The 62,806-nt window shown below is 38.1% G+C and overlaps 5 protein-coding genes across 5 annotated transcripts in view; 2 read left to right on the forward strand and 3 right to left on the reverse strand.

The window, feature by feature from the left end:
* Window positions 1-5,169, reverse strand: part of pigq (phosphatidylinositol glycan anchor biosynthesis, class Q) — a 36,003-nt gene extending 30,834 nt beyond the window's left edge. The window contains exons 1-6 of the mRNA XM_008294488.1: window positions 5,096-5,169; window positions 3,226-3,417; window positions 1,971-2,157; window positions 1,446-1,654; window positions 677-873; window positions 67-198 (exon numbers count right to left, since the gene is read on the reverse strand). Coding sequence (XP_008292710.1) covers window positions 67-198; window positions 677-873; window positions 1,446-1,654; window positions 1,971-2,157; window positions 3,226-3,378 — 878 coding nt within the window. The 5' untranslated portion in view covers window positions 3,379-3,417; window positions 5,096-5,169. The remainder of the gene's footprint in view (window positions 1-66; window positions 199-676; window positions 874-1,445; window positions 1,655-1,970; window positions 2,158-3,225; window positions 3,418-5,095) is intronic.
* Window positions 5,170-6,668: 1,499 nt separating this feature from the next.
* Window positions 6,669-11,564, forward strand: eef2kmt (eukaryotic elongation factor 2 lysine methyltransferase). The gene is made up of 8 exons (XM_008294484.1): window positions 6,669-6,802; window positions 7,616-7,678; window positions 7,777-7,857; window positions 8,564-8,665; window positions 8,758-8,891; window positions 9,642-9,886; window positions 10,342-10,479; window positions 11,430-11,564. The coding sequence occupies exons 1-8, from the start codon at window positions 6,683-6,685 to the stop codon at window positions 11,528-11,530; spliced, it is 984 nt and encodes a 327-aa protein (XP_008292706.1). The 5' UTR covers window positions 6,669-6,682; the 3' UTR covers window positions 11,531-11,564.
* alg1 (ALG1 chitobiosyldiphosphodolichol beta-mannosyltransferase) lies at window positions 11,532-19,705 on the reverse strand. The gene is made up of 13 exons (XM_008294490.1): window positions 19,411-19,705; window positions 18,539-18,616; window positions 18,339-18,442; window positions 17,153-17,301; window positions 16,941-17,030; window positions 16,052-16,165; window positions 15,465-15,580; window positions 14,512-14,550; window positions 14,375-14,434; window positions 13,796-13,906; window positions 13,318-13,432; window positions 12,797-12,872; window positions 11,532-12,454 (listed from the first exon to the last, which is right to left on the reverse strand). Exons 1-13 carry the CDS (start codon window positions 19,703-19,705, stop codon window positions 12,323-12,325), a joined length of 1,479 nt encoding a protein of 492 aa, XP_008292712.1. The 3' UTR covers window positions 11,532-12,322.
* Window positions 19,706-22,483: 2,778 nt separating this feature from the next.
* Window positions 22,484-32,089, forward strand: cunh16orf89 (chromosome unknown C16orf89 homolog). The gene is made up of 8 exons (XM_008294486.1): window positions 22,484-22,749; window positions 24,260-24,412; window positions 26,747-26,897; window positions 27,191-27,308; window positions 28,117-28,279; window positions 28,657-28,761; window positions 29,784-29,873; window positions 30,785-32,089. The coding sequence occupies exons 1-8, from the start codon at window positions 22,566-22,568 to the stop codon at window positions 30,886-30,888; spliced, it is 1,068 nt and encodes a 355-aa protein (XP_008292708.1). The 5' UTR covers window positions 22,484-22,565; the 3' UTR covers window positions 30,889-32,089.
* On the reverse strand, window positions 31,869-53,748 carry ift70 (intraflagellar transport 70). Its single transcript, XM_008294485.1, has 19 exons — window positions 53,586-53,748; window positions 53,086-53,151; window positions 51,100-51,309; window positions 50,625-50,681; window positions 50,383-50,518; window positions 49,725-49,829; window positions 49,469-49,597; window positions 47,522-47,571; window positions 44,519-44,671; window positions 42,021-42,086; window positions 41,809-41,862; window positions 41,449-41,514; window positions 40,234-40,310; window positions 39,160-39,367; window positions 37,869-37,940; window positions 35,902-36,005; window positions 34,939-35,017; window positions 33,420-33,549; window positions 31,869-32,564 (listed from the first exon to the last, which is right to left on the reverse strand). The coding sequence occupies exons 1-19, from the start codon at window positions 53,631-53,633 to the stop codon at window positions 32,428-32,430; spliced, it is 1,947 nt and encodes a 648-aa protein (XP_008292707.1). The 5' UTR covers window positions 53,634-53,748; the 3' UTR covers window positions 31,869-32,427.
* Between the last annotated feature and the right edge of the window lie 9,058 nt (window positions 53,749-62,806).

Below are 62,806 nucleotides of genomic sequence, written 5' to 3' on the forward strand. Positions count from 1 at the left end.
AATAAAAACCACCAGTCACTGCACCGCGTCTGCACAGAAAACCTCATCTTTTCACCAGACTCCCACCTCATGAACTGTGTGTGACCGGCGGCTGCTTTCGGTGAACTGAGCGTCCTCATGTGTTCGGTTCTGTAGCTCAGCTGGACACATGTGGACAGTTTGGTGGACAAGAATCTCAGCGGATAAAGACTGAAGATCCTGCAGAAGAAACCAGATAAAAAAAGAAAACAACTTCTCAGTACAGATTCAATACAATTTACAGCATGAGGATTTGTCTCGTGTCTTTTGTTTTTTTGACAAGCTACACATACCAAAAAGATATATTCCGTAGAAAATACATCTTAACACTACAAAATACATCCCAACACTATAAACTACAACTTAACACTATTAAATACACCTTAATGCCATAAAATACGTCTTAACACCAGCATTTTTGTGATTACTTTCACTACCAGAGGGGGGAGACAAAGGTTCCACACTGCAGGTTTAAAGAAAAATGAAGACGGGAGGTTGTGATGCTGTCAAACATAGCAGTAACCTGAGGCTCTGTGGGTTTTAAACTGGACAAAGTATCTGAAGATGTCACTGTGGGCAGCATTTTCTGACATTTTTATGCACACATCTGCAGATAAATGCCTGATGAAAACACTGTCTGAACTGTGGTGTCTCTCACCGGATGCTGCAGAGCCACGTCCACATGGAGAGCATCCAGCTGAGCAGCAGGCAGAGCGGCACCGATGCCTGTTTGAGCAGCTCCACGATGATGCTGGCCTCTCGGCCTTCAGACTGCCAGTGAGTCGACTTCAGAGGTCCGTCATCGTACTTGTCCAAGAAGAACAGAGGCTGGCTGAGGGCCACCGTCTGGAACACCTGAGCAGGAGGAGGATAAGTTAGAGATCCACGACTACCTGCTCACGTCAGGAGGAATTATTTGGAGAAAACACGCAGCAGGATAAGCGTGGATGAGGAATCGACCGATACAGCACTTTTAGGGGCGATGGTTATATCAATTAAGGATAACTGTGAATTTATACATATATACATTAAGTAACAGTGTGTGATAGCAGAAACCTGTCATTCCTAACTAGGCGTCTTCATAATAATGATTATTATTGAATATGTACAACTGAAATCGGAGTGATGACATCTGAGCATCACTACAACACTCTCCTGTTAAAAATGCACTTATTTGTCTCTCTGTATAAGCAATAGCTGTGATTGGCTGTTACTCGTGACATATAACAGCCAATCAGATTGTGCTGCGGCCGGGACATTGAGAGCTGGCTAGACGAAAGAAGAAGCACATTTAATGTATTTTGTGGTAACTGATCAATAAAATAATGATACCAATAATCTAAAAAGGCCAAATACCGCTCTCAGTAATCGGTTGGGCAGATAATTAGTTAATTCCTAGTGTGGACGCTTCACGTTCAGACTTTTACCTGTCTCAGCTCGGACGGTGGATCAGTTTTGAGGTCGGGGTCTCCACTCTCGATGGGATGAAGCTGCGACAGCATCACCTTTCTCTGCTCGTAGTGGACGAAGATTACCTTCTCCTCATCTTCTTCTTCTTCATCCTTTTCTGCTTCACCACTGTCCACCTCTTCCTCCTTTTTCTCCTTTTTAACTCTCCGCTGAGCTGCTTTTCCATCTAGTCATGGCAAAAAAAATAAATTTATAAACTCAGTAAACCTTCCTTTTTACTGATTCAAGACAGATAACAAATTTGTGAGCAAACATATGTATTTTACTGATCTGTGCAGCTGCTAATTTCTAACTTATAGCTGCACACTAGAGTTCTGAAACTTCATTCATTTAAAAATCTGATTAAAGAAGTGCATTTAGGTCTGACGTTGTCAACGAGTTTTTCACGGTTCATAAATATAGTAAACCTTGCGTGAGGTCTTTACAACTCAATATCTGACCACAGTTTCTAGCCTCCTGCTCTAGAAATCTGAGGGTCTTACTCTGACCCCGGTTGAGGATCTCGCAGGTGAAGCCCATCTTCCCCATCTGGCGGCTGATCTGGAGCCAGCGCTCCTGGGGGAAGATGGTGCTGAGGTCCCTGAGGAAGCTCTCCATGCCCTCCTGGCCCTCTTTAGGTAAACTCCAGGAGCCCAGCACCGACAGCTCCACCCCGCTCTGAGCCTGCATCTGGGAGAAAAGAGATGGAGGAAGGCTGAGCGGTGAGGGAGGAGATTTTAAGTTAAGAAGTTATGTCATCTCCAACTACAGACTTTGCTTAAATTAGGGAAAGGAGGCACAAGTTTTCAATCAGCTCTTTTTCATTTTGCAACAGATTTCACATTTCTTTTCATCCAGCCGGTCAACGAGCCTGTGCAGATCGTATATATCCCATCAGAACAACATTACAAGTTCCTAGCTGAACATCTGGGCTTCTTGTCTTTGGGACAATTTTACATGAAGTCTTGTGGCTTGAATGTAAAAGCTGTAGAATCACTGGAGGTACAAACTCAGGTTATGTCTTTCTTTACCTAAACCCTAATGAACACAAGCTTATTTTAAGTTTTCTAAGTCCTAACAGCTACATTTAAAGCCACTGACAGGCTGCTTAGAGTGGATTTTTATTGTCATGCTCATCGATCGCAGCACATTACAGATTCAGATTGAGATTGAGACAGTTCTTCTGATCCCTCCTTTTGCAGATTACACATAAAGCACATAAAATTCCAGAATTACAAGGTAGTTCTTCGTCAGAGGTACAAACATACGTGGGTCAGTACGAGGCAACAAAATGCAGCAGTGAATAAGGTAAAAACATGTGTTGCAGTTCATATAAATAACTAACGTAAATAAATAAGTTCAAAAAGACATAAGAGTTTTAAAAGTATCCCTGGAGTAGTGGTTTGTTCTTCTTAAGGTCACATTATAGTCAGAGGAGAGTCTAGTGAAAGACAAAACCCAAACGTTCTTCTTGCTTGTCGTGCCTTTAAAGGTTTTTAATTAATTGAATTAAAAAGCAAGAATCCTTCATAATGTTCAATAAATTTACAGGAAGTCAATCTTCCAACAGGTAATTCGAACGAACGTTCACATGGCTTCATGCTCAAATCATCCACAAACACCTTCCACCTCAGTGAAAGTTTCTACCTGTTATACCACCACTTGCACACATTTAACATCTTTTTCATTTACACAAGTGGCTCCTAAAGAGACCAACATGATCTGTGAGGCCTCCATCTGCCCTGCTGCTGCACCGACCTGCTGGATGTACTGTTTGACTTGTCCGGGGATGAAGGGGTAGTGGATCACCGCCAGCACCACGGCCGAGTCATGACCGGCGATCCAGCGGCCCACCAGCAGCCCGCTGTCGGCCCGGTTACAGCACTGAGGGAAGAAGATCTTCAGCACCATGACGTCACTGCAGCATCAGCCTCCAGCAGCTTGAAAGATCTGTGAAAAGACAACCAGGAGTTAGTGAATAATTAAAACTTAACAGCTACCACAAAGAGGGAGCAGAGGTTTAACTCCACACTTTAAACTCTTCATGGAAAAATGGAGGATAAAGACAACTGTCATGGGGTTAAATTCTTGGTAGGACTTCTTTAGACTTCTCGAAGTTAGTTTATTACAGTATTTCATCTCACCTCAGCTGATTTTAAAAGGTTTGTTAAGCAACAAGTGAGCTCCATGTAAGCTGAACTGCAAGCTATAACAATGTGAAGTTGTTCCTCCTCTCAGGATTATTTACAGAATTTACTCAGTGGAGAAGAATTCCAGTACTTCTGAAAGTGTTAAAGGAAATATTGTTGACAGAAATTGGGATTACTGATCTGAAAATGAGGCCAAACAAGAAATCTGACTGTTAGACTGTATTTACCAAGTTTGGAGGAATAACGTGGACTTATCATCTACAGCACTGAATGGATCACTCATTCATTAGCAAATGATCTGGTTTTGCTATAATTTATATATCTGTGCTGTTTGTATTTTTGTATTTGTATGTATTTTCTTGGTGAGTTTTGTGAATATAAAAGATATATTTGTCAAGTTAATCTTGTGCCTCTCTTGGCTTGTTGGCTCAATATCTGTTGCTTTCCATGTGGTTTATAAATAATGCCTCAAATGTATGTCATGTATGTTAAATATGCAGTTTGTTGTTGAATGTTATATATTTTAAAGGCTCATTTTAGTTTGATAATCAGCTCATCAGTTTGAGTCATTTTTAAGAGAAAAGCTCTAAATTCTCTGCAGCTTCTTAAATGTGAATATTTTCTGGTTTGTTTCTTCCTCTACTAAACAGAATATCTTTGGATTTGATCGACATTTTTTATTTTTTTTTTTTAATAGACCAAACAACTCATCAGTTAATTGAGGGGGAAAAATGGATTAATCAACAATGCAACAATGAAGTAATTGTTATTTGCAGCTGAAATTCAAATTAGCTTAATAAAATAAAGCTGGGTGACTTTTGGCAACCATTTCTCCTGCATGCTACATTTGTGCTGCTCTTCCACGTCGCTTCCGGACGTGACACCCACCAAATCTTAAAGTACGGATATGAAAATAAGTTAGAATTACAGGGATAATACCTGCCGAATGGAAGAGTGGATCCCTGATATTCATGAAAGTTATTCCAGTGCTGAAGGTCTGTTAATACTTAAGCGCGACAGAAGGACGAACACTAAATTTCACGGTTTTTGACGGGAGTCTGGAGTTGTAATATCTGGACTGGACGGCTGGCCTCCTTCTTTGTCCTTCAAATATCGACTGTTGTTGTGGCAACAGAGGAAGCCCGGGGCAGGAATGTCATTGATTTCAGCGGCGGTAGTGACAGTTAGCCAGCTAGCACGAGAAAGTAGGTTAGCCGGAGTGTTAGCGACAACACATAAATGTAGGAATAACCGATAGAATACGGCTTGTTAAAGGTCTATATGATAAATAAGAGAGACCAGTTTATTCTGTCCTCAAGCGACAAACTGCTGCTCGAACTTCACCGCAGTTCTTCTGCTAAAAGTTTTAAAAATCGAACTGAATTAAATAACTGAGAATAAACCGAGCAGCGTGAACCTCAAGCTGTCTAACGTCAGTATGAAAACGAGATATGAGTGTAAAACTGCATTACATTTACCTTCTTTAGGACCAACACAAGATTCACCTTCCATCTGAGTTCAGCTACTAGCGAACCGCCGCCATTTTTGTTGTTGACAGTCCGTCCAGTAAAATGCTCCGTTGGGAAACACGAGTCCGCGTGTATTCTATTCCTATGATTGCCTTTAAAAATCTGATCCTGATTTAAATTTTAATCACAATAAATAATAAGGATAGTAGCAATTATAATTACACATTATTTTATATTTTTATACTAATAATACTGGATTATATTGATGTAGTTTTATTTAATTAGATTTTTTGATTTCGGTAAAGTTGCAACTTGTGTAATTAATTTCTTTTCATTTACCCATTCTCATTCGTTGTGCAAGTTGTGCACCAATAAATGCTTGCATCCACATGTATGTGTATTATGAACACCTGTGAGAAAACTAAATTCTTGAATAAAGAAGCATACGTTATTATAATTAATAATCCAATGTTTGTTTTATGAATATAGCTCAACTAGAAAGAGACAAACAAACCGAAAGATGAACAAATACATAATAATAACTGGGATAATTTAAAAATAAAAGTAATCCATTGGAACAGGAATATGTTATATTTGAACAACTGTGAATGCAGACCTGCTGTATTCATAATGTACAACGATATAAAAATGATCAAAGTTGTTATTTTCAGTTTTTCTGGTGAAAAAGAAATCTAATATGCCAAAAATATAACAATGATATCAGGAGTAATAATGTGCTTGTTCCTCACCAGTATCTGCTCTGTGTTGCTGCTGCTCTTGTGAATGAGGAGTTGGTCCAACTGAAAAGAGATTTATCTCATTCTGCAGTGACACAGCAAGAAAAGGGCGGCAAGAAAACCTTCAGCAGACTAAAAATAACAAAAACAATCAACAGTAGACCATTTCAAGGTTAAAATCTCTTTGTGTGGTACCGTTTTATGATGAATGTAGATATTTAAAGGTTACTGTTTACAGCTTCAGAAAATGATTTTTGACTTGAAATACTTTGTTTTTGCAACTAATAGATTAAACAATCTTTATATATTTATTTTGTGTTTTTTTTTGATAAATTACTTAAGTCTGGACTAATTTCTTAATGTTATGTACCACTAATAATAATAATAATAATAATAATAATAATAATAATAATAATAATAATAATTTAGTGAGTACAACTACTTACAATACTTAATATACAATATTAGTTCATATTAATATGTGCACAGTAGTTGTTATACATTTAGGGTTACTGAAGTATATTTTCTGCATGTTTGGCCATGCAAAAAATATGTAAAGTGTATGTACAGCCATTTATGTAAAGTGTGATTTGTTGTACATGTTTCTTATCTGTATGTTGCTTTTGAAATGTTTGCTCATTAAATCCAGAAATATAAAGGATGAAAAGAGTAATAATTTAAATAAATCATTTTTACTTATATTTAATTTAAGTATAGTAATAATACCAACAGTTCTCATTATCATTCTTACTATAGTTGAAATTTTATAAAATAATAAACCACATTACCCAGTAGCTTCAGCGCCAGATCGTCGCAGTGGATTCTGGGTAAGCAGGAAGTAAACAAACACACGTTGAGCATGGAGCATTCAGAGCAGAACCAAACCTCAGAAAACGGCACATTAAAAGCTGAAGATGTTTTAAAGGACTTCCAGGTGTCGTTTTTCGCCATGAGCCGCCTGCCGTCGTTTCCCTGGACTGTGAGTAAGAGGAGCCCCACGGAGAGAACCGGCCGCCGTTCAAAAATGTGCCAATTCGTGCTGCTGCGCTCTCCAGCAACACATGATACAGATAATACGACTGAAATTATGTCACAAATAAATCAGTGGAGCACTCTGCGTAATTCGGCTCAGATATAATTAATCTGCAGGTCTGAATTTAATTAAATGATCTTATTACTTTTATATTAGATCTTGGTTCAGTTCCTGCTTAGTTCTGGCGCTTTGGATTTACAAAGAAACTTCACAGGTGATTCAGAGGTTGAGATTTAAAGTCTCAGATAAGAGTTGCTTGAAAGAATAATAAATATAAGTAAATTTTAATTTAATCAATATCGTTGACGTGTATTTTGCGGTGACGGTTCACATTAGTAAGCTGTGATTTCACCAACATTTAAGAAAAGGCTTTAAAAGTCTATAAATATGTGGTAGCTCTTAATAATATTTAGTGATCATATAATTTTCACAAGGACATAATGACATTACAGTGTTGAGCTTAAAAACAAAACATCAGGAATACCAACAAAATGAGGAATATGAATGTTTAATGTATTATTTATTTGACAGTATTGCATTTTTCTGCACTGCTTGCAACTGCTGCACTACACACAATAAGAAACTATGAAATAATGTCAAAGCCAGAAAGCGAAAATGATTTTTAAAAAAACTATGTATGCACTATTTGCATTTAAAGAGTGTGTAACTGAAGCTAAAGCCAGTTTGTGCCTTCGTCTTGAAGCAGTGTTTCTATCTCAAATATTAAACGGCTAATTCTAATCTTTTCTGCTTTTACAGTTTGTACAAAAAGACCTCCAGAGCAACAAGTCATCAGAATTTATTTCAGAGATCCTGAAGCAGGTAAAGGAAAAACTCCCTTTATTATGGTGTAATAGTAAAATATCAGAATATATCCGTTAAATAAACAGTAATGATGTTTTTCTTATTGAATTTAACAGACTTGTCTTCACCCGCTGTGCCGGAAGTTTCCACCATCGGTCAGATTCAGGAGGCTGTTTCTGTTGGAGCTCATCAAACTGGTCAGTGGTTTGTTAACAACATTTAGATCTGATTTACAGTTTTAGGAATAGTTTCTTTCACAAGGAGGTTAAGTCCTGTACAAAACAACAACAAATGACGACAGCTATGAGACACAAAACAATCACACAATACAAAAGACAGAAAATGACCAGAATAAGACACAAAACAACTACAAAAGACATGAAACCACAGCACAAAGACAAAAAACAGCTACAAAGACATGCAAAAAAAAAGAAGCTGCAAAAAAGCACAAAATGACCACAGAGACACACAATGACTACAAAGAGACACAAAACAAAGATGACAGAAACACAAAAATAAAGTCATACTCCATGACTATAAACTATGCAAAATGACAGCAAAGAGACGCAAAAATAAAACAAATAGACACAAAACAACCACAAAAAGACCACATAAGTAATAAAATGACAGCAAAGAGACGCAAGACGACCACAAAGACACACAAGAAGATCACAAGAAGACACAAATTGACTACAGAGACAAAAAATGGCTGCAAATAAGCATAACACTATTGCAAATAGACACAAAATGACCACAATTTATATAAACGGACTACAAAGAGACACAAAACGACCACAAAAAAACATCTGATATCAGTTGAGGTGTTTCTCTCTGAACTTCACACCACTAACAGGTAAAACCCAGGTGACAAAAGGAGTGTTGTGTGTTTTTGTGTGTCTGCAGCAGGAGGCAGCAGACTGTGATCCTCTGGATGAGCTGTACGATGCTTTGGGTGAAGTTATCGGAGCCGAGGAGACCAGCGAGAGCTACAAGAGTTACTTACTGGTACCAGCATTGAGCTAAAACACTTGGAAATGAACAGAACCGCGTCTGTGTGCAGCTGTTCTGATCAGGTTCTGCTGCTGTTCTTCCTGCAGCCTGGTGGTGGCGCTGTCAGCCTGCTTGAGAACGTGGCTCTGATCTCAGAGGGAACCACCGGCCTGGTGACCTGGGAGGCAGCTCTGTACCTGGCAGAGTGGGCTCTGGACCACCAGCAGCACTTCATCGGGAGGTACCAGAACCCTGCAGAACCAGCACAGTGTGGAACCGTCAGCATTATGTCATTCAGGAATAATCCACAAGAAACACAAAACCACAGAAACGGGCACAAAATGACAACAAAGACATGAAACAACAGCTAAAAGACACAAAATGACCATGAAAGAAATATCGTTGACACACTTCAGTAGATTTTTGTACACATTGAAATTTGAGGCTGTTTGAAAAACAAAATCTCAGGAATGATTAAAGGTAAAAACCTGAAATTTGCACTGTTATTTCTCATCATGTTGTAGATGATTGAGATCAAAGAATATCTATAGAGACAAAATGACTATGAAAAGACACAAATGATCACAAAGAGACAAGAAAGGCCTAGAACTAGACACAAAATGCCTGCAAAGAGACAAAATATCTATGGGGGGACACAAAATGGCCACAAAAAGATACAAAACTACAGTAAAGCGACACAATATTACAAGAAAGGACATGACATAATAACAAATAGACACAAAATTACCACAGAAAGGTGTGAAAAAACAACAAAGAGAAACAAATACATGTAATTTTTTTGAGAACACAGATATTAAATAAGGCAGGTGAACAAGTTTCACATCATTCTGCTGCAAAGACAAATACTGTAAAAAATAGAGCCACAGCTGAAGGACAACTCTTAATTTCATCTCTTAATTTCTTTGCAATCTGACATATTGGTTTTTGTTGATTTTAGGATTTTGATTTTATACCTGTCTCTTCCCTGCAGGACGGTTCTGGAGCTGGGCAGTGGTGTCGGTCTGACTGGTATCACCGTGTGTCACTGCTGCAGCCCGAACAGGTTTGTGTTCAGCGACTGTCACTCCACAGTCCTGCAGAAACTCCGAGACAACGTCCGACTGAACGGACTGAGTGACAGAACGACTCCGGAGGTCGACGTGGTGCAGCTGGACTGGACGACAGCGACGGAGGAACAGCTGAGACAGATTGGAGCCGACACAGTCATCGCTGCAGGTCAGAGTACGACTACAAGGAGACACAAAACTACTGAAGAGACAGAATAACTAGTAAGAGACACAAAATGACCACAAAGAGACACTCAGTAACTATGAAGAGACACAAAATGACCACAGACAACATAGCACAACAACAAAGAGACATAAATCCAGGGAATTGTGCCTCCTTTACTTCCCCAATCAGTTGTGGAGCTCCTCAAGATTCCATCTTAGGGCCCTTTTATTTTTCTATATTTGCTGTGAAATATTGGTGGAAAATCCCCCAAAAATCCTGACATAAAACATCAGAAGAAAGAGAAAACCGGCAAATTCTCACAATTTCAAAGCTTGAACTACTTTTTTAAAATTGTATTTCTGTTTAAGAATACTAGTGACTAAAATAAATCAAATTCTATTGATTGACTCAATTGCGTTAATGGTGAAGCCTTACAGATGTTTGCTCCTGTGATGCAGATGTGGTGTATGACCCAGACGTGGCAGTTAGTTTGGTGAAGCTTCTGTCTACCATCTTGAAGTGTTCGTCTCCTGAAATCCTCATCTGCTCCACCATCAGAAACCCAGAAACCTACAGCGGATTTAAACTGCAGCTCGGTAAGTAACTACAGGAGAGGTTTGTTCTGATTTCAAGTCTTAAGACCAACTGGAAGCCAAGAAGTTATATCCAGTGCAACAAGGTGGAACATAAAAGTGTGCAGTTGTTACTTTATGTGGTAAAGCAGACCTGCATCTGTCTGACTGAATAGAATTGGTGCCGTTCAACTAAAAGTGTTGGCTTTCTGACACAGACTTGTTTCTTCATCAGTCCAAAGGTTCTTGATGGGGTTTGAAGGCCTCACCTTCTAGACACCAAACATATTTCTGGTCATTGTGGCCAAATAGTTCAGGTTTTGTTTCATTTGACAACAGAACTTTCCTTCAGGATGTGTTTTGTCTATGTGAAAAGCAGCAAACTTCAGTCCAGCTTTAGGGAAGAACTTCCTTCTTGTACGAGTCATATTTCCAGCAGACCTATAATAAATCTATGGAAGAACCAAAATGCAGTGTGTTTTTTTTTTTGTGTGACCAAGATTCACGTTTTAGTGATTCCATCATAGAAAATTCTGAGTTATCGGAGTCACTGGAAACTCATGATAAACATGGTCTTTACAAGTGGATGGAAACTTTTGTTCACGACTGTTGCAGTCTGCCACTAGAACCAGCCTGTTTACAACTTAGGTGCCCCAAATACGCTAATTTCCACTGCTTTTAAATAATCGACGTTATTATAAAGTCTGGCCTGTACTGTTATCATACTTGTCTGTACTGTTTTTCCACTTAATTTCAACTGATTACTTTCCTGTTTTATTGCACACTTAATCTCTCATGTGCCCTAATTAGTCCCAGTCAGTGATTTTAATTATTCTATAAATCTGTGCACTTTAACGTGACTTTAAGGCTTTTGATTAATTTAATCAACTTTGAATAAACTCTGTGTAGAACAAAGTGCTGTATAATCAAACTTTACAGCTTCGGTTAACTCACCTGTTTGTGTTGTTTACCAGAAAAAGCGGGGATCAGCCACCAGGTGATGACGGACGCGGTCCGACAGGTGTTTCCCTACAACAGACTCTCTGCCATCGAGCTGATCAGATTATACAGGTGACTTTAGTACAATAAAGGTTTTATTTACAATTGTACATCGTATCAAAGTGTCTTTTGTACATTCAAGTGAAGCTGCGGGAATGGAAAGACAAAAAGTTCCCCGACACAAAGTTTTTATCTCGTGAGTGTTCATGGCTGAGTTTGTTGATGTTTCCTTGAAAGAGTCTGAAGTTATCAGACGTTTCGCTTCCTGCATGACTCCACACGTCATCCAGACTTAGTAAATAAGAAGAGGTACACGGTGGCCCTGAGGTGCAAAACACAACATCACCAGAATGGACAATAACATAACATTTCAAAAAACACGAAAACAATTTGTAAACTTTTGTTGTGTTTCCAAAATAGTTTTCTAAAATGTGTTCAGGTGTTTTCATTTTTTTTTTTTTGTCATGTTGTGTAAAAAGTTGTGTTTTCTGTTTTATTGTCGTATTTACTAAAATATCATTGTTGTGTTTTGCACATCAGGGTACATTTACTTCCTCTAGAATTTAAATGTATTATCTTAAAAAAAACAAACAAACATGAGTGTTGGTCCTTCAAACTCTCCTGCTGTGACTTCAGTGTTCATCACGTTGACGTAATAATAAAATTGGACTCCGAGATGAGGAATGAGCCGTAACATTTTCCCTGCTTTTGATTTTGCGTCAATGCTGTTTGATCCACTGCACATTTCATAAATATAACCGACCTGGTTTTGTAGTGTTGCAGATGTCGCTGCAGTTTTTTTTTTGTTGCAGTACCACAAACAACCACTGGGAAAAAACTAGCTCTGTAGCAGCGTTCCTGATTGGGTTCATCTTGAACTGATCAGGGGCAGAACGTTCTGGTCCCAGTTGTCGTCCCAGCGCTGCCCCCTGCTGGTGCGGAGGTTCCTCCTGAAGGCTCCCAGTCTGCCGTCTGAACTGGGAAAATCTGACAGGAGGGACTGGAAACAAACAAGGAGAATCTTTTTCAGACAGTGGTGTGACGTAAACAGTAAATAATGAAGAGTTCATGAGCTGAAGAACGTGTCTAAGTGTAAGCAAACAGTGCAACTGGCTGCTTAAATCGTAATGTGTGTTAATTTCATCTAACACTTTTTTATGAGTATGACATTTTAACATTATAAAGTATAATAATAATAATAATAACAACAACAACAACAACAACAACAACAACATTACTAGCTGTAGTAGTGGTAGCAGTAGTAGTATTAGCATTTGTAGTTGTACTATTTGTAATATTATTATTAATATTACTGCAATTAGTTTCCAGGTGTTGGTCTCACCTGCAGTTGCTGAGCGAGTTCTGCAGAGTCTCTGAAGATCAGTCCGTTCTCTTCGTGCTTCACCAGCTCATGTAAACTGTTAGCAAACACAGCAGAGGTAACTTTGAGGCAGGATTCCAGTATCCATACACTCTCAAGCACTGTCCTGACACTGATATTAAATAACTGATGTGACATTAAAGAGCCGAGTATCAGCGTTAATTTGAGTCAGTTTACATTGACATTTAAAGATCTGTGTGGGAGAGAGAGTCATTGTAACACACGCTGCACAAACTGCAGAAGTTCAAAAGTAATTGGACATGTTTCAGTGTTAGTTCATGGGCAAAAGAGAGAACGTGTCCAGTTACTTTTGAATCCTTGAAGGCAATGATGGCCTGAAATTAAGGAAACAAAATGGTCTGATTATTTGTTGCTGCTGCTACAGCCTCAAGTATCTTCAGATGTTTTACATACTGCTGTCATTCCAGCCCTAACAGTGGCGTGAATAGAAACATGAAGTGTTTTGTATAAAGCGTTCTCACCATTTGAAGCTGATGGCGCAGACGGGGAGGCAGCAGCCGAACATGTCGACCACCTTCATGGGCAGATCGAGTCCGCTGGACGATTTGTGGAGACAAACACCCAAATCTGCAGAACCTACACGACAAAAACAAAATTATTTAACTCATTTCTTAACACATAGCAGCAGCAGCAGCATGTGTGACTTGGTGTTTTCTAGTTTTAATAATTTGATGTTATTTAATTCCTGAAGTGAACAGAAACTTTAGGACACATTTTGATTTGGAGAGTCTCTTTTATTCTCTTTTACTCTTTATTTATTAATTTATTTTCCTACTGATGGACTTACTGACTTAGTTACTGACTGATCTAATTACTTACATAGTCACCTACTAAACTAGTTACATACTGACTGAGGTACTAACTTAGTTACTTACTGACTTATTATCAGTATTTCAATTTTAATCATGTTTAGAGGGTTAAATACATGCTGAAAAATACCTAATAGGACGGGATAATCTTCAGCCTCCAGCCACGGAGTGCAGATCTTAACGTGATCCAAACGTAGAGAGTCGATGATTTTCTTGTAATGTTCCTTCTGAGGACCTTTACCTGAAAAAAAAAAAACACATAAAAAGACACTTAAAAGAGGAAAGTTTGTGAAGTTTTCACCGCGATATTCTTAAATGTACAAAAGTGGTCCAACGAGTTGGATTTGTAAAAGAGGGAGGAGATTAAAAAAGTGTTGTTACAGGGCTACATAAAGTTTAATACAAACCGGGAAGTTTTATTTTATAGAATTTTATCACACACACAGAGATTTTTCAAAAAGATTTACAGGCACATGTAAAAAAAAATAAAAAAATAAAAATTAAATTCAATCCATAATAATCAACTCCTATTCATTCATATTAACACAATAAAATTATTTAATATATACTTCCCCCCCCTTTTATTCATTATTCCCTCATTCCTCATGTTCTCTCTGTGATTTTTTATTGTTTAAATGTGTTTTAAAATCTGTGTTTTCACAACAAAGGAGCTGGAATCTGGACTAAAGAAAAAGAGTAAAAACGTTACCTGTGATCACACAGACTAAAGACGGTAACGAAGCTCCTCCTTTAACGAAACCTTCATAATCTGTGAAGAACAAACATTAGTGAGGTGATGAAAAATATTAGAGTATTTGAGTTAGTTTCAGTTTAAACAGCTTGTACCTTGAAGAGCTTTCAGCAGGATGGAGAAATCTTCATCCTCTGTAGAGGGAAAAAGGAAAAGCAGACCTTTAAAATCTCTTAAATAAATCTGTGTTTGCACCAACTTCCACCTGGACTGAACTTATGTTACCTCCAGCTGCTCTTGTTGTAGTTGTTTCATTTTCTTTTGAACATTTTTAGCATAATTTTTATACGAGTTACTTATTTGTGCATCGACATCTTTTATTCTAATGAAAGCCTTCAGACCTCAGTGTATTAACAGTTTAAATAAAGGTTGAATTGATTTATCCTGACAGTTGATTATTAGCTCTAATTAAAGATTTATGAGGTTTTTATTCATATGTGTGTTCAGGTTTATCTGAAGGTGTCTTCAGACCAAGTTTACTGCAGGTCACATGTCTCCATGAAGGCCTCTTCTGGCAAAAGGTGGACATACATCAAACAACATTTGGGTTTTCTGTTTACTTTATTTGATTTTACAGTTCCAGTGGCTACAATCACAGCTGTCCTTCTTAATAAAGTTAAGTTTATTTGTCTGATTAAGACAATTAAAAGGATATTAAGTTCTAAAATCACTGTACTGTTAGCAGCTAGGAGTCATTGAAAGTTTTCCCATTTGTCTTTTACGTTTGAAGACTGAAAATAAATGTCTTCCTATTTTTGTCCTTCTCATGCGCCACAGTGCTCCTTTCCACCTCTTCCTGTAACACACTGTGTGAGATGTGTTCATCAATAAATTTGTCTTTGTCATGTCTTCATATTTCGAGTTGGACTTTTAGTTGCTTTTGGTCATTGCAGCAGACACACGCTGAAACTGTGACTCTAAATTCTCTGAGTTTTATCACAGACTAGTTTTTGTCGTCAAACCTCCTAGTCGGCCATCTTTAGATGGGTCTCAGAGTGCAGTATTGGAGCAATATTTAGGATTTTGTTGTGTTTCTGGGGTCAGTTACCCGTCCAGCTGGTGCTGCTGATCAGAAGCGCTGGCCGGTTCGTCCTCAGTGTCACGGCACCGTCAGCAGCATCACGGACTGAGAAAACAGACTTCTCCAGCTCCACATCGTCAGACCTGAACACATCAGTGAAGGCAGCAATAGTCATAAAAACACGCAACATTTTCCACATATTCACCAGGACAAGTGACAAACACACAGAAACGACCCTGGAAAACCACGAAAAAACTATCTGTCAACTGCACAGACAACATAAAACATATTTCTATTACTTTTTATTACTTAAAACATGTCTTATACCCGTTTTCTTTGGAAATGTTTTTATCTTTAAAAAAAAACTCTCTACTTCTTTACTGTTAAATCCCTACAAACTCCTCATATGCAAAAACCTACTTGGCAACAAAACTAATTCTGATTATAAATGTTTGCATCCATATCTGCACGCTGAGGTTTTACAGCTTCATGAAAGTAAAACTGATTCTCATTTCTTGCAGTCAAACTGATCCTTTCGTGGCTAAAACTCCTCGGTGACACTTTCACTAATTTAAAATCATTTTTTGTGCCTTCTGTCTCGCCTCATAACTCACCCACTGTCCTGAAACTGAGGATAAACGTCGGCCAGCCTCATGAAGAGTCCGTGCTGCAGCTTCAGCGGCATCTCTCTGAAGATGGACGGCGGTCGGTCGTAAAGTGTCGTCGCCCTGCAGAGGTCAAACAGTCAGAAACATATCTGCAGCTCTGTGATCTCACGTTTTTAAACCCAAAGTTCACAGATTTTTACTGCAGTCTGACATGAAATTCGTTGTCCCCAGCAATGATTTTAATGATTCTGCAAACTTTCTATCAGCTCCACCGCTGAGGTCAACATTTTAGCTGCGCCAAGGTAGGAACGTAGCAGCAATGACAAAAAACAACCCAGCAGATTGTACATAAACACAGTCGGCCATTTGTTATGTCGGCCAAGCTCATGCAGTCCAATGCAACAGTAAAACTGAAGTTTGAGGCTGTTTGAACAACTACATCTCAGGAACTGCTAAAGATAAAAACCTGAAACTTCCACTGTTATTTCTCATCATGTCATTGATTCAGAATCTGCAATATTTGACAAATAAATGAAATAATCTGCGATGAATAGATCCTGAGATCTTGTTGTTAAACAGCCTCAAATTTCAAGCTGGGAAAAACCTGCTGAAAGTGGGTCGACGGGCAAATTTTAAAAACATTATCTCAAAAAGTACTTGACATATCAAGCTGATACAGACATTATTTTAAATATCCTAATTTTAGGATAAAAGTTTCAAGCAAATCAGAGATATTTGAGCAGAAGGAACTTGATGATTTAAGATGGAAGAACTTTCACAGCAACTTTTGTCTCACAGCAGAGTGAGAACTGAATCCTAAATTACTGACTGTCTGAATTGTCTTTGGTCGACCAAAATGAAACAAACGACACAGAAAGTACAAATCAGATGCTACCTGATGCCCCAGTTTTTCTGTAAGTCCTCCTTCATGGCGTTGGTGACACACAGGTTGCTGGTTGCCAGAGGGCCGAAGAAGTGTTCGTACCTGAAGACAAGAAAGAAAACAGCTGTCAGAGAAAACAGAGCAAGAATTAAACACCACAAACCCAGAGTGAGAATTTAGTATTGCAGGAACACAGGCCTTAAAACAGTCTGAGTCACACTGACCACTTAGCGAGTCGAACCACAGGATGAGTCGGACCGTGGCTCAGCGCCATGATGGTGAAGCCGTAGTTGTGCCAGTCGATGACCAATCGGCTGCCGCGGAGGACAGACACGAACCAGGCCACGGCGATGCCGGGAAGGCCAGGAGGATTCTGGGAAACAAACACAGTAATTAGCTGGAATTGAATGAAGTGTGGAACATTTGTAAAAGCAGTGATGGAAAAGTCATGAGAGGGCCTCACCAGCTGTTCATCAGGACATTTAAAAAGAGTTAAACTTCTCTCTTTTACTGAGAAATTCAGGATCAATGAATTTATTTACAAGTTTAACTGCTCAAAGTGAGGTCTCTCCTATTTCACTATAAATTAACTGGGACTGTAAGTAGGCTGGGAGCTGAACGTTTTATCCATACTGGTGCTGGTGTATGTAAAAACATAAAACACAGCAGTGTAACGGTACAGAAAGTTCATGTTTTGGTGTGTTTTTGGTACAGCAGAGAAAACAGAAATGAATAAGTAACATGTTTGTCTTCCAGTTGTGGTAAGGCACTCAAATGCTGCATAATGTGAATAAGAAAAAAATAAAAGACATAAACGGGTTTGATTTAGATTTGTAAGGAGGAACACACTAATGTCTGTGAATGAGGATTATCCAGAGTAAAATGTTTCTGGAAAAACATCTTGCAGCTGGATTTTTATGAATGTTTTACCATAGACTAAACTCCATTCACCTCCACTGTGTAGACGACAAACATCTCAAACTAAATCAAACTACCTAAACAGTCAGATTCCTGTTGGGAGAAGCTCAGGTGCTCTGAATTTTATTTGTGTACATTTTCATCATGTGTGAAAGGGCCACTATCATTATTTACATTTAAAACAGAAGAATTGAAAATACTCACTAATAATACTGTTTGTATGTTTGAAAAAAACACCTTCTGGTAAAGTTTAAGGTGTTTTAGCTCAATAAGGCAGAAATACTGTCTTCATCTTGAAGCAGCCGTAAATGCTTAAGAAGCAGAAGGAAATGAATGAATGAATGAATGAATGAATGAATGAATGAATGAATGGACAGATAAAGTAGAAAACACCAGAGCTTCGTGCTGCTTTTGGATGTTCTCATGTAAAGAAGTGCTGTTACGCCTCTCATACGGGCACAGGTGAATCCAAGACGTCAGGGTTCAACAAACCTGCATCAGAATCTGAGACTGCAGCTCCATCGTCAGCAGCACAAACAGAAGCTGCAGCGACTGAAGAACCACCTTCGACACGTATGTGAGGACTTTGGGTCCCGCTGGAACAAAAAAATAAAAAATCAAACACTTTGCTTTAACTGTGACGTTGCTGCTTTCCTGATGACACAAAAACACTGTAAAATGCTTCCAGTTACCTCGAACACCTTTCACCTCCGCAATGGAAAGAATCCTGATTTTCTCCTCATTCAGGACGTCCTGATGAGGTTTGGAGTCTGAAATAACATCATGGCGTCACTTTTACAACTCACACAGGGTTTTAATTTAAAAAATTGGTCTTTTTTTTCAACCCTTGATGATACAATAAGAGCCTGGGCACTTTATTGATCAGCAGTCCTTCAGAATTCTGAACATATTTATGAAAACGACTACATTTTCGCACAGTTTAGCCCAAGATTGGTTCACATATCTTTGCAATAATTTTTGTTTCTCTGGTTATTTGACATATTTTGGCTGTTCGTTTGCCTCCTTTAGTGCTGATCTGTGTCATTTTAGGTTTATTTAAGTATGTGATCCTGTTTTTTGTAATAATTCTGAATGTTTTTGTAGAAATTTGGCATCTTTTTGATTTGTTGTAGGGATTTTGGATCTCTTTGTGGTCATTTTTAGTCTTATCCAGTCAGTTAATGTCACTTTACAGGTAGTTTGAGTAATTTCCTAGCTTTATTTGACCAAACATATTAACTGTCACTTCACACTGAAATGTTCTGGGCCTGTTTATCTGTTATTAATCTGTTCTTCACCTGTTGAACATCTTTTTATAAATAGCAGATGTACAGCTCTAAGGTAAACTATTATGCACTGTGTGTTGGTCTAGTTTTCACTGTTACTTCTCTTCTAACCTACAGAATACATCTGTTCTTGTAAGTTTTGCTGTTATTTAAACTTTAAATTCAGTTTAATGGAACATATCGAGCCTTGGACAGGTTCAAAATCAATATTTAAGAGCTGACAGGCAACCGAAACATCTAAATAATTGAATGAAAAAGTGTAAAACTCACAGTCTCACCTAAAAACCCGACAAAAGTGACCTGATATCCGTGTCTGCTGAGCGACAAGGCGTGATACTGCATCCGAGGACTGCGACCGATGTCCCCCAGCACCAGCACACACACCCGCCGCTCCGTCCCTCCGTTCCGCTGCCGCAGCCTGAAGCCCCACAGTGGCAACAGCAGCCCGGCCACAGCCGCCAAACACACCACCGTACCCGGTACATCCATGTCTGCCGCATAAAGAACCGCTAATACCGCCGCAAACAGCGCTAAAGCAGCCAGGAGAGCCGAGCAGCCGCAGGGCGCCGCCATGTTTGTTTGAGATTTGTGATGACGCGGCTTAGCGGAGGGGGCGGGGCTTCACACTTAAAGGGACCGCGCAGTTTAACATGACGCGTTCAGGTGTAACACAGGACGTCAGCAATATTCTACAAATATGTAATCAATAATAGAATAAAATAGATTTTCTCTGACTTATTACATAAAATTAATCTTTCCAGCCACTATATATATATATATATAAACATTCTGAGTTCGTTTTTAATGATTTTAAATGTGTAGTTCTTTGTGGTCTAATAACAGAAGACAATTCTGCACATGGTTCTGCACAAATCATGGAACTAAAACATAAAGCAAAGATCATGTAAAATCTATTAAAATAATAATAATAATCACAGTTTGACAAAACAAGATGTGTCTGGGCTCTGCCACAAAGGGGTCATACAACAAGACATAGTTATTTATTATAGTGGTTTGCAGAGAGTCGTTTTTTTTAAAAAAAACTTTGGTTAAAGCTTAACTTTCTTGTGCATACATATTTATAAATAAATGAAACATGTACACTTGTAAGCAGTTGTATTAATATTCTCAATCTACATTTGCAGTTTTGTTTATTAATTTATAAATCACTTGATATTTACAAAAACAAAAACAATTACACATATTTTGACTAAACAGCTGTAATATTATGGATCTGAAAAAATTCTTAAAATAATTTTCTATTATTAATTTTCTGAAGCATGTCCTAGTTCAATTTCTCATTTTGGAGTATAACTAATATCAGTTACATGAAGCCTTTATTATAATATTTTAAATGTGATTCATTTTAATGTCCTGTGCAATGTGTCTTCTTTACATTTGTATTTGCTGGTATTTTAAACAGTTGAACTTATTTCTAGATGTTCTGCTGTTAAAAACTTTCACACACTTGTGTTTTTCTGATGAAATCCTTCATCCTTCCTCATTCTTGTCAAGATCAGATAATAAAAACGGTTTTTCCTGTGAACTTCTTGTATTTTATGTGACCTCTGATTCCTGGCTGTTCACTGCAGTTTCACTATTTTAAAGTTACATTAAATTAAAAAATAAAAATAAATAAGGAGGCTCCCATTTATATTTTTAAAGCTTTACAGATATGTCATTACTGTGAGGGTTTATGGGATGTTTCAGGGTTGCATTTGTCAAATTTACATAAATAATAATATTCTAGTGTTTTCATCTTAACATCGAATTAAATCAGGGAAACTTTACATAATATTTTAGAGTACCATAGAGTCTTAATGTCAATATCTTTTTTTTCTTTCTATACTGAAAAGCACTTTGGTTCAACAATTATTTTGAATGTGCTGGATAAATAAGGGTGCCTTGACTGTCTTATTCAGTTTTTATTCTGTTTGCTTACCCCTCTGTCTGTGGATCAAGGACTTTCTGACAAACCAAGCCCAGCATGTCAGAATGGCCACCTCCATATCCTCCACCATCGTCCTCAAGACTGGTGTTCCCCAGGGCGCTATCCTGAGTCCACTTCTTTTCACGCTGTACACCCATGACTGTGGTGCCACCCACAGCTCCAATACTCTTATCAAATTTGCGGATGACACAACCATCGTGGGGTTGATCAGTAACAACAACGAGCAGTGACAACCACCTCAACCTCAACACCACGAAGACAAAAGAAGTCATCATTGACTTTCAGACATCAAGGACCACATTGGACTCAGGCTTGAGCATCAATGGGGAAGAAGTGGAGCGGGTCACGAACTTTAACTTTCTGCATATCTCAGAGGGTCTGGGCTGGACTGTGAACACCACCCACATTCTCAGAAAGGCCCAGTGGTGTCTCTTCTTTCTCAGAACGCTGAGGAGGAACAAACTCCCTCCACCATTGCACAACAGAGAGTGTCCTACCTGATGGATGTACAGTGTGGTGTGGCAGCTGCACGGCATCGGAGAGGAAACAACTTCAAAGGGTCATCAAGACGGCTCAGAGGACCATTGGCTCCCACACCTAGAGGAGATCTGGTAGAGCCGTCTCCTCCGACGGGCCACAAAGATCCAGAATGACCCCACCCACCCAGGACACTCTCTATTTACCGCCCTCCCCTCTGGCAGAGAGGAGCTCCCACCACCAGACTACAACATCTCTAAATAAGTCATTTTTCAGTTTTACTTAAAGGGCTATTCACACATAAACTTGGGTAACAATTTTAATTATGATATTTTCTGGAGGTTTAAATTGCTGGGAGTCAAACTAAACCCAAGGATAAAAGATGTCAGTAAATTTGAAGGTAATAGGAGGGTTAATAGAGTATTTATTTTATTGCTATTTTCTTATTTACATGATCTTTTAACTTTTTTTTTCTTAGACTGTGAATATATAAGCTGCTACAAACATGATGCCAAATTAAATTTTGTTTTAATAAACTTTGCTTTGATTCATTTATTCATGAATAATACAAAAAAAAATTAAAATCAATATTGTTATTTTTAAGTTAGGTTAATGAATGGATCTGTTTCTATTGCAGCTGTTTGTTCACAAACTGAATATTTTGTTTGAGTTTATTAAAAACAAAAAAGTAATGAGATAATTAATAAGTTGGGCTCCACTTTCTCTCCTTACTGAGATATTCCCTTAATGTGATGATGATGATGATGGGAGGTTGTAGGTGATGTATTTGTGCACACATATAATAATTTTGTGTCCATAAAAGTAAAAATAAAATATGTTGTTTACCATATTTCGTAATGATGGTCCCTGTGACGTCACGGCCGCTTCCTCCCCCCCACCCTCCTCACCCACCTCTCCACCCCCCATAAAGCAGACTCGGCCCGTCCTCCGCCGCTCTTCACCCCGTCGGTCTGCCTCCACACCGGGACCCTCCGAGCGACGACAATGCGGGCAGCGGGGCTCCGGCTGGCGGTGGCGGCTCTGGCTCTGCTCGCCGCGGCGCTGAGCGGCTCGCAGGCGGAGGTGATCGATGACATCCTGGGCAGCCTCTCCCGGGGAGCGTCCTTCCTGGAGCGGCAGCATGAGCACATCAACCTGGACGGGGTGGTGGGCTTCGTCATGCTGCAGGGTAGGTCACCTCTGCAGCTGCTGCAACATCTGGAGCGCAGCTGCTGTTCGTCGAAGATTCACTGAAGGAAAAAAAACAGCGTTTTGAAGGAAGTGCTGCACCTTTTACTTCACGGCAAATTCGGATAAAAACAGCTGATGTGTCTGTGGAGTATTTATCCTGCGGTGGTGCAAAGTAACTAAGTACATTTACTCAAGTTTGTTGTTGCTTCATTTCCACAGAGGCCATTGTTGTGCTCTCACAGCTTCAGTTATTTGTTATGTTGCAGATTCATATTGATAAGACAAAATATGATTAACAACAAGTTCAACCTTCTGCTGCATGACTTAGATTGTAAAAACAACATTTTAGCAGTTAATAATAGTCATTTCTGTACTAGTTTACTCTTGTTTCACAGATTTTTCCTGGTGTGCTAAATTACAGATGATAACCTGTAAAATCACCAGTAAAGGTTTTGATTAACATGAAAACTATAAAATAACTCCTGAACAAACAACAACAACAACAAAAACTTGCTCAAACTGTAAATAACGTCCTCATCCATTGTCTGTATTTTAACAAATGGTAATTTGCAATTTTGTAAATGTATTTAAATCACCAGAAAGTGTTGTTATTTTACAGATATTTGCGATTATTGAAAGTAAAGTGTGTGTATATTAGGGGTATATACATCCCCACATCATTATGCTGCCACCACCATGCTTCACAGTGGGGATGGTGTGTTTGTGATGATGTGCAGTGTTTTGTGTTTGCCAAACATCACATCTAGTCTGATGGACAAAAAGCTCCATTTTGGTCTCATCAGACCAAAGAACCTTCTTCCAGTCGTCTTCAGAGTCTCCCACATGTCTTCCGGTGAACTGCAGTACAGATCTTATATTAACTTTTAAAAAAAAAAAAAAACAGTGTCTTTCTCTTTGTCACTCTCCCATAAAGCTTTGACTGGTGAAGAACAGGAAACAGTTGTTGTATGAACAGTTTCTTCCATCTCAGCTGCTGAAGCTTCTAATTCCTTTAAAGGAGTCATAGGTGTCTTGGTGGCCTCCATCACTCGTCTTCTTGCTCGGTCCCTAAGTTTTTGAGGACGACCTGTTCAAGGCAGATTTCCACATGTCATATTCCTTCCATTTCTTAATGATGGATTTAACTGGACTCCAAGGTGTTCAGTGACTTGGAAATGTTTTTGTATCCATCTGTAACCTTTTCACTGAGTTGCTTTGAGTGTTCTTTTGTCTTCATGGTGCAGTTTTATCGAGGATTCACTACTACAATCACTGAGACACATTCCTGCACTCAGATGATCCTTATTTCACTAACTGTCTGACTTCTGGCACTGATTGGCAACGCCTGTGTTGAATTAAGTCAGCCATTTTTTATTTTTTTACATTTTATGTTTTGAATTAGTTGACATTACTGTGTAGAGATTTTCATTTTAAAATGAAATTGTTAGTCTTTGTAGGAACTGTAACTGAATGCTCTTCTTCTGCGTTGGTTTGCTTTTGGTTTTCAGCTGAGTTGAAGGAAGCGGTCCGGACGTGGCCTCACACCGACCCGGTGAGCTGGGCTCAGAGGACCACCGCCGTCACTCTGGTCAGACGTCTGGACCAAAACCTGGAAAAGGCTGTCGCTGCTATAAAACAGAATGACCCCAAATACTACAGAGGTGAGACTTATGGACTCCATTACTAAGAAATCCTGAGGTACGAGGCTGACTGCCTTCTAAGATTACTGAGTTATTATTAATTCATTTATTTTAAGCTTTTAAATGAGCAGGTGAGGCGTCACTCCGACTACAGGCAGTCGTTTAGCTAGTAACAGACACCATGACAAAGACTTGTGTGACGCTTCATGATCTCTGACCAGTGCTCTTGTGTTCTATCTAACAGGGATCAACTAAGTCAGCATTCCTATCTCCCCAATTCGTGAAAAAAATGAATTTTTAAAAGATGTTTTAAGTGTTGTTTTTTTTTAACAATTCAGTATTATTTTACAAATTTTCCCTGTTTTGTTAAACTCCAGAAAATAACTTGTAAAATCACAGAAAAAACTATTAATTTACATGTTGACCATAAAAACAGGCAAAAACTGTGCATCATGCCCACATCAAAATCTGTATTTTTATAGTTGTTAATTTTTTCTTGTCTAACGTGTGACCGTAAAATTATACTATTTTCTTTACTGTATTCAAATCACCAAAAATATCATTATTTCACAGATGTTTGCTGTTATTTGAAAAAAAAGATTAAGACTTGAAAAATATTGTTTAACGATATTTTACAGATTTTCCGTTTTGTTAAATTACAGATGATAACTAGAAAAAAAAAATTACATGTTGACTGTTAAAAAAAACAAAAAACAAAATAGGCCAAAACTGTAAATAACATTCCCATTAAAAATCTGTATTGTTTCAAATGGTAATTCATTCTTTGACAACATTTAGCGTAAAATTTGACTTTTAAACTGTTGTTTTATAGATTTTGCCAGTTGTGGTAAATTACAGATAATGGATTTTTTTTTAAACAGTGTGTGATTATAAAATTAAACGGTTTTACTGTCACTAAAAATATTATTTTGATTATATTTGACGTTATTTTCTTTTTTTCTATTGTTTTTGAACCTTGCAGTGTACCAAACTTTTTTTTAACATATTTGTTTTTTGTTTCTGTTGTTGCCAGATTTTCATTTTTGTACAGGATACTTTATTATTTACCGTGAGTACATTCACAAAGAAGTATTTACTGCACACAGAACTCCTGCCTTCCTGTGAAAACAGCTGAAGTTATAAAGTCGCTCTCAGCCTTATTGACAAGTTTATGTCTCATAAAACCTCCCAGCAAAGGTACAAGAGGAGCAGGTCAGGGTGTCTCTGTTTAGTCTTGCTGTTAGATAAAGTTTTATCCATTAAAGAGGCACTTCAAGGCCCCCGCAGAAGTATTTGTTTGGACTTTCAAGAGACAAAATAAGGCTTCAGTGCACTGCAAGGTATCAGGGTACTGATACAAGCAAGAGGGGCTGAGAGATAAAGCTTCACAGGAAAACACGCAGTCAAAATATGAAACACGCAAAAGAATAACATACCTCCATGGTAAGAAAAAAATTGTACAATAAGGTAAAAAAAATGGGTGATTTTCCAGTAGCAGGGAAACTAAAAATACAGTAAAATAATTGAAACAAATCGATTAATCAAGAAAATCATCTACAGATCACTAAGTAATGAAAATAATGTAAAAAAAAAAAAAAAAAGTTTACAAGTAAATTTCTGGACTGAAAAATGAATGTTTAATAAATTAGAAAAGACTTTAGCAGGAGGTTAATGTGGATTATTGTTCATAGTTAAACTTTAACTCTGACAGTTTACTAAAGAAGAATGAAGTGCTGCGTGGCGGTTATGGACAATCAGGCAGGTGTAAATACATAAATAAAAAGATCCAGGAAGTCTTGGTTTGTGTTAAATGGAAAAAAACAAGGTACTGTCTTCAAATGAAATGATACGAACCCTGTTAAAGACCAAGAGTCAGTACACAGTGCTCTGTTTGTTGGCTAATTTGCTCAAAGTTCAAGATTCAACAGATGTTTTTTGTGACACGCTCCTCAGTAGGAGCAGTAAAATGCAAAATGACGAGTCAACAAAGGTTGTGCAATAACAGCAGGAAATGATTATAAAAATCCTTAAAAATAGAGTCACAGTAACAGTGCAACGTGCACTGTACTCAAAGAACAAACTGATATTATTTCACTTGTAGACGGAGTTCCTTGTTTCTTATTAAACTGTGATTTTGATCGGCTCTGTGGAAACAAGTTGTTTGTCTGGTTGAAGTGCAGACATCAGGTGCAGTCATGAAAACAGTATTTGGGCTTTAATAGTTGTAGATAATGGTTTGTAGTCGGTTTAAAAAATAACTGACAATTCATGAGGAGTGAGCAGCAGGGAAAGCTTTCACTTACAGAGGTCCAGTCTGAGGTTCTGGTGGCTTCATCGCTGACTTTTTCCCTCCAGAGTTTGAGCCTCTGCTGTCGTGGAGCTTCTGGCTGATTCCTCCTGAGTGGAGCTCCACTGACCCCAGCCTGGTTTATCCGTCCACCATGACCACCGAGTGCTACGACGAGCAGCTCAGCGACAAATGTCTGACTCTGCTGCTGGGAACCTGGTATGAACCCGCGATACAAACTGAAATAACCTCTGCAGAAAAGCCTGAGTTAAAAAATGTACAGTTTGCCATGTCCTCACCATGTTTTTTAGGTTTAAAGTGAGACTATGTTGCTGCATGTTGTGTCTTTGTCTCTGTAGATTGATCAGTTTTTAACTGTTTATTTGGCAAAAACATCCTAAAACGCAACTTTGCAGAACTGCATTCTTCACTCCTATAACTAAATGTACCTGTTTGTTGCAGAGTGAGGATGCTCACCTGTCTGACTGATGTGTTTCTGTTTTTCTGGACAGGAAAATGAACGGGACGCCCTGCATCGTCACCAAACCTTGCCGGGACACCATGACTCGCTTCGGCTGCCCACACTACTCCTTGTCCCACCAGCTGCTCTACTTCATGATCGGAAGAATGGTGAGAACTGTAGCAAAACACCCAGAATTTATATGGATTCAGAAAAAGGAGAACGTTTGGAGCCATAATGAAGTCATAATTATGACTGATAATCGTCATGCTGCAGTGTCAGTTCTTTCAAACTTGTTAAAACAGTTGTTAACTATAATTTTTTGAACAACTGTTATTTTACAGATTTTCTCTGTGAAATCCCAGATAATAACTAATAAAAATCCCAGAACAAAATATTCATTTGCATGATAACTTGAAATATGAACTGGTCTAAAATATAAATAACCACCACATCGCAAAATGTTTTTTGTTTTTTTAAAAAAAATGGTAATGGTAATTAAAAAAAAAACAACCTCTATTTACATCCCCAAATATAACATAATTTTACAGATATTTGCCATTTTTGGGAAAAAAAAAGTCATTACATTAAGGATTGACACACCACTACCTGTTCCACCAGCTTCTCTACTTCATAATAGGAAAAATGGTGAGAAGTACGACAATGAACAAAAAATGAAAAAACAAACAAAAACTTCAGAAATCTTTGCAACATATTACGAAACAAAGGGAACATTTAGAGCTTTATCTTATAATAATGATGGGTAATGTATTGTAACTATGAGATAATGTACAATCGACTCCTGGGATTTAAATAAAGAACAGCAGAGGACTGAGGATGAAGCCTTGAGGAACACCAAAAGAACCTTTAGACACAATTATCTAAAGTGAAGGCGAGCTTTAAAGATTTCAGTCTGAAGTGAATCTCTAAGCTCAACTCCAGACATTAGACGCTGACTGGTCTGTATTTTCATTCCAGCGCGGCTGCACCAACCTGCTGAAAGGCGACACAAGAGCATCCAGAGCCAACATGACCGAACTGAACTACCAGAAGATCTTCTGCTCCAACATGATGAAGACCAACCAGGACATCATCAAAGACGGCTTGACCGAACAGACCGTCGACATCTTCATCGAGAACAGTGAGTGTCGCCGGCATCTTCCTCTCATGACACGTAATTTGAGCATCATGTGGCAAATTGCATACATTTTTGTGTATGCTCAATCATCACCTCGCTTGTATTTGAATATTTTTACTGATTTCAAACTGCGTATGATGTGTAATTGTTCCTGTCATGTAGGATCCTTTATTTCCGGTCATTTTCATGCTTTCAAAACAGCTAAAAAATTAATAATTAATTGCTGCAGTTTGTTTTTTTTGTCTTAGTCTCTGTTTTTTAATGAGTGAAAATCCAATGTACAAAGGAAACCTGCCAAATCCTTTAAAGGTCTTTTCTGAAGCTATAAATGTAAGCTGGAAGAGTGTTTCTAACCGACTTGAGCTCCTCTCTGTTGACAGTCCTGATTTGCGGATTGGCTGGTTTCTCCGACTTCCACAAAGCTGATTGGCTGCAGCACATCCTCAGGCTGCAGGATGAGGAAGTGGGCTGCTTTGGGAGAGACAGTGAGTATCAGTCATAAAAACAAATGACTCTAAACCAGTTACATGCTACTAAACCTGCAAATATATCCTCTTAATCCTCATCATGCTGTGTCGCTATATGAATATCTCAATTTTTTTTAGGTTATTTAAACATCTTATTTTAACATAAAGAAGTCTCTGTTGTAGGTTTGTTCTTTGCGTGACTCGACAGCTATACAACCTCAGCAAGTGCATGACTGGGGATCCGAGGTAGTGGAGTGTTGAGTTTTAAGTTATTTAGATGAGTGGCGGCCATATTTGTAGTCTTCATCTTCTGACCCTTTGAAAGGGGTTAAAAAAACGGAAAAAGATGTGTTCTTTTTTTTTTTTTTTTTTTTAGCACTTTCCAACTGTATTTTAGGAGCAATTTACTGTTATTTCACAGATTTGTATAGATTATCGATTTCTTAATTTACATGTTCGCTGTAAAAAAAAAACAACAAAAACAACAAAAAAAAAACAGGTCAAAAATCTGTATTTTTACAAATAATTTTTTCTTTTATAACACTTGACTGTAAAATTACTTTTTTAAACAATGAGTTTATATTGTTTTCCCATTTTTGTTAAAGTATAGATAATATTTAATAAAGTTACAGAAAAAAAATATGAGCTTACATGTTGACTGTGTAAAAAAAAAGAAAGGCCAGATTTTTGATGTCAACAAATGTATTTTTTTTCTTTTTACAACACAGCTTTAATAACATTGAGTACTTTTTATACTTTAAGTGTATTTTGCTGCAAATAAACACTGTGCTTTTTCTTAGGTAGGATTATGAATACCGTACTTTAAACAAGAGTATTTTAACATTGTTGTATTAGTATTTTTACTTATATGCATATCTTAATATATTTTTCCACTACTGTCCCATTTGCCAACTTTATTTTCAAAGAGTTTCTAAGCAAATAATATATCTCGGAAAATATCTGCATTAAATTATTTGATTTAATAGTTAAATTACTGCTACTTTGATGTGCAGTTTATTTCCTCTGCTGTGTTTCCTCAGAGAGCATCATCTCTCAGATTATTGGAGATGAGCTGCTGGAACAGCTGCAGCCTCACAGGAGAGTGAAGAGGAGGGAGAAGATACTGCCAGGTCAGTTTGTGTTAACATCAGCAGGTACTCAACCATTGTGCACAAAAATGCCACGATTGTACTCATTTGCAGTTTTCTTTTGTAGGTCAAATGTAACTCTAAGCAGGGCAGCCCTCCCCGCACACTTTAATCACCATTAACACACTGAGTTGTTCCTCCCCAGGCAGTTTTCATCACAATCACCATCTTGAGTGATCCCTCTCTATCACGCAGGCAGCTTTACCACCAGTGATATCTCAAGAGATTCCTCCCCAGGCAGTTTGAGCACCACTAACACCTTGTATCATCCCTCCAAAGCAGTTTGACCACTATTAATGTCTTTCCTCGCAAGGGAATTTCCCAACCATGTACACCTTGAGTCAACCCTCAGGCAGTTTTACAGCCACTTATACCTCAGGTTATTGCTCCTCAGATAACCTAAGGTGGGTTTTTAAAACAATTTACACAGTGAGTCGTCCCTTTTCAGGCGGTTTTACCACCATTAAGGCCTTGAGTCTTCCCTCACAAAGCAGTTTCAACATTATTGACACCACAAACCACCCATCCCCAGGCAGTTTTACCACAGTTTACAGCTTGAGACATGTGAGTCTCAGGATACTAACAGATTGTGAGCTACGTGATTTGGGGATGGGGATAAATAGCTGGTCCTCTGCAACAGCTAGTTACAAAACTGAGAAAAAATGATTTTTAAAGATATGTATTGTAACAGAACTCTACAGATGTAAAGTGACAAAGTGTTGTAAAATAATCACTCAAATGTGGATTCTGTAAGTTTTCTGTCCATTAGTCAGAAAGAAAACATGTTTTTCCCTGATCTGAAAACATGAACAATCACCTATGAGGTAGCGTTGTGACTCCGTTGATGTTCCAGGCTTCATTGTTACTTGAGTCCCCCTGTTCTGGTCTGACAGACGGCTGTTCCAGTCACATGACGGCGGTGGCTGTGGGCGCTCTGGGAGGATACCTGAACTATTACCTGACGGAGCAGGACATAACGAAGAGGCCGCTGTCCTGAACCTCCCACATTCCTCACCCTGCAGGGAGGAGTGAACTCGAGACATAGATCATCAGGTAGAGATGTTCCTCAGTGACAGAGACTCACTCCGACTCAACACGTTACTTCATGAACATAGATGATGAATTTTGTAATAAGACGCTGGGATGTTTGTGGCTGTTTGGCACAAAATGGATACTAAGGAGTTTTTTTTTACTATACTATACTTGCATATATATTATATTGGATCATGTGAGTTTTACCTGATCTCCTACAATCATGTATAAATACTAAATCCCAATATAAAAGTAGTGATGCTCCAATCCTAACAGAAATGATCAGATACTTGTTACAATTCATTTATAATTGAAAAAAAGTAAATCTGATCTTTGTGTTCAGCTTCTGTGCAAATTTACTACATTTCTTTCTGCACTAATTTGTAGAAAATCGCTTTGTACCTCAAAAGCCAACAAACTTTTATGGTCAGAGACAAAAACTCCAGACAGAGAACAAATGTTTGCTTGTAGGTTTGTGCAGCCACACCCTGCAGTCACTGATATTTTATGACAAGCTTGATATAACTGTCAGAGAATCAGAGGTTCTCTTTTCGTTTTAGCAGCTCCAGGACAAACCTTGGGAGTGAGAAGTGAGCTGAACATAGATTTCCTGTGTGACATGCATGTTTTTTGGAAAAATTTTACTTCTCTCGGCAGGTCCTGTGTTGATTTCAGACATCTGGGAGGAGAAAATACTTGTAATTAGTATGTCATCAATACCGAAGATACATAAGTTTGTTGTGTATTTAGAGGGATTAGAGACTTTATGACTTGTTGAAGTGTGAGTTAGGATTTTTCTGTTACTTGATGCTGATATTAAATGATAATATCAAAACTAAAAACCCTAAATGGAGCATCTCTATTTGAAACGCGTTTACTTAATGCTACAAAAGCAACATCAAAATCAGCTAACGTTATTTTACAGATGCAGACGCTTCAGATTTGTTTCCAAAAATAACAAGAACGTCTTTATTTTCTTTAAAATATGTTTTTGCTTTTCACAAACATGTAACCAGCTGAACATAAAGCCACTGGAGTATTAAGGCGGCAGTCCAGCACTGACCAAAGAGGGTCTGCATGAACTATGAATGTATGTAGATGAACTTACATAACACTATTGTTGTCGTGTAAAGTTATGTGACGAGAATAAAGACTAACTAATAAAACCAAAGCCTGCTCTGAGTATTAGTGCTAATAAAAACAGATCACCTCTGATATATGAGTGGCTGTAAGAGTTTAGCTGAGGTCAGAGCCTCCTCTAACAGTTATGTAAGATCTGCTGGATCAGACTGAGATTATATCCTTCTGCCAAAACTCTCCCAGCTCAGCGAAGTGAGTCCAAAAGCTGCCCAGAGGGAAGTCAGGAGCTGGAAGATGATTTCCAGACCTGACTGAGAACACATCAGTGAGTTTATGTGCTGATTGTCTTCTATTATCCTTCATATCCAACAAAACGGCACCTCCGGCTGCTTTCCAATTGACATTACGGCAGTGAGTGATGCTGTCACTTGTTCCAGCCGATGACCTCGTAGAACAGGGCCTTGAGCAGACGAGCCTCGTAGGTGACGGTGTTTTTGCCGATGTGGATGCGGATCTCCTCCAGAGGCTGTTCGATGATGGCCGGCACCTCCTTCCCATAAACTGCAAAGAAACTGGAGTTATACTACAATCATCTCAGGTGGAACAGGATTGATGGTGCCTACCAAAATAATTCATCCCAAAGTTTTTGCCTTGTATTGCTTTTCCACACTGAATTATGGTCATTGTAATTTGGCTTTTATTGAGAAAAATATTAGGAAAAACAGACTCTTTCATGTCAAAGTGAAAACTGATTTCTACAAGGTAATGTCAATTAGATAAAAATAGAACTATGGACACTACAATTTTACCCCATTCTTCTTTGCAAAAATGTCAGGTGTTGTCTCTAAATCATTTCTATGCAGCTTTCACTCTTTGTTTCAGCTCATTGTCTTTGCTGGAAAACAAATCTTCTCCTAAGACACAGTTCTCTTCCAGACTGCATCCGTTTGTTCTTCAGGATTTCTCTCTACTTTGCTGCATTTATTTTGCCCTATACTTTTACAATCCTTCCAGGGCCTGCTGCTGTGAAACAACATGATGCTGCCACCACCATGCTTCACAGCTAATATGGAAAGGGGTTTAGCTTATAACCTATCTTGCAACCAGCCAACAGGGGGCCATCAAGACATTTTGGCTTCACATCTGGGGAGCTGTCATATCATCCATCCATTCCTTCTTAATCATTTTTATCTCAAGCATTGTTGCAATTAGAAGTTGCAATTGCTACAGAGTTGGGAGAAAAATTGTATAAAAAAGTAAATTTACACCTTATCTGTCAAAGCTCTGATAAAAAAAATGGTTCTGCAGTTGTATATCCACCACTAAAACCTGCTGCTTGTTGTGTATAATTGAAATGTTGGTGCTGTTGTACAGTGATCCAGTCTTTCTGCAGGTGTTTGTGTGACTGCTTCTCACCCTCGCAGTGCTCCAGGAACTGAATACACTCCTGTACCACGGCGTCCCTCAGCATGACCATGTGTTTGGACATGTTCTCCAGCAGCGAAAGGAAACAACGCTTGGCGTAGAACCATGTGTCCGTCCCCAGCTACGCACACAAACACAAAAACACACACGAACAAACTTATTACTTACATGGATTTGTTAGAATGTTATCATGACAACATGTATCTTTATAAAACCAGACAGTAAACCCGATCTCCTGCCAGCTGTTTGGTTTTTTAAATTTAAAAGTCATGGTTTGAGGACAGTGTGTTGGATCGACACTCTCATGTGAATCGGTCTGAGGACATGACCAGACATTATCTAACCAGACATGATGTCCAGGTTGTGAGAAGCTGGCGTGACGGTCGTGCGTCTCGCCAGGCTTCACATTCCTGAACTCGTCTCTGCTTTCACTGCGAGTGCGACTCTGTGGCGGCGATTGTTGTGAGGACTGAAGGGGAAACACTCAGGATGACGGCTTGTGTTCTCAGCTGGAGCTTAGTGGACTCAGCTGCAGCCCGACTCTTGTGTTGTGACTGGACCCGATCAAAAGGCCCCAAAAGGAGCAGCTCGGCCTCCTCAGAAACAAACCCCAGCAGGGCTCAGGTGGTTATTTTTGGTCGGAAACTGAAAAGACGGTGCGTTTGCATTTGGAAATCCAATAGCTGTCCACAAAAATATGTGGAAAGTGGAATTATCTACATTTGTGTCACATTTTATGACCAACTGATGCAGAAAACCAAACTATTCTGAAGGGTTTGAACACCTTTTGCCATGAAAGGTGATTTATTATTTGAAGAGCCAATAGTCTCACATTTACAGGTTTCTAATATTATTTTGGGGTCTACTAAGATATGTTTACAGGCTTTAATTCTAAAAAAAAAAACCATGTTACTTTCCTCACATTGTACATTGCAGCAGCACCTCTTCTATCTGAAAGGTAATTTTAGCTCCTGTGTCTTTAAGGCCTGCCTCCTGTAGAGCCCAGACTGCTCTGATTGGTCAGCTGGCCCTGTGACAGCCAAGTAACAGTAATTAGTAACCTTAGATCTCTGAGTATAGCCAGAGAAGATGGAAGTCCAGAGGAAGCAGCTCGACTGAGGAAATAATAGTGCACTTTTATGCAAATGTAATAAATGGTAACGTACATCACATCATAAAGTTTTTAAGTGTCACTTTTTGAACAATTTGAAATTCTACAGTTTCACCCTGTTTGTTAAATTACAAATTATACATTTACTAAAATATATATTTATTTTTAATTTAGATTTTTATAAAAATAATAATCACATATGTAAATCTGCGAAAAAATAACAATATTTTTCAGATATTTGCTGTTACTTTTGCAATTTTTAAGCATTACAGTATTACAACTTTTTTTTTTCAGATTTTTTTCTAGTACCCTAGACAACAAAGAAAAAAGGAAAAAAAAGGGAAAAAAATGGATCATATAGTCTCTAAAGGTGACTGACAGCACAACAAAAAGGCCGACCTTCTTATTGTAAGGTTCCAGACTCTTGATGACGCGAGAGATGCCGAAGTCATAGTTCCCCTTTGCACAATACAGTGTCCTGAAAGAAAAACACAAACAAAATTGTCCATGTTCATGTTTACAGCCTTTACAATTTTTTCTCTCTACTGTGTACATCAGCTGCAGAAAGATGTTTCACCATGCTGAATGTATCTTCCAACAACTTGCTCTTCTGTTTACTGTTTTGAGCCATGCTGCAATTTTATAATTTTATAATTATTTTATAATTATTTCATCCAGTACGTTCAATTTTCCTCTCAGTGTCTTGTCGTCTCCTCTCTGCTCTGTGGAAACACTGCCTGCAGTTCAACCTGAAAACCTGCTGCTTACAGCTAAACCAATGATGGCTTCTTCGTTGTGCCGAGGAGCTCAGAAGTTTTATTTTTTAAACATTTTTTTCACAGAATCTAATGCAAAGAGTTTTTTGTTGGTGAATTTTTAAATGACACAATAAACTCTTGACAAATTAAATAAAATAAAGTGTTTTTGAGAGTTTAGATTTTGTTTTCTTCTACTGATGAAACTGCCATTCACCCATGATACATTCAAGGACCTTTGTAAAACAGAAAATCAGAGAATTCTTTCAGTTTTATGTTTTCTGACTGTGAAAATGGTTCAATTTCTGCCATTTAAAAAAACAACAACCTGCCTTTCAAACCCAGTGGTGGGCTTTGAGGTTCAGAGGGTTAATTTGTTGCACTTGACATTCTTAATATTAAAAAATTCTGTCCTTTTGTTTTCTGTAATTTCTCTAATATTTACTTGAAAATAGAAGCACAAAAAACACCTAAATAATAACTCTGAGCTTCTTTAAGTTACTTCAGAATATCTGAGCAGGACTTTCCTACATTTTAAAGTTCTGTATCTACAACCAGATGTTTTTTTTTGCTGCTCGGACTCTGTTCTTTTTATGCCAAAACTCACCCAATGACCAGATTCACGATGCACAGGTGGAAAACCTTTTTGTCTGGATCATCGTAGGAGATCTGCTCTTCCTCTTTCTCAATCTTCCTCATCAGCTCTTCAGCCTGTTAAATCAGGTCAACAAAGTCACACGAATTAGGAAAAAGTTAAATCATCTCAGGAATGGTATAAGGAACAACATACGGTTGACCACAAAGAAAAAAAACTGGAGAATTATAAGAAAAATGCACTTTAAGAATCAACAAATAGCCGAGTTATATTGTTATGTGCAGTAACAGCATCTCTACACAAGTCTCACTGAACCATCTCTGTGCACAAAATGAAAATTTTACTCTGCCTCTTATATCTTTACCGTTATTAAATCTCTTTGTGAGGAAATTAATTCAGTCTTCCATCAGAATATTAATGCTTTCTCATCCCCTTTCCTCCTTAATATTTATAAGGAGACATAAATAAATTTGAATTTAATTTTTTGGGAACAAAAAAACTTTTGTAGCTTGCATGGAAACCTGTGGGTTGAGTCGCCTACAGTTAATACGTAGTATAATGAAATATTCAGGATTCTTCTTGTAGAGCGCTTGTCCGCATTCCTGAGAGGGAGCGAAGGGAAAGTTGGTAAAAGATGGAGTTTTTTTTTTGTAAATTATACAACACAGGGACAGAATAGGAAATGTGTCGCTTGAGAAATCAGAATCAGCCCAGAATCAGAAACACTTCATGGAGGGGAAATTGCTTACAGTTACACCCATTAAAAGTCTTAGAAATTTAAGCAGTAAAAAAAAAAGATAAACATGAGTAGAAATTATTTCCACAAAATATAAACAAAAACAGAAAATCATAAGCATAAAATGTAAACAATGTCTATTGCACCAGGAAAACAAAAGTACACATTTTTGTATATATTAAAGAACACTAAATATTAAAGATTGTTAATAATAAAAAAGGTAAAAAGGATTTGCTTTTCTGAAGTATTGTTAGGGGAAGAAATACGTGACATTAGAAACTGACTTTGAATAATTTATATCCAAATTTGAGTCACTCAAATAAAATTGCATTAAACAAATTGAACTGAATATTATGAAACTGAATTCAGTTGCTCAAAATAGTAGAAAACCTAACTTTCTGCACACTTTCACATTCAGTTTTCACAATTCAAGTTCAGTTCCTGAATTTCAGTGTCACTTCACAGAGACACATCCAGGTCAGTCAGGAAGAGCAATCGAGTGCAGAGCAACAGAACTCCTTTATTAGTCAATCAACAACTTTGACCAATTTCAAAGTGTGTAATTCAAATGATTATTTTTTCTAAATATAAGCTGAGTTCTGACGTGCTGTAATTCCAGTATCAGATATCTATATTTTAATTCCAACTAGTCATAACTTAAGTTAAAGATATCTTCAATTCCCCTCAGTTCAGCATGTCTAGTTTGTCCTGTTTACATTCTTATACTAAGTTTGAACTGATCAGACTGATGTTGTAGATCTCAAACTGCAGTTCTGCCTTGTAACATGTAATTACAGATGCCTTGAATTAGCGTTTTGACCAGGTTGCAGGTATTCGTAGTTATGTCTGAGGCGAAGGCAAGTCAGAGGCAGTTTGCTTTTTAAACATACTATGGACCTGAAACTGTAATCGCACATGGCGGCTGGTTAACTGCAATTTCAGAGCAGCCTGAGCACGAAGTTCTGGTAAAAGTCGACCACATTTCTCTGATGAACCAAGCTCTAGTTCTTCGAAAAACTCCTTGCTCATCTAATCCAAAACAACGGCCCCTATTATGGCTGCAAACACTGTTCAAATGCTTTGCTGGACCAACATCATAGTCTCACCGCAACAATTCAGACAAGTCATATCTGCAGCTGTTAGACTAATTAGTCTGAGTTATAGGAATCTCTAACTGGTCAGAGTGAGAGTATAGATCTCTAGAATAAAACTGATGGTACTGTGTCAAAGTTTTCTACGTTACCTCCTCGTTTTGGCTGGTCATGATGTAGGACACACACAGGTTGGCCAGAACTGCAGCGCTCACGTTCAGGATCTACAGGAAACACACATTCATTCATCAGTTTGGACCTTTCAGTTGCATGCTGTTGAGAAAACTGACTAAATCTAATCTTAAAACCACAATATTTTATCAAAATCACTTTGCACCATATCCTGTATGAAAAAAAGACGCCATGACTGCCTCAGCTGCATCCAACAGTGAAAACATCCTGAATTTCTGGTTGAACTGCAGGCAGTGTTTCCACAGAGCAGAGAGGAGGCGACGAGAGAGACTGAGAGGAAAGTAAACAAACTGGATCAATAAAATAAATGCAGCATGGCTCAGAAATAGTATACAGAGGAGCAAGATGCTGGAGGATACATTCAGCACGGTGAAACATGAAAATAGTGAAATATCTGTAGTATGTGAAGTTATTACCAAAACAAATCATAATCCAACTATTCTTTTCAATGATTTCCATCATTCTAACTGTGTCATAGTGACAGAAGACATTTCTGAGTTCTCTCTCCTTCTTCATGGTTGTTGTGTTTCAATAGAGGAGCAGGATTTTATATCGACATATATTTATATGTTTTTGGACATTTTTGATTTCTTGCTGTCTTTTTTGCATTGTTGTGTTGTTTCTACATGTTCTTGTGCCCTGTTTTGCGTAATCTATGCACTTCTTGTGTATTTTATGCAATTTTTTGCATCTTCTTGTGCCTTTGTGTCATTTTTGTTTGTTATTTTGGCATCTTTTGTGCCATTTTAGCACCTTTTAGTGTATTTCTAGTGTTATTTTTGCAACTTTTTGTGTCTTTTTGCACATCTTCTTATTCTAACTCTGTCACGCTGAACAGAAGACATTTCTCAGTTCTTGCTCCTTCCATGATTGTGCAGGATTCTATATTGCAGTCACTCAGAAAATTCTTCAGAGGGTTAATTTTGTGAAACTGGACAAAATTAAATATTCTCTGAGATGAGAATTATCAGAGACACCACTGCAATCATACAAACAAACAACATTTTTTAAAAACCCCACGCGAAAACAGCAGCAGTGGAGATCTGCTGAAACAAACGTCATGCACAGATGTGAAAACACTGCAGAGGAACACAACCAGCTGTTTGGTCTTTACTGTTACCGAGGGTTTGCACTTGCAGGGACACTCCTGAATGTTACACTGCTCCACCTGGACAGAAAGTCAAACGTTTAGCTCTGATTTCTTATCTGTGCTGATGGACCGCCACATTTCCCTCATCCCTGTTCACTCACGTTATCGTAGTGCTTCTTGACGATGGGCTCGTAGAAGCCGATGGCCTCCTTGTATTTGTTCTGCATGAAGAGGACGTGAGCCACGTTGAGCTTCCAGGTGTCGTCCTCGTTGCAAACCTCCACCGACTTGTGGAAAATCTTCTCCACCATCTGGAAGTTCTCGCGGTTCCAGTAGATCTTGGCCTGTGACATGAGGACCACGATGTACCTGAGATAAAACCGACAGATCAGAGAGGAGGGATGAGGAGGCAGGTCACCAGAAGAGGAAGGAACAGACAGCGAAAGGACTGAAGACTAAAATAATGGATTCATAAGAGCCAAACAAGAGTGTTGAAGGTTGTATTTTTGTGTTTCTGTCCCTTTCAGGCTGCAACTGAGGACTATTTTTATTGTAGATTAACCTGTTGATTATTATCTGGAATAACTGATTAACTGTTTAAAATGTCAGAAAAGGGTGACAAATATTCAGCAGAGTTTCCTAAAGCCTAAGTTGTCTTGTTTTACCCAAACATACTCAGTTTACTGCCATAGAGGGGGAAAGAAACCCTGAAGAAATTCACATAAAAAAACAAAACAAAAAAAACCCCCAGATAGCTTTTTTTAAATTTAGAAAATATTTGAACTGAATAATCAATTATCTAAATAGCTGGAGATCACTTTAATTGCAACAAGTCATCAATTATTTGAGTACATTTCCAGACAGATGGAGAAAACACAGGTCAGCTGATATTTCTTATAAATATGTTATTTTAATTTTTTATTTTTCATGTTATTGCTCATATATAAATTTGCTTTTGCATCTTTTTAATGTATAAAAATGTAAAACGTACATGCTAAAATACTGTATCTGTGCATCAGTAATACTATTTTTTACAGCTATTTTTGATGCTTTTTTGCCATTACTGCGGTAGATAAAGCTGAACACAGAAAGAACGTGTAAATTTCAGGCTGTAGACTTGGTTTAAGGTTTAGTTTAGATAAAGGAGAGCATTATATATGTTTAGGATAAATGTCCAGATGCTCTGAAATGATGGAAACACAGCGTTTTGTGTTTGTGTTTTTGTGTTTCCTCACTTTTCCTGCATCAGGTCATAGTCCTGCAGAGCTTTCTTCTGAGCTTCGTCGTCTCGAGCCAGTCGGGCCTCCTGCACCTTAGAGAAGACGGACAAAAACAAGTTTTACTTTTGCTGTTATTGATTCAGGATGCGGCAGTGTCTCTAAGATTTATCTGTTCTTTTTTAATCTAGTGTTATTTTACTCCCTACTGTTTCTGACTTATTATAGCTTTATCAGTCATCTGTGAAGCACTTAGAACTGCACTAAACTGTATAAAAAGTGCTCTACAAATAAAGTTTGACAAATGGATTATGAACAAGAAAAAGAAACAGCTGTCAGTGCTTTGGACTTGTTTACATGCTAAAGAGAGATGCTGCTGCCTTTTCTTTGTTTCTTTAAAGGTTTTCTGTTCAGTTTTTTTTGTTTTGTTTGTGTGTTTCGAGTCAGCGACATATGTGTGTGTTCTGCATGTTTTATCCAGGTTTTATTCATTATTATAAACACTTACATGCACATTAAGAATTCATTCACTTTTCTCTACAGAGACGACTAACTCAGATCTTTTCACGATGAACAAAAGGTCTTTATAAAGTCTCTTCTCTGAGGTTTACTTGAGTCCCAGTTTAATCTACGACAGGTTTTCAATTAACTTTTTTCTGATTCAGATTTAGTGACATGTGATGATGACCTACTGGAAATAAAAAAAATGCACTTCACATGTCTGGTAATTTATAGAACTGCTCCTGTCAGGGCTGCAGTATATCAGTGGATTATTGCTGCAGATAAATGAACGGGGAGGCAGTCGTTAGTGGAGGTGAAGCCAGTTGTAATTACGCTATAAGAGCTCTCTGACCTTATCTATAAGAGTACATCATATTTTATTTTAAGAAGAAGCTGGCAGGTCTGCTGAAGTCATTTCTGAAAGCTGTTGGATGAGATGGGAAGAGAAGAAGAGAAAAAAACTGGAAAGATCTGACGAACATGAAGGCAAATTAAGGGAAAACTCAAGTAAAGTACAAGCAGAGCCCACGAATTAAATCCATGAAAAAACACTACATTACTTTTAAAAAGAGAGGTTGAAGCCAAAGTAACTCACCTACCAAGACACCACTACATCCCCTTTATGAACAGAATGTGACAAAAGCTGTGCGTTTGTTACATATTTTGCCACAACATATAACCAAGAACATATTAAAGTGGTTTGTCCAGAAAGAGAAGATCGAGGTAAACAACCTGTTTGGCCAGCTTGCGTAGCTGCTCCGTGAGTTTGCCGTTCATCTCGTCGAACTTCCTGAAAGCCTGCAAGAGAAACAGAAGACAGAGACTCAAAGCTGCGCTGTAAAAATAACGACTACGTCAGACTAAATTACAAATAAAGTCTCAGTGTTTCAAGAGCTCCTAATGCTCAGTAGATTTTTCCGTGTTTGACCATATAAATCTGACTTTTTAAAAAATTTTTGTATCACCATGGCCGTACTATGCAATCTAAACTAAAAGCTGTGTTAGTTTTAGCATATTTACCACTCAGATTGTTGGCAGTTTACTATTTTTAATTAGAGATTTGCACTAAATGTCAGGTGTTTATTACTGTACCTCCTCTGGAGCTGTCTGGCAGGTCAACAAGGCATCCAGAAACTCATACATGTACTGGAAAGGAAAAACAAACACAACTCAAACATACAAAGGAAACTTTTCATGATTAATAGGAAGACAAATATGCTTTTAGTTGTGTTTTATAGTGTGTTATTTTAAAAAAAACATCATCTGTGCTGGTGCAGCTCATGGTTGGACTCAGAGGAACTCACCGGGGAGAGGAACTTGTAGGTGAGATGTGCGTTTTCAGCCAGGACGTCAGCTGCCAGGTCAAAGTACTGTGAAATATCCAACAGAGACATTAATGCTGATTTAATGAAAGACCTGCAGCTTCTGGTGTGTTTTTTCCACTAAAACTAACGCCACATGGATCCAAATCCCTTTAAAAACAGTGTTACTCCCTGCCTGGTGTAGAATGAGGTGGAAAATGCTGACATGAAGCCTCACATCAGAGGTTCTGAACGACAATGCCATGAGAACTGTTTGTGCAGCTTCCAAATAACTAAAGGGACACCTTGCATTTATTTTGGAAAAAAAATGAAATAAATAAAATGTAAAATGGTGGCAGATAAACAAAAAACAGTGAATATCTGGCATCAAATTGCTTGAAAAAATAAATAATAAAAAATGTCAGAATACTGTAACATTCAAAAACTGTAAAAACTTTGAAAAGAGACAAAAATAAATAAAAAGCAAATATTTGTAATATAATGACATTTTGATCTTTTTTATTTTTCAGTCACATATTGCTAAGGAGGGCTGCAAGGTGGCACAGTTGGTAGTACTGTCGCCTCACAGCAAGAAAGTCAACGATTCGCCTCCCGGTGAGGACACCCGGGATCTTTCTGCATGGAGTTTGCATGTTCTCCCCGTGCAACGTGGGTTCTCTCCGGGTTCTCTGGCTTCCTCCCACACACTGGAGCAAATTATTGTCCACAGAGCAGCACAGTGAAGTAAAAGAAGCTGTTTACTTGATGAGGTGGACCACAGGATGTTCCTTCTACTATTCCTGCTCGCTGTATTTAAAAACTGGTGTCAAATGCGTCTATTTCTGGTTGTTGTTTTTTTTTTTTATATAAAGAACTGTACCACAAAGAAAATATTAGTGTGTTTTCTGTAACTGCGTCCCAATAAAAGCCTCCTGCTGGTTAGCAGCTGGAACACTTTAACCCTACGAGGCTATTTTCAGGGTAATTTCACTACTTTTACTTTTCAGCTCTTATTTTGGTCATCACAAGGATTAGCCACACAATATGTACCTTGTTTTGTTCAGAATAGTCTAAAATATCCAGATCTTTCATCATTTGATATGATGACACAGGTTTTGTATACTAGCCGTTATGACAAGGAAGAAAAAACATTTTGTATTATGAAACTGTTGTGTTTTTACATGTATCTCACCACAAAATGCTGGAAGTTGAAATACCATTTCCCATTTGTGTAGATAAGATTGTCTGGAATCAGACAACATTAAAGCTCTGATGGTGGGTTTAGAAATGAGAAAAAACGCAAGAGCTGTCATTTTTATATTCTTGAAGTGAAGCAGAGGGCTGTACTACGAAGCAATATTAGGGGGTTTGCAGGTATGTTGAGCCTAAAGTCAGAGATTTCAGTGTCACAAAAGTGGCTCTCTTTTTAGCTGCTAGATCACCATGGTAACTGATGTTATGGAGCTAACCTGCAGGTAATGTTCAGAGCTTCAGATTTAAATCGGTTGTAAGACTCGTCTCCTTTTTGCCAAATTGTTTCATGACGATTCCTAATAAGTGATACAGATTCTCAGCGGAGGGAATGTGTTGTATCTGTAAAACTGTTGAGTTATGCGTTACTAATATCACTGAATGAAATTGCATAAATATGTTTTTATGTTATTTGCTGCCAAATCAGTTTACACTGTTGCTACTGCAGTACTGCAATAGAAAACAGATTAGAAAAAGATTTAGTCTACTGGTATTTATTACCAGAGAATATTCAATCAACAACATTAATTTCACTTGGAGTTGGCCAGAAATCAAAGTGATACCCTGCATTATGGGACAGTGTCAGACCTAAATACACTTCAGTACAAAGTCATGTTTAAATATATAAAGTTTAAAGTTAAACAGCTCTGATGTGCAGCTGTCAGTTAGAAACAATCGATCTGGAAAATAAATATATTACGCACGTTGATCTCCATTAAAACAACGTGTTGACTGAAGCAGCTTCACACGATCGTTTCATTTTGTGCGGAAGAAGAGTGTTTTAATTTTTTTTTATGTGAACGCGCACAGAGTTTGAAGCAGAAAGCCTGAGTTAACATAGAAAGTTGATAACAAATTGATTCTGATACTACATGATTACATTTGATGTAAGTTCAAAGTTATTTTTCCTGCTAACCCCTCACTGCACAGATGAACAACTGTTGTCGTTAGAAATGCCAATTTGTGCAGTTTCATTCTGTACATGCAACACGTCTCTGCTAAAAATATCTTAAATGTAATTTCACTGAGAAGAAGGGAGACGAATTTGGATGCAAACAGCGTCCACTGGGAGAAATGAGGAGCTGGAAATCTGAAGTCATGGAAAACTGAGGATGATATCTACAAAAGCAAAAGTGACGAGGATAAAGGAAGCCTGAATTAAATGCCGAGTCTGCAGTAAAGGTTCAGATACTGCTGTGTTATACGTCTTTAATCCTTTAGTGTCGGGTCACTGAGCAACTTTGTGTTACCTCGTGTTTGCAGTAGAGCAGCAGCAGGTTTCCGAAGGTGACGGGAGGGAAGGAGGGCTGCTGCAGGAGGAAGGCCAGCTTCTCGAAACCCTCCGACGGCTTCACGTCCATGTTCACCAGGGCCTGGTTGTGGAGCGTCACCGGATCCAGCTCCTGTCAGAACACACAGAACCACAGTCCAGCTCAAATCATCACATTTCTAGAACAATTTCTGCTCGACAATGTCCGATTTGCCTCAAATTTTTAGAAATTTTTCAATGTTTCTAAAGATGTTTGTCAGATTTCAGCATGTTTTCTCACATTTAAATCTGAGGTAGTGCTTGAAAGACAATACCTCAGGAAGTCTTCAAGATAAAAGATTCTGAATCAATGGCATGATGAGAAATAACAGTGAAAATTTACAGCTTTTATCTTTAATTATTCCTGAGATATTTGTCTTTTTGTTAACTTGAGCTGAAAGATGGGACTTTTCAAATGTGTCATATTCCAACCCATAAAAGATAATTTGTTCCACTTGTCCAATATTGCAGATTCTGAATCAGTAATGCGATGAGAAATAACTGTGAAAATATCATGTTTTCATCTTTAATAGTTCCTTGATCTATTGTCATTCAAACAGCCTCAAATTTCAATGTGAGAAAAAATCTGCTGAAAGTGGGTCAACGGTCAATGACAAAAAAAAAAATATCTCCAAAAGTATTTGAAATACCAAGCTGAAATTTCACAGTTACTATTTTAAATATAGATATAGTTTATGATAAAAGAGTTTCAAGCAGATAAGTGATGGTCGAGCAGAAGGCTGCTGATGATGTGAGATGGAAGAACCTACTTTAGATAATATAAAGTATGCGATACACAGGGTTTCCTGCCTCTACAAAATACAAAGTACGAGACAAAAAGCTTCAGTGCGAAATTGCATCATCTTACACATACTAGTATATATTTATATTGAAGTGGAGTGTGTTTTACTTGATATATAGATTAACTAAACTGAAATATTTACCCTAAAGTACAACCTAATGGCAACTGAAGTGCGTGAATCTTTTATTTTGAAATATTTAGTCTCTTCTCTCACCTTTATTTTTTAAGTGATTCTCCTCTAAACATACCTTCATTTTGCTTTTTTCACTCTACCTTCCACTTTAAAGCATTCTAAAGGTGTTCTGTCGGATTCATGTGAGAGGACACACTCATAGTTTTCACTTTTCCCCTCTATAAAAGCTCTCTTGCGTGGTGTGATTGCTGCAGTGTGTTTGGGATCTTTGTTACAGAAACCTTCTCTCCTGCCAGCTTCTTCAGATTGAGGAGTCATGTTTTCCATTAAGTATTGGGGTAAACAAACCTGTATTCAAACAGATTTTCAGCTCACTTCCAACCAAAAATGTTGGATTGCATCTGATCCAAACAGGTTTATCTTTGGTTTCATCTGAACAAACAAGGCAGTGCAGCCAACATTCATCAGATGTCTTTTTATATACTTTGGCAAAGTTTCAATGTGTAGTTTTGTGGCTTTTTTGTGAGCGGTTGTTTTCTTTTTTTTTAACAATGAAACAGCAGCGCCCTCAGATAATTGCTGTGCTGAATCAGAAACGCTTCCACTCTTAAATAATGTCGGTTTAAAGGACGGTCACCGCAGCTTCTGCAATTAATAGAGTGGCCCTTCCTCAACCTCCTGACTGCTGCTGCTGCTGGTTTCACCTCTTGTATCATCTCCCATCTTCATGAATTAGACACAAACCAGGTCAAAACTGAGAACACTGCAGGTTCTGTTAGTCGTAATTAGAAATGTGAACACATCAGTCCAACTCTTCAAATCATGCACCGGCTTCCAGTTAAATATAGAATTGAGTTTAAGGCTCAACATATTCTCTATAAGTCTCTTAGGGGTCAAGGCACAAAATATATAAAGAGAAATGTTCACTGAGGTTTCGTAGGTCTGTCAAATCTGCACAAAAAATCAGGCTGAGTTCAAACCAAACATGGCTTCTTAAAAAAACGATACAGAAGAATGTTCTTTTTCCTTTGCTTTCTACCACTTTATCTGTAAATTGTGGTTTTATTGTGGTTTCTTTTATTTTTTAATTCAGTTATTGTGTTTGATGAGTTTCTATTTGCCTTTTCAAGTCACTTTTGTTGCCAATAAACCACCTTCGGTTATACTTTAGTATCTTTATTTTCAACCTAACATGTTGTTTTTATTAATACATCACATTAGGTACTGTACTCTAACATACTCCTGTCAAACCAGTAGCTGTTGGTTGATGTAAAAGCCATTTCTTCTGGTTTACCAGTGCTGGAATTTTGCCTCAGAAACCAAATCTAAAACTCTACCACAGTGCAAAATCCAGAGAGCTTTACCTGGAGCTGATAGAATTAATCACCACTGTGTGAATTCATTTGGTTTGAATATAGCAGATGTTCATTTAAATATATGTGTTAACACCAGATATAGGTTTATGATACATAGGTGCAGGATTATTAAAGATTTTGTAAAAATGGAGAATCAAAATGTCATCACAAAGCAACTGAAAACGTCAACTGGACAGGTTGCTGCCATGATTTGTTTGGTTCCCTCTTCACGTTGAGAGGATGCACTCAGTGCTATGTACCACCAGGGGGCAGTATATGTGCACAATCTTCTCCTGGAGTTGGAAGAAGAAGCTCATGACTGGACCAAGGACGGAGCTTCGTCTGTGCATTAATTTTAATGAAGCCGTTTTAGAACTATCATCATTACCTCCGTGTGAGCCTTCACACCTACGCATCTGTTCTAATGTTCTATTCATCTCTGTTACCTCCGGGCTGCTCGAGGGGCAAGTTCAGGCAGAATAATCAGGGGGGAGAGAATCCAGCAGCACATGCACTGACTCAACCTCAACCTTTCCCCTAAAAACTTAAAACCACTCATTTACGTTGCAGGGACTTACAAAATGAAGCTGCGTCCCCACAGCGTGACGTGTAAACTGATTTATGTCACCAAGACGTAAATAAAGAGAGAGTTACCTCCTCTGATCTCGGGGGCATGTCTGTCAGAGCCTCCTGAGCTCCTTTCACTGCAGGGATCCACATGAAACCACAACAGACAAGAAAACAGGTCATTTTACTGCGTGGAAGGATTTTCTTCTACTTTTCTTTGCAGGATGAAATACCTCTTCAAGGCCGCGACCGACAAAATTCTAAAAGATTTACAGTTAAGGGGAGACACTACAGGCAAACAGGATAAAAAAGAATTGACTAGTAGATATTGACAAGAAATTTCCCAGTTGATTACTAACAACAAGATAAATTTTTAATGTTTATTTTGCAAATAAGGTATTTTATATGTAAAAAGAAATCTGATTTGCATTAACTTCCAGAACAGAAATCTGAATATAGGATAACGCCAGCATTAAAATGTGAGTTTCATTTTGTTGATTTTGGACACATCATTTTATCACTACATTAATTGGAAAACACTGTCAACAGCCACGCAAAAAAGTTCAATTTTGCCATGTTTTTAGGATTAAACTGCTCATCTTAAAATTAAGAACTGTGTATTTTGCATTTTTTTTTGTACATTTCCAAGAAAAAACAGTAATTGATCTTAATTACAAATGGGCTACAGTTTAGATTTTTAATTTTACTGTTTTATTTTCTGATTTTTGGGGTCATTATGTGGCAAATGTTGCTACTTTCTGCCATTAACAGACAGCTGATAATTGAGATTCAGTGATAAAGGTTATTGAGGGAACCGGCAGGTTACCAGGAAGCTCCTTAAAACCTGTTTTTAGCTCCATGTTCGAGTTCATCCCTGCAGCCGGGTGATGAGGTGATGAAGGTGATGAAGCTCCTCGGTCCTTTGTTTGATGTTGGCTTCAGACGTCCTCCTTCCTGCTCGTCGTCCTCTGATCACTAATCTTTGAAGCCTGCTCTGATAATGTGTCAGAGGGTTGACAAAGAAGGGAGCAGCTTTTGAAGATAAAAAAGGAGCTTTACGAGTTCTGTTCCTGCTGATTCTCATGTCTTTCTCTCTGCAGCTGTAGTATTTACAGGAGAGGAAACTTCTGCAGCAGTGACCTGGTTCTGGACTGAATCCTACCATCTGGATTACAGTCAAGTTACTGAGATGCTCGGCTTTGTTAAGTAAAACGATGATACAGTCGCTGCTCCATATTGAGGGTGAAACACTGCAGTGTCCTGAAAAATCTGTATGTTATTGTCCTAAAAGGGTTCTGAGAAAGTCCTGGTGATGTTTTTAGTGTTTTTTTGTTTAATTATTAAATTATTTTAAAATATTTTTTAATTATTTCCCAGAATGTTTATTTTAATGAAAGGAGAAAGTTCTCTGAAGACATTCTAAATATGTTCTCAAAACATTTTCAATATGTTCCATAGAGAACATTGTTCCTTTGTTGTGAGAATGTCATTTTAAAATGCATTTTTACTAAAATCTCTATCTATACATAGTGATTTCCAAAAAAAATGTACTAAATTTTACTTTTTTTTTCAATCCCAGCTGACTTCAACCCAATATTCAGATTTATGTTCTGGAAATTAATGCAAATTAGTATATTATTAATAGCATGATACAATAGTGGGAATGTTTAAACTATATTAAACTTCAGTAGTGATTTTTTTGTGGCTGTTGACAATATTTTTTGATTTATGGCGTGATAATGATCCAAAATCTCCTCTAATTTTTAACAAAATGAAACAAATATTTTAGAGATGCTTTTTGTTCAATATTCAGATTAAATTAAAGCATTTTTAGGTATGTAAAAACATTTTTGAGGGCATGCTAAACTAGCAGGTAGCAGTGCTACACCTGCAACTGTCAGACAGTTATGGATGCTGGATCATTTATAGTAATATCACATGTGTAATATTTCATGTTTTAAAGGCAGTTAGAGAGATGTGAGCATCTTTTTAACCCTTCCGTCATGACTACAGCTTTCAGACTGAGGTTCTTACGGTTCTTCAGCTGGTACTCGATGGCAGCTTTAAGGTTAAAAGCTTCGATTAGGGCCGTCTGATGCAGGACCAGCGTGTTGCCGACACTGTGGACGTCGATGCCTTCGGTCGTCATGCCGACACTCAGCTCTGGCGTGTGGAGAAAAAACAAACTGGTCAGAAAAAAAATGACTAAAGAACAGTTAAAAACACGTCTCTCTAACTGCTGTAAGTGAATAAATTAGACATTGGCAGCTCCTCCGAGGTGTGTATTTACCTGGATGCTCCCTGATTCCTCGTTCGATGATCTCTCCGATGTATTTGAGGGCCTGAGCGTAGTTCTTAAGGCTGTAGTAGGTCAGAGCGATGTTGTAGGACAACGCTGGAAGACAAAGAAACAGAGATGAACTTTAATCAAAACCTGAATGTCTCTTTACATTTGTGATTTAAAATTAGAAAGTTGTTTAATGTTTTTTCTTCTGTTTCACTCGCTGTGTTGAATTTTCAGTTTACCAGCAAACACACCTTGTGCAATGATAAGAAACAGAACTAATACATCTCAGATTACAACCAAAGTCAGTGCTGCGCTTCCCAGAAGAACACAACCTAAGGTGTTTATGTATAAATGCAAAGATTACAACAAACAACTTAAAATAGAAGCAGTGATGCTAAAATTAAACAGACAGAGTGCAGAAATCTTTACAGCCTTTACTTAAGTAACAATACCAACACAGCAAAGGAAAAATACTCAAATACAAGTAAAAGTATTGTAGTGAAATCCTGGTTTGGTCCAAGTATCTGATGTGGATCAGGATTTGTGGCCATAAATTTCCATGTTGGATAATTCTTAATTTTAAGGACTTTTCTATTTCAGAAAATGTATTTGTTTTTTTGTGGGGCTGGAACTCTCTTCCTGTGTGTGTTTGATTGATTACCTGGAACGTATCCCAGCACTTGCATGGCAGACATGAACTTCTTGCAGGCTTCCTCATACTTTCCATCCTGGTAAAGCAAACAGCCCATGTTGTAGACGTAGTCCGGGTCATCCTGAGGCAGCTGCTCCAACAGAGACTACACAAACACACAGGAACAGCAGGAAACGAACGACAAATGATGATAAAAATTAAATCTGCTTCCATATTGAAGAGAAACGGCGTAATGTGTGAGAGCCCGTCACCTTGGCGGCAGAGTAATCTTCCTCACAGTATTTGATGCAGGCTTGCAGCTTGACCATCTGTGCCAAACAGACAGAGGATAAACTGAAGGTAAAACAGGGATGGTGAGCCAAAAAAAAAATCATGCATAATTTATTTTCAGGAGCTTGTTTTTTCCTGAAATTGATGAAGAAACTTTATGCAGAAATGCTTTTGATTTTAGCAAATATACAAGATAAAGTTGATTTCAATTAAAGGCAGCATCACTGATGATAAAAGTGCTGCTGAGCTGTACACATTAGTGCTCGCCATGTTGCATTTGTTGTGCGTTTATGGCACCATATGCATTTGTTGGAACACTCGGTTGAACAAATGCTCCCAGTGATGGCAAGCGTGTAACAGATGGTGGAAAAATGTTCAGTGTAAGTAAAATGGAACTGTTCTCAAATGGCAAATCTGACACAGCGATGGAAGCCAGTCTTTGTGAGCTTACTGTACCTTGGTGTGACTGCTGGGGTTGTCGAGTACAAACGAGGCCTTGGTGGCGTCCGGATAAGCACCGGCTTTGTAGAGCGACTGGGCGTAGTACACCTTGTACTCCTCCACCTCTGGGTGCAGCTGGGTGAGCTGCTCGTAGCACTCCGAGGCGTTGGTGAAGTCCTGGATGTGATAGTAGCAGAAACCCAGCAGAGACAGCGCTGCTCTGGACTGAAACACAGGGGTAAGTAAGAATCTGTAGCTCCTCTGCAGAGAAACACACCAGTCCAACATCTATTCCCCATTATTTACGAAATGATATAATTAAATCAACTCAGTTTTGATGTACAGTAAACGCTGACAGCTTTTCTAAAACAAAGTATTTACTTGATGGATAATATAACAAGCCTTTAAACAGCTGTGTGTAGTTGAGCTCACATTTCAGATGTCTATGAGCCGTTACCAGCTGCACCAAATACTGATTTTCCTTCTAAACTTTTCACATTTAAATAAATCATCCAATAACTCAACATTTTACTGAATACATTTACTCAAGCATTGTGCTTAAATAGAACTTTGAGGTACTTTACTTGAGAATGTTCATTTTATGAACCATCCATCCATCCATCCATCCATTATCTTTACACTGCTTAATCCTCACTAGGGTCACGGGGGGCTGGAGCCTGACTTAGGATAACGGCAGGTTGCCAGTCTATCACAGGGCTACACTTAGAGACAGACAACGAAGCACACTCACATTCACACCTACAGACAATTTAGAATCAACAATTAACCTCAACATGTTTTTGGTCTGTGGGAGGAAGCCGGAGAACCCGGAGAGAACCCACGCTGCGCGGGGAGAACATGCAAACTCCCCGCAGAAAGATCCCGGGTGTCCTCACCGGGACACTAACCGGCGACCTTCTAGCTGCGAGGCAACGGTGCTAACCACCGAGTCACCTTGGAGCCCATGCATGAACCACAGTCTGAATAATCAATGTGCAGCATAAACAAGTCAACATGTTTAAATCTGCTCAAATTAAATAAAATGTCATGACCAAGTTAGTCCTATTATTGAATAGGCATACATCCTATATTGTAAAATGCAGCCTTTGCGATTAGCTAATTGCATTATTTCAAATTTTTAAGTGCAACAGATTATTTTCCACATTCCTGTACTGGTACTTTTACTTAAGTAAAGACACAGAAAAACATCTTTCACCACTGATGAACTACCTGAAAATAGCTTTAAAAAAAGTTCTTAAAATCTTTTTCCTAATGAAAAAAGTGACATCTTTCCAAAAGTAGTAGCAAATATTCACCTTTGATAACATAAGAAAAGAAGATAGTTAAGGTAACACTATATTAATCCCGAAAGAAATTCTTGTGTCAGATATTGCTCAGGAAAATAAAAACTGACAAAACATAAGAAATGCAGTATCTAAAAAGTAGAAAAAAAAATGTAAGTACAACACATTACTGAAATAAAAAAGGTGGGCTAAAATAAGGCTAGAGTAGAACAGCAAAAAGAGAAGCTGGCAGGTAATAAGTAATACCATACATTGCAAAAAAAAACAAAAAAACAATGCACCTGAAAAATGAGATGAAAATAAAAAAATTGCACATCACACTGACAATGTTGTACATGAAAGTGAAATACGATAAAACTACAGAATGAAACAAGTACTGTTCCGTATTTTGCTCAAAATATGGACTAAAACTCCCCGTGACCCTAGTGAGAATTAAGCAGTGTATAGATAAAGGATGGATGGATGGATTGACTAAAACTAATAATTATTATTGGTAGCAGCTCATTTTAGTCAGTTTAGATTTAACTAAGAACTTCTGCACTCGCTTATTTAAATGGACAAAAACAACAACAACGTGAGCAATGTTTTGATCTTTTTGGATTGTGTATTTACACCAGTTACTTGCATAACTTGCACACATCCTAATAATATCTACTGTGTGTGTATTTCTTTCATGAACACTGACTGAGACACTCACTTTGGTGTGTTTTTGAAGCTGGCCGTTCAGGATGTGAATTGCCTCCACATACTGTCCGTCTTTAATCTGGAAAAAACAAAACAAAAAATTACTGTGACGCTTTTATATTTTATGCAGCATCTAACGCCACAAACACTACATGCTATTAAGGAGCCAAAATATTGGTGAAGGTAGTTAATATCAGGTCTAATTAGTTGTAACTAAAAGCGTAACTATGTGAACTGTAGCACTGAAAACTTCAGAGATTAGCTCGTTATTCAGCAAGTTAACAGAAAAATATTGCATACATTTCATTGATTTTCGCGATGTTTCTTGTACGAAATGAAGGCTGAATTTACAAGCAGTACGCCGCAGTTCTTTTAACGTGTTGAGCCCTGTGTGGTTGTTTATCAATTATAAAAAGAGGTTAAATTGAGCGTTTTCTGAATGGAGTTTCGCTCAGGCTGCTAGCTTAACACGAAGCCTTGACGCTAACGCCAACTCAAACGTAGGTTTCTCACCAGTTTGTAGATTGTAGCTGTGTATTCTCCGTCTTTTATCGCCGTCATGACTCCAGACGAGTAGCTGCAATAATTACAAACTACTTGTACGTTCGCGCAAATTCCCAAACCCTTAAAGTTAGCTTCTGTTTAGCGGACGGACGGAGAGCATAGCAGCTGTTACTTAGCAACGGAGCAGACCGGAAGAAGGGAGTTTGACTGACGTGTATATCAGCCAATCATGTAAGAGGAAAATCCACAAAGGCCAGCCTTTAATTTTTTTTCTACAACCTTTATTTACCAGTTGGACAGAGACAGAGACCACCTATAAATTTCCTTTTTGTTTTATTCAATTAAAATGTAACATTTTTATAATTTCATAGTCATACTGCATTCAATATGTGTATTGTGTATTATTATTATTATTTTTATTTATTTATTTAAAAAAAAATCTTAGTATTAGTATTATTTTTAGTGTTCAAGTCTTTATCCACTGGTACTACATTTTTGTGTTTTTATAATGTCTGTTTCATCTTTGCTGTCATTTGTCATATACTAGGAATCCTTTGTTATCTTTTTTCATTGTTTTGCATCTCTTTCTGGTCATTTTGTGCCTCTTTTTGGCAATTTATATTCATTTTGTTCTGTTTGTGTCGCATTTGTGTCTTTTTTGTCTTTGGTTTGTATCTTTACCTGTCCATTGTGAGTATGTTTGTATTTGGCTTGCATGTAGTCATTTTGTGGCTCTTTTGAGTCCTGCTGCTTCTTTTGTGTGATATTACCTTCATTTCCACCTGTTTGTGGTTTGTCTTGTCAACGTGTGTCTCTTTGTAGTCACTTTGAATCTCTTTATGGTATTTTTGTGTGTCTTTGCAGTTGTTTTGTGTCTGCTTACTTTGGTTTTGCATTCATTTGTGGGCTTTTTCACTCTCTTTTCCTCCTCATTGTGGTTGGTTTTCATCTCTTTCTGGTAGTTTGAGCCTCTCCGTGGCTGTTTTGAGTCAGTTTGGTGGATTTTTGTCTCCTTGCACACCCTGCGTCTCTATTTGTGTCCTTTTTGTGGTGTATTTTATTCAGTTCCATTTTTGTGTTCTGTTTTCCTTTTTGTATGCATCACTTTCTGAGTCTCTCTACGATGGTGCTGGATCTCTTTGTGGTTCTTTGTGGCTCTCAGTCATGTTGTGTATTTGCGTTGGTTTTGCATCTATTTGTGGTTATTTTATGTCTCTTTTTAGTCGGTACCATGTCTTTATGGTTGGTGTACCTTTTTCTCTCTGGTCATTTCGTGTCCATTTATAATCATTTTGAGTCTTTTGTAGTAATTTTGTAGCTGTTTTGAGTCTCTTTGGGTTTATTTTGCATCTTTTTCTGGTCATTATAAGTATTTTTATGGTTGGTTTGCATTCCGTTGTAGTTAAGTTTTTGTGTGAGTGTTTTGAGATTGTTTTGGTCCTTTTGTCTGTCATTGAGCCATTTAGTTTCCACTTACATTTGTTCGGCATCAGTTTGTGTTCATTGGGTGTCTCTGTTTACTCAATTCCTTCTCCTTGTGGTTGCTTTGTTTCTCTGTCTGGTCATTTTATCTTTTTTGTTGTTGTTGTTCCCTTGAGTCTCTATAGTAACTTTGTATGTGTGTCTGTGTATATGTTTGTGTGTCTTTGTTGTCATTTAGCATCTGTTTGCATTGGTTTTACATGTATTTGTGTCCATTTTGTGTCTCTTCTTAGTCAGTTTTACCTTTTTATTGTTAGTTTACATCTGTTTGGGTTAATTTTGCATTTGTTTTCTGGACATTATGTTTTCTTTAGTAGTTGTTTTTCTTCTCGTAGTAGTGTCTTTGAGCCATTTAGTTTCCATTTGCATTTGTTTTGCATCTATTTGTGTTCATTTTGTGTGTCTGTTAACTCAGTTCCTTCCGTTTGTGGTTGCTTTGCTTCTCTCCCTGGTCATTTTGAATCACTCTGCAGTAATTTTGCATCTGCTTGTTGCTGTTTTGTGTCTCTTTGTGGTTGTTTAAATGACTTACCAGTAAGAAATGTTAACCATCGGGCTCAAACGGGGCCCCTCTGACTCTTTAGGCTCCTGATAGGCAAATATATGATGTTTCACAGAGTTTACAGTTATTTCCTTCTGTCTTAGTTTCTTTCTCACAGAGCAGATCTCAACCACAGACTGGTAAAATCTACCAATGAGCTCATATCTGAAGGATCCAGGACTGTGACTTCATCCAGAGGTCACAGAGAAGAAGAACACACACACAGATGCACACAAAATCCCACACATGCACAATCTAACACACACACACACACACACACACACACACACAGTGGCCAAACCAGATGAAACCAACCAAGGTGCTGGAGCTTCGCCTCAAACCTAAACCACACTGTGCTCACCACCGGGCCTCCATAATGACGGGGGTAGATGCTGTGTGCTTCTGTGTGTGTTTGAGAGTGTACGTTCTTGTGTGTTTGTGTGTGTGTGTGCATATGCATGTGCATGCATGCTTGCGTGCAGCAGGGGTGTGTGTTTTCCCTCTCGCTCTTCCTGCACTTCTTGCATGTCTGTCACTGACTTCTACAGGGTCGAGCGAGACGCTTTGCAGTAGAGGAGCTGCGAAACAACAGGTATCAATACCAGGTAAGTACAGAGATATTGATCAGTGATTTGAATTTTTTATAGCTGAATGAGTCAGACAAATCTTGCTCAGCCATCATATCCAAATATATTTTATTTCTCGTCTTTATTTTTCAGGCTCGACTTGTTGTTATAATTGCCTTTTTTGTTTTGACTAGAACAAAACAGACAAAACTGTTGCTGCTTTGTAAAAGAACTCAACTGTATTCATGTGGCATAAAACCAAAAGTAGTTTAAGTATAATGCATGCTCGAGATGAAACTTAATGGGACTTTTATTCATGTTGAATTTAAATAAGGCATCTGCCACTTAAATATTGAAAACCTCTGGGGACTTCTGTGATTCTTCCATGTTCCTGTCTGCACTGCAAACCTATTTCATGGTTGCCACACTGAGCCTGTTTAGAGCCGATGAGATTTCGGTTGCTTTAGATGTTTGTTAGGAGAAAAACTGCAGCAGAGATGGAGGCAGAAATATAAATTTATGATTGTGCTTCGATGCTTTGGAGCCTGTGTGAGTCTGTGGAAAGGTGGAAAGGTTCGTTAATTCATAATTAAATAGTGAATTTGGCATCTGTACATCTTGGAAACCTGCTTGTCTGCACGAACAGATTTCAATATTTTTGTTATGACCAACAAGTGCCAAGGAAACATTGTGCTAATGGCTCCATAGTTAAGGTTCGATTACAGTTATGCAACTTAAAGGCTTAAGTTTGGAGAAAGTTTAGGGTTACAGTGGCTGCGTGATGTCCGATTAGAATTTGGACATTTTAGTCTTTCATGGGATTTTTTCACAGAAAGAAAATTCACATCTTCAAATGGAAAATGTAAACAGGTTGATCAAACTGTAAAAGAAAAAAGAAAAAAGAAATGGTGGAATACTGCAAAGTTCAAAACCTGTTGAAGTACTGGTGGAAATAATGGCAAATGGCTGTAAAATACATATATTTCTGCTAATTTAAATACAGCAAAACGATAAATTTACAATCACTCATTGGAAAAGAACAATTAAATATTTGTAGAAATACATATATTTAATGGCGACATTATTTACAGTTTTGACCTGTTTCTGTACCATCAACAGGTAAAATAATACCATTGACACAACAATTGATTTTACTAGATGTTGTCTTCAATTTAACTAAACATAGAAATATCTATAACATGAAAAGTATTTACTATATTTCAATGTTAAATCTATATGTGTCTTTCAAATAACAGAAAATATTTGCAAAATAGTGATTTTTTTTACAGTTAAATGTGAAAAATGTATTGGCAGTCTTAGCCTTTTTAAAAATTTTTTACAGTCAACATATAAAGCAATATATACAGTTATTTTACAAGTTATCTGTGATTTAACAAAACCAAACAGAAGTCTCTGTCAAGATGCTCCTTTAGTTGCTAAACTCCAATCAGTGCTCACTGCTCGCCAACATGGAAGTACCCGCCTCTGCTGGTTTCTACAGTATTAAACAATAAGAGGCTCCACCTGGTGGAACAACCAGGTCCTACAGCTGATCTACAATACTTAAGGTGTGCATTATCTACAAAAATGGTATTAGAAGACACTAAATATCAAATAACTTAGATTGGAACAGAAAAACAACAACAACAAAAAATTGATTCCTCCATCATCATTTTGCAGGGACACCATTGCTGCATCCTGGGCTTAGCGTGATGAAACACAGCTGTGATTGGTTTAAAGAAATTCAGAGAATTCTCCAACACTGATATAGAACTTGTGTAAAACTACAGAGCAGTTACCTAGCCACAACTCGAGTGTCTCATTATTGTGCTGCAATACCAGTATGCATTCTGTTGTCATATTCTTGTGGTTTATTAAGTTTGCTAGAACTTCTTCCAGCAAAAGCAAACACTAAACAGTAAGTTATCCACATGGAAACAAACTGGCGTGCATGGAGGAACATATCCCTAATGCGGTTCGCAAAAAATTAATTCCAGGTGGCTAATTTCTGTGTTTTCTTTTAGTCAGGCTGAAAACAAAAATGATTCATGAAAAAAATATGTTTTTGAGGACGCTGCAGGGAGCTTATTACCCCAATATGTGACTCTTCACGTCCAAAAATCTTCATATCTGAGGAGGAGACTGCAAAGTTAGCACAGAGACACAACATTACATTATTGGAAAATACAGCAAGATGATTAAACTGGAATTATCCGTTAAATGCCTTCAGTTCTTGCCAATTTTTGGCCCAAACACGTGTAACTCCTGTAAACATTACAGTCCCAGACATGCCTCTGTATAGTCTGCTGCAGCTCTGTGTATTATTGTAGAAGCTGCTGAGGTATTTTGTAACTCGGCATGCCTCTGCAGCTCTCCTCACAGTTTTTCCAAGCTGCTCTGTCAGTTCAGTTTTGTGCATCAGCTCTCTGACTGCCGTTCGGACTCTTTTCTTAATGCGAGTCGACTGCAGGAGCTGAGAGTTTGTAGCCTCGAGGCTTTTTTCTTCTGTTCAACCCTCTGACACGCCTGGAAGATTCAAAAGTTTGTACATCGAGAACTTAGATTTTCTTTCTCTCTGCTTTATTAGGATTGATAGCAAAGCCATATAAGCTTTTACACACTGCAGAGAAAATCCCTGCAGCGTTCTGATGCATTAAAATAAAGACAGGAGCTTGTACATGTGATTAAATTACTTAAATGTAATGCAAATAACTGAAAGTAACGATGTGTCCTGACTCTGGGTCATATGAGTCTGATGAAGATGCAAAATGTGCAGAAACATTCGAGGTTTTGTTGCTAGCATAATTGAATTCTTACAGCAGGACTCAATCTTCATTCAACCATCGCCGGCTGTTATTTCTGAAATCAATCAATTGGCCACTAAAGCGATCAATTTTTACACAGCGCAGTTTATGGAAGGTGTAATTCAGAGTGAGCAATGAAAAATAGAGTCGACATGAAAAAGTGTGTCTGCTTTTATGAGGCAGAGGAATTAATAGAGATGAAGTAAACAAGACAAACAGGGCAAACTTTAGACGTCTGCTCTACAAGACAAACAACACCAGAATAATTCAATGTAAAATTGAGGTAACAGTTAATTAAACAGAAGCTGCACATTAAAAGTACAGTCGTGACTCGATAATCCGACAAGAAATGTAAAACCTTTTATGTCGGATAGCAAGGCTGTCGGATTGTCAAGACGGAGGTTGAGATACAAGGAGGGCTTGATGCTTGAAGGCTCATTTGTTGTTAATTATTGTTCATAGTTGTTATAATAACTAGTAGGGCTGGTCTGAATACCACTTTCTGGTCTTTGGATATTCAGGCCCAATTAATGATGAATATTCAGCGCGGTTGGGGGGGACACTTCCACCCCAGGGGAGCGCTCCAACGGGGTGGAAGTGGCCGGAACGCACAGGCAGTACTTAGCTGCTATTGCTAGTTTAGAATAGCGATCACACTTCTGTTTCCACCATCGCCACCACCATCCGTGTTTACTTGCACAAACACTGAGCACGCTCACTGCATGTGACGTCATTGTGTCCTCTTCTGCGCATGCGGGACATTTTTGGGTCGTGTGAAGTTCACACAGCAGATCACATACAAGTCGCATTTAATTGGAAATGAGAACGAACTCACAAAAAAAAAAAAAAACGGATTTCACACAAAAATCTGAATTGAGCATTAAGTCCTGCAGTCTGAACGTAGCCAATCTGTGGATTGTTCAGTCAGGTAATACGTCATTATCCTTATTTGTGACATAAAATGTCATGTTGGAGTCAGAATCCAAGGCTGTCGGTGTGTTAAGGCTGTTTTTAATGGGTTCTGTTCGTTTTTCCTAAAAACCTGACGGATAGCAAGGTTTTGGATTGTTAAGGGTCAGATTATCGAGTCATGACTGTAGTAGTTGGGGACAATGTACCTGCACTTTACCTTTTTAAAAAAACAATCCCTAATATACATTCTTCTGTCAAATAAAGGCAAATATCTTCAAAAGAAATCTATTTTTGCTGATTGAACAGTAATACTGTGATTTTATAGTCAACCATGGTGAAAGAACAAATGATTATTTGTTAAAATACAGAGTTTTGGTGTGGATGGTATTTACAGTATGGCCTGTTTGTTCAAACCATTACAGCGAAAAAATTGTGAAAATCTACATTTTTTTTCACTGTGTAACTGACTTATTGAACAGGAAAAGACAAACAAAAACCAAAAACACTGTAAGCTTCAAACTGACAGACTAGAGGCAGAGTTTCATTTTAGCGATTTTTTCCCACCAAATATGTGGTGAAAGTTAAAGTGTCCAAACAAGGCTGTATTTAAAGTCAAATTGCATTAACCTGAAAAAAAAAAATCACACAAGTGAGCTGTAAAACATATCGGAGTGTTGATGTTGGTGTTAGGAAGCAGACCATTGCTGTTTGTCTTGGCTTTAAGAAACTCTCCAACAGATTTGTACTCAGAGTCTCTCCTTTATACCATCTCTGTTTCAAAGATTCCATATTGTTCCCCTTTTCAATAAATAAAAAAAACTCACATGTCCACAGAATGTCTCTTTCAGTTTTTCAGCTCAAAATACCACAAAGTTGATTTCTCCATGACTGTAAAACTCCTGGTTTTAGTTCTGTCCTAAATGGACCGTTTCAGTGTCTGTAGCTTTAAATGACTGCTGTTACATTAATCAATATAAACTGTCTTCATCCCCGTCAGGATCCGGTCTGAACATGGCATCCTCCAATCTGAGCGTGCTGCTGATGCTGCTGGCCGTTGCCACGGTAACGGTGTTGGCCCAGAGGCGCCGCCCGACCTCGTCATCAACGTCAACATCGACGACGACGGACGAGTGGAACTACAGGGATGGCTGTGAGCACCAGATTAATGTGTTTACCCGGGTCAGAGGTCAAAGGCAGGGCGAGAGGTGAAAGATGAAGAAAAGCCGTCTGTCAGCATGTCGATGCGTCATTTTACATTTTACTACGTCCAGTAAGGTCAACAAGCTGCCTCATGAGGATAAAAGTGCCACTTACAGCCAAAGTCTGCCTCACTGGATGCAACAAGTTTCCATTTAGTTATTTAGTGGTGGGAAATTCTGGTGTTGAATCTACTGGAATATTTCACATAATTGTTAATTCCAGTTGTCTGTTTCTTGCTCAGTTACACAAATAAGACTTTGACTAAATGTAAAGCCAGAACCGGTAGACGGTTAGCTTAGCTTAGCATAACAACTGGAGATAGGTGGAAACAGGTCATCTGGCTCTGTCCAAACCTCAGAAACTTGAAATTTGGCTTGTTTGATTTGTAGTTTTTTATTTGAGATGATTATCTAGGTATGACCCACGAAATAAAGTTTGAGTTTAATAAATCTAGGCTTAAAACTTTTTACCATCTCTATGATTAAGATGAGCTAAACTTAGCTAAGATAAGCTCAGATGAACCTTTTTCATCCAGAGGGTAATTCTTGTGCCAGATATTGCTCAGAAAACAACAACACAAAATAAATGCAGAGCCTACGAGAAAAGCAATGAGATTTAGGTGTGATACATAACTATGTTAAAGTGAGATAAACTAAACTGAAAACAGAAAAAGGGGGTAATATTGTATGCAATGACATTTTATTTTGCACAAGACAATGAACACATTAATTCTTCTGAAAGAAAAAGACAGTTTGTATTGAATGTCATGTCATCCAGAAACACTCTAAGTTCTTATAATCTGCAGCAGGACACATCTGGGAGTAAATTATGTTGTTCACACATGTATATTGACCCTCTTGATGTTATTGGCAAGCAAATTTACAGAAAATGTCAAAATATTCCTGCATATGAGTCATGAAAACAGCAGCTTTGTATCCGTAAACCTCACATTTCTGACCTTGTTTCCAGCTGAGAGGGTGAACATGCGAGGCGTCTCCAACCTGACTCAGATTCTGGACAACTGGAGGTTCGACATCCTGAGCCAGATGAGAGGCCTCCTGCAGAACGACCACCAGTCGCTGCTGCCCGACTACGCCAGGTAGGGAGGCTGATGGGGCGCAAAAAGGGCAAAAGTTTAAGTGGTGGGGGTGACACTTTGATAGCAGCTTTTCATACTTTCATCCTGCAGCTTCACCTGCACTGTAAATAAAACAATAACTGTAAAAACACTGAAAATCTGACAAAAAACCCTCCAAAAACAGTCAGATACATGAATGTTTAAAAAAATTGTATAAACTGTTTTGTCCTGTTTTTAAAAAGCAATTTTCATAGCAAACATGTAAATTAATATTTTTGTGATTATACTAGTTATTATCTGTAATTTAAAAAATAAGGTTCGATATTTAGATTTTTCTAAAATCCTGTAAAATATCATTTAAAACATTAGTTATCCTTTTCTAACTCAATCAATGCTTTTAACTACACTATAAAACATCCAGTTGTGACAGTTCGTGCTCGGTGACTGTGCGGGTGGACCCAAACGAAAAGGGAGACGGGGAGAAGGGTTAAAGGAAACAGAATTTATTAGGGAAGGTGGTGGAGTGATGGGCACCAGGAGGCAGAAACAAAGTCCGGTGAAGGGGTGCCGGTCGTGGGGAATAACCCGGTGGTGGGATCTGGTGCAGGGATGTCAGTCGTGGAGAGGGAGGAGTGGAGTCTTCGGTG

The sequence above is a fragment of the Stegastes partitus genome, unplaced genomic scaffold (genome assembly GCF_000690725.1).
Source record: "Stegastes partitus isolate 25-593 unplaced genomic scaffold, Stegastes_partitus-1.0.2 Scaffold966, whole genome shotgun sequence".
Lineage (NCBI taxonomy): Eukaryota > Metazoa > Chordata > Actinopteri > Pomacentridae > Stegastes > Stegastes partitus.

What these genes read in the sequence shown, in the direction of transcription:
- ift70 (XM_008294485.1), bottom strand. Translation starts at nt 53,633, where the DNA reads ATGACGGCGATAAAAGACGGAGAATACACAGCTACAATCTACAAACTG. An exon ending in ACCCCAGCAGTCACACCAAG is followed by an intron (nt 50,682 to 51,099) that starts GTACAGTAAGCT and finishes TGTTTGGCACAG; the next exon opens with ATGGTCAAGCTGCAAGCCTG. An exon ending in TGCCCCCGAGATCAGAGGAG is followed by an intron (nt 44,672 to 47,521) that starts GTAACTCTCTCT and finishes GTGTTCTGACAG; the next exon opens with GAGCTGGATCCGGTGACGCT.
- cunh16orf89 (XM_008294486.1), top strand. Translation starts at nt 22,566, where the DNA reads ATGCGGGCAGCGGGGCTCCGGCTGGCGGTGGCGGCTCTGGCTCTGCTC. An exon ending in CGACATCTTCATCGAGAACA is followed by an intron (nt 28,280 to 28,656) that starts GTGAGTGTCGCC and finishes CTCTGTTGACAG; the next exon opens with TCCTGATTTGCGGATTGGCT. An exon ending in GAGGGAGAAGATACTGCCAG is followed by an intron (nt 29,874 to 30,784) that starts GTCAGTTTGTGT and finishes CTGGTCTGACAG; the next exon opens with ACGGCTGTTCCAGTCACATG.
- alg1 (XM_008294490.1), bottom strand. Translation starts at nt 19,705, where the DNA reads ATGGCGGCGCCCTGCGGCTGCTCGGCTCTCCTGGCTGCTTTAGCGCTG. An exon ending in CACTTTTGTCGGGTTTTTAG is followed by an intron (nt 18,617 to 19,410) that starts GTGAGACTGTGA and finishes ATGTTATTTCAG; the next exon opens with ACTCCAAACCTCATCAGGAC. An exon ending in TGCGCCATCAGCTTCAAATG is followed by an intron (nt 12,873 to 13,317) that starts GTGAGAACGCTT and finishes GTTTGCTAACAG; the next exon opens with TTTACATGAGCTGGTGAAGC.
- eef2kmt (XM_008294484.1), top strand. Translation starts at nt 6,683, where the DNA reads ATGGAGCATTCAGAGCAGAACCAAACCTCAGAAAACGGCACATTAAAA. An exon ending in TGTTGGAGCTCATCAAACTG is followed by an intron (nt 7,858 to 8,563) that starts GTCAGTGGTTTG and finishes GTGTGTCTGCAG; the next exon opens with CAGGAGGCAGCAGACTGTGA. An exon ending in CGACACAGTCATCGCTGCAG is followed by an intron (nt 9,887 to 10,341) that starts GTCAGAGTACGA and finishes CCTGTGATGCAG; the next exon opens with ATGTGGTGTATGACCCAGAC.